This window comes from Mustelus asterias, chromosome 19, assembly GCF_964213995.1.
Source record: "Mustelus asterias chromosome 19, sMusAst1.hap1.1, whole genome shotgun sequence".
NCBI classification, from domain to species: Eukaryota; Metazoa; Chordata; class Chondrichthyes; order Carcharhiniformes; family Triakidae; genus Mustelus; species Mustelus asterias.
This window is the reverse complement of record NC_135819.1, coordinates 17,840,669-17,902,385: the sequence shown is the minus strand read 5'-3', so window position 1 is coordinate 17,902,385 and position 61,717 is coordinate 17,840,669. Positions and strand designations below refer to the sequence as shown.

Here is a 61,717-nt window from a genome sequence, read left to right as displayed (position 1 = left end):
TACTCAGGTTCCAATGACATAGGGGAGTCTTAGGGAAGTTACCGAGTTCCATGGTTTAACTTTGGGTTCCAGGAGGCTAAGGAAATTAGGAGGTTAAGGAAATTTGGTATGTCAGCTACGACTCTCACCAACTTTTACAGATGCACCATAGAAGGCATTCTTTCTGGTTGTATCACAGCTCGGTATGGCTCCTGCTCTGCCCAAGACCGCAAGAAACTATAAAGGGTTCTGAACGTAGCCCAATCCATCACACAAACCAGCCTCCCATCCATTGACTCTGTCTACACTTCCTGCTGCCTTGGAAAAGCAGGCAGCATAATCAAGGACCCCAGGCACCCCGGACATTCTCTCTTCCACCTTCGGCAAGGTGGCACAGTGGTTAGCACTGCTGCCTCACAGCACCAGGGACCCGTGTTTGATTCCCGGCTTGGGTCACTGTCTGTGTGGAGTTTGCACGTTCTCCCCGTGTCTGCGTGGGTTTTCTCCGGGTGCTCCGGTTTCCTCCCACAGTCTGAAAGACGTGCTGATTGCTGAGTGTACCCAAACAGGTGCTGGAGTGTGGCAATGAGGGGATTTTCACAGTAACTTCATTGCGGTGTTAATGTAAGCCTACTTGTGAGACTAATAATCTTTAACTTAAAAACTTGAAACTTTCTTCAGTTGAGAAAAAGATACAAAAATCTGAGGTCACGTACCAACCGACTCAGGAACAGCTTCTTCCCTGCTGCTGTCAGACTTTTGAATGGACCTATCATACACCAAGCCGATCTTTCTCCAGACCCTAGCTGTGACTGTAACACTACATTCTGCACCCTCTCCTTTCCTTCTCCCCTATGTTTGATTTGATTTGATTTATTATTGTCACATGTATTAGTATACAGTGAAAAGTATTGTTTCTTGCGCGCTATACAGACAAAGCATGCCGTTCATAGAGAAGGAAAGGAGAGAGTGCAGAATGTAGTGTTACAGTCATAGCTAGGGTGTAGAGAAAGATCAACTTAATGCGAGGTCGGTCCATTCAAAAGTCTGACAGCAGCAGGGAAGAAGCTGTTCTTGAGTCGGTTGGTGCGTGACCTCAGACTTTTTTATCTTTTTCCCAACGGAAGAAGGTGGAAGAGAGAATGTCTGGGGTGTGTGGGGTTCTTAATTATGCTGGCTGCTTTGCCGAGACAGCGGGAAGTGTAGACAGAGTCAATGGATGGGAGGCTGGTTTGTGTGATGGACTGGGCTACATTCACGATCTTTTGTACTATGTATCTATGTACATCTATGTACTCCATGAACGGTATGCTTTATGTGTATAGCTCTTAAGATTCAATACTTTTCACTGTATCCTAATACATGTAGCAATAATAAATCAAATCAAATAAGAATAACAGCACAGCACACAGGAATAAAACATTTCTGGACTGAGAGTTTGCTGAAACATGGCTATAAATTTGGTGACGTCAGCCTAATGTTGTCCTTTGCGTAAGATCTTCAGAAAGGTTGTCTTTCGCCTGATTTTCTTTTCTTTTCCTCTTTTTCATTTCCCAGCTATTTACCCGCTCCCTTTTTGCTGTTACGAGCGTTCCCGCACTTTGAAAAGAAAACACAGCTGTTTGGATATCTCAGCTTATCTCAGCTGAAGTTCGATTTTCTGTCCCTCTCACCTCATTTGGCAGGATTTCCCAATTCAACTCCAAAACGTACTCGGAACCTGCACTTACCTGAGCCACTCCTCACTGCAGCTTCCCCACATCAAAGAACAAGGAAAATTACAGCACAGGAACAGGCCCTTCGGCCCTCCAAGCCTGCACCGACCATGCTGCCCGACTGAACTAAAACCCCTACCCTTCCGGGGACCATATCCCTCTATTCCCATCCTATTCATGTACTTGTCAAGACGTCCCTTAAAACTCTCTATCGTATCTGCTTCCACTACCTCCCCCAACAGTGAGTTCCAGACACCCACTACTCTCTGTGTAAAAAACTTGCCTCGTACATCATAGAATCCCTACAGTGCAGAAGGAGGCCATTTGGCCCATCGAGTCTGCACCCACACCAATCCCACCCAGGTCCTATCCCCGCTTAGCTACCCTGCTAATCCCTCTAACCTATCACATCCCGGGACACTAAGGGTTAATTTAGCATGTCCAATCAACCTAACCCGCACATCTTTGGACTGTGGGAGGAAACCGGAGCACCCGGAGGAAACCCACGCAGACACGGGGAGAATGTGCAAACTCCACACGGACAGTGACCCGAGGCCGGGAATCGAACCCGTGTCCCTGGAGCTGTGAGACAGCAGTGCTAACCACTGTGCCACCGTGCTGCCCGAACAATGTTAGGGGTGGGATTTGAACCCATGCTTCCAGAGGATACTGCGACTTTAACGCAGTGCCTTAGACCACTCGGCCATCCTGACTCCATCTCATTTAAACCTTGCCCCTCGCACCTTAGACCTGTGCCCCCTAGGAATCGACTCTTCCGCCCTGGGAAAAAGCTTCTGACTATCCATCACTTGATTGAACGTCACAGAGAATTACACTGAATTTGTGGAGTACTGTGCACAGTTTTGGTCCCCCTTACTTGAGGAAGAATGTAAATGCATTAGGGGCGGTTCCGAGAAGGTTCACCGGATTAATTCCAGGGAGGAAGGACGTGTCTTATGGAGAGAGATTGAGCAGTTTACGCTGATACTCGGGGAGGTTTAGAAAAATAAGAGGAAATCTAATTGATGCTAAAGGGGGATTGACAGGGTGGACGTGGAGAGGATGTTTCTCCTTGTTGGACATTCAAGGACGAGAGGTCATTGTTTTAGGCTAAGGGACGGCAGGTTTAAAACCAAAATGAGGAATTATTTCACTCAAAGGGTGGTGAATCCGTGGAATTCCCCAGAGTGCAGCTGGAACACAAAATAAATGTAAGGAAGGGTTATGGAGAACGGGCAGGAAATGGAGTTGAGGCAGAGGTGAGATCAGCCATGATGGTATTGAATGGCGGAGCAGGCTCGAGGGGCTGAATGGCCTACTCCTGCTCCTAGTTCTAATGGTTCCTTTCTTCCACATAATCTTTTCCAGCTCCCCACGAATGCATCAGTTTCTAGTTCTTGTACCACCAATGAATGAGTTTGTCTTTCTTACCCAAGTCTGTCCTAATCTTGTACATCTCTATCAAGTTGTACAATGGGTGGCACAGTGGGTGGCACAGTGAGTGGCACAGTGAGTGGCACAGTGAGTGGCACAGTGAGTGGCACAGTGAGTGGCACAGTGAGTGGCACAGTGAGTGGCACAGTGGTTAGCACTGCTGCCTTACAGCACCAGAGACCCGGGTTCGATTCTAGCCTCGGGTCACTGTCTGTCTGGAGCTTGCACATTCTCTCCGGGTCTGCGTGGGTTTCCTCCGGGTGCTCTGGTTTCCTCCCACAGTCCAAAGATGTGCACATTAGTTGGATAGGCCATGCTAAATTGCCCCTAGTGTCCAATGATGTGCAGTTTAGGGGGATTGGCCATGCTAAATTGCCCCTTTGTGTCCAAAGATATAAAGGTTAGGTGGATTGGCCATGGGAAATTGCCCTTTAGTGTCCATTGATATGCAGGTTAGGTGGATTGGCCATGCTAAATGCATGGGGTTATGAGGATAGGGTGGGGGAGAGGACCTGGCTAAGATACTCTGTCAGAGAGTTGGTGCAGACTGGATGGGCTGAATGGCCTCCTTCTGCACTGTAGGGATTCTTTGATGAAATCTCCCCTCAATCTCCCTTAGTCCCAGAGAGCAGCTTCTCCCACCTGGCCGAATAACTCGAATCCCTTCATCCTTTCTGGTGAATCTCCTCCGTATGATGAAGCTTGCAGACCTGGCCAGGTTGATTCAATGGGTTCAGCAGAGACTGGGGAGAGAGGGGCACATGGTGGATGGGAGAAATTGGATCTTCTGGAGCACTGGGCTGAGAATACTGCCCACGCTCCCTGACACAGGCACCAAAACTGTGAGACGAATGGACTAACCACACCACTTAACTTTAAACTTTAAAAACTATAAACTTAAAAAAATTTCCCATCTGTGATCCAGCCGGCGGCATGGTGGCACAGTGGTTAGCACTGCTGCCTCACAGCGCCAGGGACCCGGGTTCGATCCCCGGCTTGGGTCACTGTCTGTGTGGAGTTTGCACATTCTCCCCGTGTCTGCGTGGGTTTCCTCCGGGTGCTCCAGTTTCCTCCCACAGTCTGAAAGACCTGCCGGTTAGGTATATTGACCCGAACAGGCGACTGGGGGAATTTCACAGTAACTTAATTGCAGTGTTAATATAAACCTTATTTGTAACTAATAAATAAACTTTACTTTATACACAGGATCATCCAACCACCCTGGGCAGAGTCCTCGTGGATTTCCATTGAGGGCAGCAGCACAGGATGATCCCACTGCGGAGTATTACTCCTTCCCCCCCTCGCCCACGGAGTCTGGATTCCCTTGGGGTTTATCAAGGCCCAGATTATGACTGGAACGGGTCTGTGACCGACGCTCTGTCCCTGAGACACTCACACTCACTCTTCAGTTGACCGAGTTCCATTTTCCAGTCACTCTGCGCCAGTCGAGTTTCACTGAACCTCTTCATAACTGCAGGAGAGACAGAGGTTTGGGTGTGAGTCGGGCAGGTGGGAAGAGTCAATCTGGCATCCTGTCTTCAGGATTTCTAACTGGGGTGAGAATATTCCCATGGGAGGAGGGAGTGACTCCATTGGAGGGCAGGTCCCCCCCCCCCCCCCCCCCAGACTTACCCTGTTCCAGATGATGGTGGGGTGGGGAGAAGGGGAGGGAGGGGTTCACTTTTGTGATTGGTGTTGGAATGTCTGCACGGTTCAGCTCCGCCCACCTCCAATCTGAACCAATCAGAGGTCAGGCAGGTCGAGGTAAGGCCTGGGACCTTCCAAGAGGGTGGCACGGCGGCACAGTGGTTAGCACTGCTGTCTCACAGCGCCAGGTTCCCGGGTTCGATTCCCGGCTTGGGTCACTGTCTGTGTGGAGTTTGCACATTCTTCCCGTGTCTGCGTGGGTTTCCTGCGGGTGCTCCGGTTTCCTCCCACAGTCTGAAAGGTGAGCTGGTTAGGTGCATTGATCTGAACAGGTGTGGAGTGTGGCGACTGGGGGATTTTCACAGTAACTTCATTGCAATGTTAATGTAAGCCTACTTGTGATTAATAATAAACTTTTATTTTACTTTTGACTAATACATAAATTTAAGAGGTCCCATTGAGGCGTTAAAGAACTAACTTGCATTTATATAGCGTCCCTTCTCAACCCCCAGACCCTGAGGACATCCACGTCACCTCATTTCCAATGACATGCCAAAGTGTTGGAGTGAGCGAAATGCAGCAGCCAGGTTGTACACAGGAAGATCCCGCATATGGCCAGTTGATAACGGGCAGATATTCTGACTTTGTGATTTTATTTGAAGGATAAATATTGGCCAGGAGACTGGAGACAGTTCCCCTTCCCTTCCTTCAAAAAGCATCATGGGATCTTTAGCATCCACCCGCAAGAGCAGGCCAGGGGTGTGGGTTCAGTCAATGTCTTACCTGAAAGACAGACTCTGATGACAAAGGATCCAGTCAGGCCTCATCTTGATGATAAAGGGGCGGAATTCCAGAGAGTAGGCCGGGAACTCTCCTAGTCACGTTCACTTGACCTGATGGTGAGAATTAGTCTCTCCAACAATACCACAGACACAAGGGCCGAATCTCTGCCACCTTCCCCGCCCCGGCCAGTGGGCCGCTGAGGTCCCCAGAACGGAAATCTCCATTGGCCTCGGGCGGGATTTTATGATCTCGCCCGAGCAAGGCCATAAAATCCCGCCCAATGGGAGGCGGTGGTGTAGTGTATTGTCACTGGGCTAGTAATCCAGGGGTCCAGGGTAATGCTCTGGGGACCCGGGTTCGAATCCCACCACGACAGTTGGTGAAATTTGAATTCAATAAAAATATGGAATTAAAAGTCTAATGATGACCATGAAACCATTGCCGATTGTCGTCAAAACCCATCTGGCTCCTTCAGGGAAGGAAATCTGCCATCCTTACCCAGTCTGGCCTACATGTGACTCCAGACTCACAGCAATGTGGTTGACTCTGAAGTGGCCGAGTGAGACACTCAGTTCAAGGGCAAGCAGTCACTTCCCATGAAAGAATTTGGGTTTGGGTGCTGTTTGCAATCGTTGACTAGTAGTTGATATCTTCTTGTGTTTGGGTTTTTTTGCCTCTATATTTGGGAGGTCTGAGGGAGAGTTGGCCCCTGGACACTCGTTGTGACAGAGTCAATGTGATTGTGGAGGTAGGGCTGAGGAACTGTCACAGTGATGGACCGTCAGGTTCTGGAATGGGGGCAATGGGGGAGGGAGGCTGCAGTCGTTTAGGCCCTTTCAGTTTGGGTCAGGAAGTTCACTCCTGTTCTTCCTCGTTCCACATTCTGTAAGTTGCTGATTATTTTCCTGCAGACTTTCAGCAGCGTGGGTCTCCCTCAGAGTGTGATGGCATCGAGTACCTCAGGGTAAACCCAAGAGTGAGTAGGCTCGATGGGTCCCATATTTGTAATTCCAAAGGGTAAGTGACATTGCCTATTGTCCTTATCCAACATGGCGGTTAGTCCATTACCAGAGGAGAATGGGGGGTGGGGGGGCATGATTGAGATGTAGAAAATTATGAGGGTATAGATAGACAGGAAGAAACTTTTCACCTTGGTGGAGGGATCAATGACCAGGGGAAGTAAAGGGCAAGCGGTTTACTGGGGATGTGAGGAAAAACCTTTTCACCCAGAAGGTGGTGGGACTCGCTGCCTGAAAGGGTGCTGGAGGCAAGACCCCCATAACAGTTATGAGAGCCTATGATTCTATGAAGCATTTAGATCTGCATTTGATGTACATACAAGGCTATGGGCTTGTGCTGGAAAATGGGGTTTAGAATAGATAGGTGTTTGTTTTTGACTGGAGCAGATGCGATGGGCTGAAGGGTCTTTTTCTGTGCTGTGGACCTCCATGACTCTATGAAATGAGAAATTTCCCATTTTAGGGTCTTAGGCGTCCCTAGAGTGCCTGAAAAACAGACAATTTCCAACATTTTGACCAATATTCCAATTAAACCCCCTCATAACTAAAGCCCCTAATAGCTGTTCAAGGAGACATCTCAACATCCCTCACGACCACAGCGGACAAAACACGGCCAATGACTGGTTCTGTGATTCCTACATTTCAGTTAACCATCTTGAAACGGAAGGTTCTGGAATGGGGTGGGGCGGGGGGGGGGGATGAGAGGAGTACCGGATCTGGGAATCTTTTCCATCTGTTATTCAGCACCTACTGTCATAACGCATCTGGGAGATTTCCGTCTTCAGATCAGCCTGGGAGGTTTTGAGGTCATTGAACATCTGTGTGGCTGAAACAGAAACAGATGTTTGCTCTTCACTGCAGGTGCGGTACATATTTAAAAGGATTCAAATCACTAAGATCTTTATACTGCCACAAACGACAAAGCATTCCTCAGACACCTTCCAAACCCACCACCTCTTCCATCTAGAAGGACAAGGGCAGCAGACACATGGGAACACCACAACCTGGAGGTTCCCCTCCGAGTCACTCACCGTCCTGACTTGGAAATATATCGGCCACTGTCGCTGGGTCAAAATATGGGAACTTCCTAACAGCACTGTGGGTGTACCTACACCACATGGGCTGCAGCAATTCAAGAAGGCGACTCACCACCACCTTCTCAAGGGGCAATTAGGGATGGGCAATAAATGCTGGCCTGGCCAGCGATGCCAACAAGCCGTGAATGAATGAAAAAATATTTAAAAATACACACTCTTGGCCCTTCTCCTATCCCTGTGTAAAAATCTACAGATCTGCGGGTTAGGTGGATTGGCCATGCTGAATTGCCCCTTAGTGTCAGTGGGACTAGCAAGGGTAAATAAGTGGGGTTATGGGGATAGGGGCTGGGTGGAATTGTGGTCAGTGCAGGCTCGATGGGCCAAATGGCCTCCTTCTGCACTGTAGGGATCCTATGATTCTAGTGAACCAGATGGGTTTTTACGACAATTGACAATGGTTTCATGATCATTATTAATCACAGATTTGGAATGAATTCAGAATTCACCATCTGCCATGGTGGGATTCGAACCTGGGTCCCCAGAGCATCATCCTGGGTCACCGCACCACCGTAATATATACTACAGCAGAAAAGGGTGCTGATTGGTTGGCAAGTCGGCACTGATTGGCTGTGGCATTGCCATGGGGAAAGCAACGGGGAACTATCGGCTCACCTACAATTTGCTAAAGCTTTCTCCATGGCAACACCTCAGCCGATCAGAGTCGATCGACTAACCAATCACCCTTCCTGGTATCAATTGGCACCATGATTTGAAATTTAGTATTTCTGCATTTGTCCTGATGAGTGCAACAACAGCGCTTCTCTCTTTCCAGGAACAAAGTTGGTGTTGAGTTAAGCTCCGATATCTCTGTGGTCTCCCCCATCCCCAGCACCATTTCCTGTTCCCTGGGCACAGTTCCAGTGAAGTTACTGAAGTATATCCTCAGACATATTTCCAGTGATATACGCACCTTAAGGCAGCTGGAATCAAACATCCAACCCAGCCGGTCTAGGTGTTGAAACACTGGCCCACACTGTATCAGATTGTTAAGGAAATTTGGCATGTCAGCTATGACTCTCTCCAACTTTTACAGATGCACCATAGAAAGCATTCTTTCTGGTTGTATCACAGCTCGGCATGGGCTCCTGCTCTGCCCAAGACCGCAAGAAACTACAAAAGGTTGTGAATGTAGCCCAATCCATCACGCAAACCAGCCTCCCATCCATTGACTCTCTCTACACTTCCTGCTGCCTCAGAAAAGCAGCCAGCATAATTAAGGACCCCACGCACCCCGGACATTCTCTCTTCCACCTTCTTCCATCGGGAAAAAGATACAAAAGTCTGAGGTCACGTACCAACCGACTCAAGAACAGCCTCTTCCCTGCTGCTGTCAGACTTTTGAATGGACCTACCTTGCATTAAGTTGATCTTTCTCTACACCCTAGCTATGACTGTAACACTACATTCTGCACTCTTTCGTTTCCTTCTCTATGAACGGCATGCTTTGTATAGCACGCAAGAAACAATACTTTTCACTGTATGTTAATACATGTGACAATAATAAATAAAATCAAAACAAATTAAATGTTGTTGCATTACTGTGATTATTGCTCGAGTCCTGTTCATTAAATGTTCGTCTACAGCTACAGATGTGTGGCCAGCGAATGCATCTGACATCTCAATAGATTTACAAGATGGTTTTGCCATGAAAGCAGCTGAGTTAAGGAACGGAGAAAGGGTCTAACTGAACGGATGTCCTCTTAACAACCACCATTGCAGCATAGAATCTCTCCTTCTCTATTGTTTTATAATTCCACCCTGCCCCCGCCCCCTCCACTCCCTCTGCAGCTTTCATTTATGGATTAAATATCACTCTCCCCCCAACTGGGGGGCGAGGAGATGGGTTTGTTCATTGTGACCAGCTCGCTGGGCCAAATGGCCATCTTCTGTGCAGTCTTATTCTCTAACAGTGCAACCAGTTGTGAAGAAAGATCTAAAAATTACCTCAAGTCTATTTTCTGGAGGTTTTCTTGTGGCAGGGTTTGGGAGACATGGGGTGTTATTTTGGTGATTTAAAAAAAAATAATTAATTGGTGTGATGTGGGTGTCGCTGGCTGGGCCCAGCATTTCTTGCCCCTTGAGAAGGTGGTGATGAGCTGCCTTCTTGAACCGCTGCAGCCCCTGTGGTGTAGGTCCAACCACAGTGAAGTTAGGGAGGGAGTTCCAGGATTTTGACCCAGCGACAGTGAAGGAACGGCCGATATATTTCCAAGTCAGGATGGTGAGTGACTCAGTTTAAAGTTAAAGTTGATTTATTAGTCACAAGTAAGGCTTACATTAACACTGCAATGAAGTTACTGTGAAATTCCCCTAGTCGCCACACTCCAGTGCCTGTTCAGGTCAATGTCAATGCACCCTAACCAACACGTCTTTCAGATTGTGGGAGGAAACCGAAGCACCCGGAGGAAACCCACGCAGACACGGGGAGAACGTGCAGATTCCGCTTGTGACTAATAAATAAACTTTAAATTGCCCCTTAGTGTCCAAAGATGTGCAGGTTAGGGGGATTAGTGGGGTTATGGGGTAAAGCGTGAGTAGGAGTTGGTGACGACTCAATGGGCCGAATGACCTCCTTCCGCATTGTAGGGATTCTATGAATCTATGACGTTCATTTGAGAGGGCAGACATCAGGTTAGCGTTCTATCTGAAAGGTGGATTGCCATCTCTCCGTCTGATCTTTGATAAATCCATTTGAATGACTTGTTGAATTCCTACAATGCAGAGGGATTGGAGAACAGTACAGAAAAAGACAGGCACTCGTGACAGACTGGAACTCACGCAGATTGGCCATGTCTCTCAGTTGTGTTTGGGTATGAGTTTGTGAGCTTCTTACTTCAGTAAACATCTGCGTAACTGAAAAAGGAGGAACAGATTAGTTCACCAGAACTTTCCACCAAAGCTTGATTCGGAAAGTTTAGCATCGCAGTCTTGTGGCAGAGTTGCAATAAATGATAAGTAAAGGTGATGATCTTACACTGCTTCATTTAGCTATTGTTACATCAACTGTAGAAAAACCCGAAACAGCATCACAGAACTTTCACAGTAACTTCATTGCAGTGTTAATGTAAGCCTATTTGTGACACTAATAAAAAAAATTCACAAATATAATTATTATAATTTAACGCTCTGGGTCTTGGGGTTGCTTATGTAAAGTTAAAGTTTATCTATTAGTCACAAGTAGGCTTACATTAACACTGCAATGAAGTTACTGTGAAAATCTCCTAGTTGCCACACTCCGGCGCCTGTTCGGGTTACACTGAGGGAGAATTTAGCACGGCCAATGCACCCTAACCAGCACGAGTTTCGGACTGTGGGAGGAAACCGGAGCACCCAGAGGAAACCCACACAGACACGGGGAGAATGTGCAGACTCCATACAGACAATGACCCAAGCCGGGAATTGAACCCGGGTCCCTGGCACTGTGAGGCAGAAGTGCTAACCACTGTGCCACCGTGCTGCCCCATAGAGGGGTTGCCAACCCTCCAGGAATGGCCTGGAGTCTCCAGTAATTGAGGATCAATCTCCAGGATACTGCTGTGGGTGACCCTGGGGAAAAATCATCGGGACACTAAGACAGACTGTTTTTTAAAAGAATATCTTTGAACATTTCTCTTTACTAGAAAGAGGGTGGCCTCAGAGCGCCAGGGACCTGGGTTTGATTCCAGACTTGGGTGACTGTGTGGAGTTTGATGATACACTGTCTTTAAGAAATGTATATTATGTTTCCTGTAAGGGGGAGGTTTAGAATTCAGACCTGTTTTGCAGGGTGCCGATTTGTCGAGCAAAACATTTAAATTGACACCTGGGAGCACAGGATAAGTACTCATTTCAGACATGGAGTGTTTGTTTGAGCAAAGCTAATGCATTTGTGTTTACTTGGGCCTCCCCCAGGGGTTTCAGTGTAGAGATTTGATTAGGTTGATTGACAGGGACAGAGTCATGTGCTTAATGGGAGGAGTTAAGCTTGCAGGAAAAAAATACTGTCTTTAGGTTTCATTTTAAAATATAAGCAATTATTTTTTATTCATCGGTGAGATGTGCCGTCCCTGGCTGGGCCAGCCTTTATTACCCCTCCCAAGTTCCCCTTGAACCGAGTGTCTCGCTCGACCATTTCAGAGGGCAGTTCAGAGTCAACCACATTGCTGCGACCCTGGAGTCACGTGTAGGCCAGACCGGGTAAGGGCAGCAGACTTCCTTCCCTAAAGAGACATTAGTAAACCAGATGGGTTTTTCCGACAATCGACAATGGTTTCGTGGTCATCAGTAGATTCTTAATTCCAGACATTTTTATGGAATTTAAATTCCACCATCTGCCGTGGCGGGATTCGAACCCGGGTCCCCAGAACAAAAGTTAGTTTTTGCGTCAATAGTCTAGTGATAATACCTCTGGGCCGTCTCCTCCCTAAGTTGCTGCTTGGGCTGCCAGAAGAATCAGGTGTTGCTCTCGCTCTCTCGCTCTCTCATGCTCTCGCTCTCTCTCTCTCTTTTTGGATGGGATTTTCCAGCCGCGCTCGCCCCGTAACGGAAAAATCCTGCCCGAAGCCGATGGACCTTTCCATGATCTGCCCCTCACCCGCTCCGATTCCCATTGCGGGCAGAACAGGAAAATTCACCCCCCTATCTCTCTTTCTCCAGAGGAGTTCTGAAAGCTCCAGGACTGTTAACCTGAGATAAGCCAGTATGTCTGCATTTTACTCATTGAATATCACAGTGCAGAAGGAGGCCATTCAGCCCATCGAGTCTGCACCAACCACAATCCCACCCAGGCACCATCCCCACAACACCATGCATTTACCCTAGCTAGTCCCCCCTGACACTAACGGCCAATTTAGCATGGTCAATCCACCTAACCTGCACATCTTTGGACCGTGGGAGGAAACCGGAGCACCCGGAGGAAACCCACGCAGACATGGGGAGAATGTGCAAACTCCACGCGACAGTGACCCAAGCCGGGAATCGAACCCGGGTCCCTGGTGCTGTGAGATAGCAGTGCTAACCACTGTGCCACCGTGCCGCCCTCAGTAACTTTAAAGAGAGGTTTCAGTCTATAAGAGGAATATTGCTTGAATTGGAACTAATATTGATAGGTTAGCAGTTAAGAATAGAATCTTGTTATGTTTAAGTATTGTTCAATTGTTAAATGTTAAGCTAATTCATTTGTTATGGTTAAACTATGTTGTTAAATAAAGTTTGTTTTGATAAAAGTTTCCCATTGCGTCAGTAGAAATGTCCCTGGCTTGAAATACCCTAGCCTCACGTTGATACCAAAATAGAAAGCTGTTGGGGTCTGGTTTAACTTCCTAATATACCTTAGGGTTTCTGATCTGATATCCTAACAGGAGTTTGTACATTCCCCCCTGTGTCTGCGTGGGTTTCCTCCGGGTGCTCTGGTTTCCCCTCACACTCCAAGGATGTGCAGGTTCGGGGGATTGGTCATAGTAAGTGCATGGGGTTATGGAGATGGGGCGGCGGGGAGCAGGCTGCTGGGTAAGATGCTCTTTCAGAGAGCTGGCACCGACTCGATGGGCCAAATGGCCTCTTTCTGCAATGTGGGCACTCTATGGTTCTAAGGACCAGAGGCCCAGGCTAATGCTGTGGGAGTGTGGGTTCAAATCGCACCATAGCAGCCGATACGATGATACATCTGAAATTATAAAGTTAGCGATGACTGGAGACTGAGTGGTTATGAGATGGGAGTGCGGGAGGTGTGGGCAGAATACAAGCATGTGCAGACTAGTAAATAATAAACTACTGTTGTACTAAGTCCTTGTCACCAGTTATTGGAATCCAGCATGACTACAAGGACCGTGGAACTATCATCGATCGTTGTAAAAACCCATCTGGCTCTTTAACGTCCTTTAGGGAAGGAAATCTGTCGTCCCTACCCGGTCTGGCCTACATGTGACTCCAGGCCCACAGTTCTGATGTAGGGTCACCCAGACTCGAAACTTTGGCTCCATTCTCCCTCCACAGATGCTGTCAGACCTGCTGAGAGTTTTCAGCATTTGCTGTTCCTGTTGCCACAGGCACCAGAGTGTGGCGACTAGGGGCTTTTCACAGTAGCTTCATTGCAGTGTTAATGTAGCCTACATGTGACACTAATAAATAAACTTTCCGGGAATTTCCAGTGTGTTTGCAAATGAATGTTGCACATGCTTTCCAGAGTGTAGCCAAGGGAATAGTTGGCTGCTCAGTGAAGCATCCTTTTCTCAGAATCTGAAGTGTATGTGGTTATGGGGGAGGCGATGACCTAGTGGTATTATCACTAGGCTATTATTCCAGAAACTCAGCTAATGTCCTGGGGACCCGGGTTCGAATCCCACCACGGCAGATGGTGGAATTTGAATTCAATAAAAAATATCTGGTAATAAGAATCTACTGATGAGCCATTGTCGATTGTCGGAAAAACCCATCTGATTCACTAATGCCCCTTAGAGAAGGAAATCTGCCGTCCTTACCCGGTCTGGCCTACATGTGACTCCAGAGCCACAGCAATGTGGTTGACTCTCAACTGCCCTCTGAAATGGCCCAGCACGCCACGCAGTCGAAGGCAGCTCACCACCACTTTCTCAAGGACAACTAGGGATCATAGAATCATAGAATTCCAACAGGGCAGAAGGAGGCCATTAGGCCCATCGGGTCTATACCAATCACAATCCCACCCAGGCTCCACCCCCGCACCACCACACATTTACCCTGCTAATCCCCCTGACACTAAGGGGTAATTTAGCACGGCCAATCCTCCTAACCTACACATCTTTGGACTGTGGGAGGAAATCGGAGCAACCGGAGGAAACCCACGCAGACATGGGGAGAATGTGTAGACTCCACACAGACTGTGACCTGAGCCGGGAATCGAACCCGGGTCCCTGGCGCTGTGAGGCAGCAGTGCTAACCATTGAGCCACCGTGCCGTCCCGCATAGCCAGCCAGTGATGCCTAAGTCCCAAGATTGAATAAAAAAAAGAATGTGGTTGGCTCTTAACTGCCCATCTGAACCGGCCGAGCGAGACACTCAGTTAAAGGGCAATTAGGGATGGGCAATAAATGCTGGCATTGCCAGCGACGCCCACATCCCATGAAAGAATGAAGAAAAATAAAATACTAACTTTGGAAGAGTCAGGGAGTCTCACAACTTGCGTGACTGAAATTGAGGGAAAACTTCCAATTCTGGAAAGGTCTATAGTTCCCATCAAAGCCTGAGCTTCCTTTGTGAGAGCAACTTGCATATTGTAGCTGGCAATACACCCCTTAGTACCAGCTGCCGATGCGAGTTAGGCTGGGGTGTGGGCGGTTGAGTGTTTTGGATGGAGGGTCAAGAAGACAATTTCACAGAGAGAGAGAGAGAGAATTTGGACGCAGCTCAAATGCATTGATATCCACAACCTTTTCTTCCCTGTAAGTCACTTATCCCTCAATTTCTGGGTGGCACGGTTGCACGGTGGTTAGCACTGCTGCCTCACAGGGACCCGGGTTTGATCCCGGGCCTTGGGTCACTGTCTGTGTGGAGTTTGCGCATTCTCCCCGTGTCTGCGTGGGTTTCCTCCGGGTGCTCCGGTTTCCTCCCACATTCCGGAAGATGCGCTGGTTAGGGTCCATTGGCCGTGCTAAATTCTCCCTCAGTGTTACCCGAACAGGCGCCAGAATGTGGCGACTAGGGGATTTTCACAATAACTTCATTGCAGTGTTAATGTAAGCCGACTTGTGACACGAATAAATAAACTTAGAGGAATTTCCAGGCCGATGTGTTTGGAAATGAATGTTGCACATGCTTTCCAGAGTGTAGCCAAGGGAATAGTTGGCTGCCCAGTGAATCATTCTTTTCTCAGAATCTGAAGCCGATGTTGGTCGGATGGACTTTAAACATTTCTGAACTTCAGCAGCGTGTATGCAGCAATGTTTATAGATTGGTGAGGTACAGACAGACTGCGTTATTCTAATGGTTACTGCATCTCGAGGGGTCTCTGTGCTCCATCACTACTCCCGGGAACCTGAACAGGTCTTGTATTTCCAGGTTCCATGAAGTTAGGAGGGTTTAATTTTACAGAAGGGGGGAATGAAGGGGGGAGGGCCAGCGTGAACAGGGCAGGGGGGGAGGGAGGACAATGTGGGGGAGGCAGGAGAGGCCTTGATATTTTAAAGTTCAAAGTTAAAAGTGAAGTTTATTTATTAGTCACCAGTAAGGCTTACATTAACACTGCAATGAAGTTACTGTGAAATTCCCCTAGTCGCCACAGCCTGTTCGGGTCAATGCACCCTAACCCAGCACATCTTTCAGAATGTGGGAGGGAACCGGAGCACCCGGAGGAAACCCACGCAGACACAGGGAGAACGTGGAAACTCCACACAGACAGTGACCCGAGCGGGGAATCGAGCCTGGGTCCCTGGCGCTGTGAGGCAGCAGTGCTAACCATTGTGCCGCCCATTATTTATTCGTGTCACAAGTAGGCTTACATTAACACTGCAATGAAGTTACTGTGAAAATCCCCGAGTCACCACACTCCAGTGCTTGTTCGGGTACACTGAGGGAGAGTATAGCACGGCCAATGGACCTAACCAGCATGTCTTTGAACTGTGGGAGGAAACTGGAGCACCCGGAGGAAACCCACACAGACACGAGGAGAATGTGCAGACTCCGTACAGACAGTGACTCAAACTGGGAATTGAACCCTGGTCCCTGGCGCTGTGAGACAGCGGTGCTAACCACTGTGCCATCCACTGGGCACTGGGGAGCAGTGAAGGACCCTCCCCCAACTCCCCCACCACCACCACCCCTCCTCCCCCGACCCCACTGACTGACCACCAACCTGCCGAGTGAAAACGGCAGGGCGGAATACTTGGTGTTGGATTCCCGTTAGCTTGGATATGATCCCATCAGCGGGGAAAGGAGGCCCCAAAAGTGAGACAAATAAGCCTCTTAAGGTCCCCACTAGGCCCAGGAGTGAGTGGGCCTCACAGGTGGGCAAAGAGGGGCAAACAGGACCAATAAAATATCAGAAATTAGATCATGCTGGAATATGATAGGAGGCAAATCCAACTACTCCAGCTAAATATAGAACAACATCCTGCAATGTGGAAAAATATCCCACGACACTTCACCCAGGCTGAATCAGATAAAAGGGGAATACAGAGCGGAGGATAGACTACCGGCCAAGGATATCAGGCCAAGTACTTGGCTGTGGTGCATCGAGGGAGGATGTTTGGCGAGTTCTGGAAGGATAACATCGTGGGAGACAATTTCAGATTGCAGAACTCAAACAGAGAAAGGACAGCAGAAGAACGGAGACCTCGCCAGCCTGTACCCCACTCCCCCCCACTGTACCCCACTCCCCCTCACTCCCCCACACTGTACCCCACTCCCCCTCACTCCCCCACACTGTACCCCACTCCCCCCCACTGTACCCCACTCCCCCTCACTGTACCCCACTCCCCCTCACTGTACCCCACTCCCCCACACTGTACCCCACTCCCCCACACTGTACCCCACTCCCCCTCACTCCCCCACACTGTACCCCACTCCCCCCCACTGTACCCCACTCCCCCCCACTGTACCCCACTCCCCCCACTGTACCCCACTCCCCCCCCACTGTACCCCACTCCCCCCCACTGTACCCCACTCCCCCCACTGTACACCACTCCCCCCACTGTACACCACTCCCCCCCACTGTACACCACTCCACCCCCACTGTACCCCACTCCCCCCACTGTACCCCACTCCCCCCACTGTACCCCACTCCCCCTCACTGTACCCCACTCCCCCTCACTGTACCCCACTCCCCCACACTGTACCCCACTCCCCCTCACTGTACCCCACTCCCCCTCACTGTACCCCACTCCCCCCCACTGTACCCCACTCCCCCCCACTGTACCCCACTCCCCCCACACTGTACCCCACTCCCCCACACTGTACCCCACTCCCCCACACTGTACCCCACTCCCCCACACTGTACCCCACTCCCCCTCACTGTACCCCACTCCCCCACACTGTACCCCACTCCCCCTCACTGTACCCCACTCCCCGGCACTCTATCCGACTCTCCCGCACTGTACACCATTCCCCTCCCCCACTCCCCACCTCTGCCCCCACACCTCCAACTCCCCCTCCCCCACATCCCGTAACACCCCCTGATTGTACCTACCCCACCTCCCCTCACTGTGCCCCACACCCTCCCCCCTTCCACCTCACTGTACCCTCTTCCCCACACCCCAACTCCCCCTCTCCCATACCCCCACTCCCCCTCACTGTGCCTCACTCCCCCTCCCCCACACTCTCCCCACTCCCCTCATTGTACCTCACCACCTTATTCCCTCACCGCTCCACCTTCCTTATTCCCCACTTCCCAGTTCCCTCTCCCGGTCTCCCTGCTTTGCTCGGATTGGCCAAACACCATTGCTTGAGCTGGTGAGGAGATTGCGGGGAAGAGTTGAGTTGGCGACAGGAAGTTCTTGAACACTCACTGTTTGTCTTCATCTCAGAGATTCCTGTGTTGACATCATCCTGGGAGTGACATAATTCACCCAGCATCGATGGAACTGAAATGGGAACAAAATTCTGCTGAAAGATTTTGAGGATGAATGTTTTGTGTGTGTAGAACACGTAGAGGAATTAATGACATTATCTAAAATGTTAATGTAAATTGAATAAATCTAATCTAAAATGTAGAACCCTGAGGAGTATTGACAGGCAGAGAGATCTGGGTGTACATGTCACTGATCACTGAAAGTGACAATGCTAAGGTAGTCAAGAAGGCATACAGCATGCTTACCTTCATCGGTCGGGACATTGAGTGTAAAAATTGGCAGGTCATGCTGCAGTTGTACAGAATCTTAGTTAGGCCTCATTTGGAATATTGTGTACAATTCTGGTCACCCACACTACCAAAAGGATGTGGATGCTTTGGAGAGGGTACAGAAGAGGTTTGCCAGGATGTTGCCTGGTCTGGAGGGTATTAGCTATGAGGTTTGTTCTCACTGGAACGACAGGGGTTGAGGGGTGACCTGATAGAGGTTTACAAGATTATGAGGGGCAAGGACAGAGTGGATAGTCAGATGTTCTTTCCTAGGGTAGAAAAGTCAAGTACTCGGGGACATAGGTTTAAGGTGTGTGGGGAAAAGTTTAGAGGAGATGTGTGAGGCAAGTTTTTTACACAGAGGGTGGTGAATGTCTGGAACGCGCTGCCCGGGGAGGGGGTGGGAGCAGGTACGATAGCGGCATTTAAGGGGCAACTAGACGAATACATGAATAGGATGGGAATGGAAGGATATGGACTCCGTAAGTGCATACGGTTTTAGTTTAGGCAGGGAACATAATCGGCGCAGACTTGGAGGGCTGAAGGGTCTGTTTCTGTGCTGTATTTTTCTTTGTTCCTTGTTCTAATAGCCCCGATCCGTACCTGCGGATTATTAACAGTGTGCAGTGTTGCTGGATATTTCTAGCTGTGGTGGTATCTTATTGGATCTAGTCATACATAATTTGGGGTGCAGAACCCTTGCAGGGCTAACTTTCCAAATATCCCTCCCCTGTGGGTCAGAAGGAATTGCAACTGAACTGTGTGATGCGCGATAAATCACACGGGAGGCTAGATTGTACCCGGGAAATAAAGGCTTTTATTACCAACAATAACGGAGCTACTATATACAATATACAATCCCAGACTAAAGGGTCACCAGGCAGAGCAGTGACCTTTATACATCTCCAGGAAGGCGGAGCCAACTGGGGTGTACCATAGGACAATATTAACAGGTAGAACAGCCCAACCCCAACCCCAACAGTAACATATCTACAGACTCATAGTGCTGGCCAAACCATGGCTCAGCACTCCTGGTGGTAACCAACAATGGTTCACCACATTCACCCCTCCTTTAAAAACAAAGGCCGGCGGGGCACAAAAAAAAACAGAACAACTGTTCATCTGTCTATAAGTTCAGTCGTTTTGGGGGACCGCACCGTCTCTGCGACCTCTTCAACACTGGCGATGACGCCGGTTCAGGCAATCGCGGTGACCTTCTCTCCAAGGCGGTGTCCAGTAACTCCTCCAGTTCCTCACGGGCCGGTAGACCACGAGGTGGTGACAATCTGCTGGACTCGAGCACTCCTCGAGGTGGCGACAATCTCCTGGACTCAGGCAAGCTGTACACGGGAGTAAGAGGATTAAGTGGTGGTCCCGATACTGCCCGCGCCGTGTCAGGAGGAGAGATAAGGGTCGGGGGGTCCCTAACTGGGGGTGTGGGAGCGACTGGGGTTTCCAAGCCCCCTGCAGGCGCCAGATCTAGAATCGAGACCGTGTCCTCTCGCCCGTCAGGATATGCCACATAGGCATATTGAGGGTTGGCGTGGAGGAGATGGACCTGTTCAACCAAAGGGTCGGACTTGCAGGTCCTAACATGCCGCCGCAGGAGGACAGGTCCTGAGTACGTCAACCAAGATGGTAATGAGGTCCCAGAGGAAGACTTCCGAGGGAATGAAAACATTCTCTCATGAGGAGTAGCGTTGGTTGACGTACACAGGAGTGAGCGGATGGAATGGAGTGCATCAGGGAGTACCTCCTGCCAACGGGAGACTGGAAGACCTTTAGACCTCAACGCCAGTAAGACAGCCTTCCAGACTGTAGCATTCTCTCGTTCAACCTGTCCGTTACCCCTAGGGTTGTAGCTTGTGGTTCTACTAGAGGCAATCCCATTTGAGAGCAGGTATTGCCTCAAGTAGTCGCTCATGAACGACGAGCCCCTATCGCTGTGGATATAACAGGGGTAACCGAACAGGGTGAAAAGATCCCGTAATGCTTTGATAACCGTGGCAGCGGTCATATCAGAACAGGGAATGACAAAAGGGAATCATGAGTACTCGTCAATCACATTGAGGAAGTACACGTTCCGATCTGTCGAGGGAAGGGGGCCCTTGAAGTCCACACTCAGTCTTTCAAAAGGACGAGTGGCCTTAATGAGGTGTGCCCTGTCAGGTCGGTAGAAGTGTGGTTTGCATTCCGCGCATACCTGGCAGCTTCTGGTTATGGACCTGACATCCTCCACCGAGTAGGGTAGATTCCGGGCCTTTATAAAATGGAAGAGCCGAGTGACCCCCGGATGGCAGAGGTCATTGTGGAGAGCCTGTAATCGATTCTCCTGCACACTAGCACATGTTCCACGCGACAGGGCGTCCGAGGGCTCGTTGAGCTTCCCTGGACGGTACATGATATCATAATTGTAGGTGGAGAGTTCGATTCTCCACCTCAAGATTTTATCATTCTTGATCTTACCCTGTAACGTGTTGTTGAACATGAACGCCACGGACCGCTGGTCCGTGAGCAGAGTGAACCGTTTTCCCGCCAAGTAATGGCGCCAATGCCGAACGGTCTCCACAATGGCCTGGGTGTCTTTTTCCACCGCAGAATGCCGAATTTCAGGGCCTTGGAGGGTGCGAGAGAAAAAGGCAACGGGCCTGCCCGCCTGGTTAAGTGTGGCGGCCAGAGCGAAATCAGATGCATCACTCTCCACCTGGAAGGGGATGGACTCATCAATAGCGTGCATCGTGGCTTTCGCGATGTCGGCTTTTATTCCTGCAAAGGCTAAGCGAGCCTCTGTTGTTAGGGGAAAGGAGGTAGACTTGATGAGCGGACGGGCTTTGTCCGCGTAATTGGGAACCCACTGTGCGTAGTATGAGAAGAAGCCTAAGCATCTTCTCAGTGCTTTGATGCTAGTGGGCAGGGGAAGTTCGAGGAGGGGACGCATACAGTCTGGATCAGGGCCAAGGACCCCGTTTTCCACCACGTATCCGAGGATAGCTAGGCGGCGCTTGCGAAATACACACTTCTCCCTGTTGTAGGTCAGATTCAGGCGAGATGCAGTGCGTAAGAATCTAAGAAGGTTGGCATCGTGGTCCTTCCTGCTGTTCATGGCTGCAGATGGTGACGTTATCCAGGTACGGGAAGGTAGCCCGCAGCCCGTTCTGGTCCACCATTCGGTCCATAGCACGCTGGAAGACCGAGACCCCATTCGTGACACCAAAGGGAACACTTAAAAAGTGGTACAGACGACCATCCACCTCAAAGGCCGTGTATTTTCGGTCCTCTGGGCGAATGGGGAGCTGATGGTAAGCAGACTTCAAGTCAATGGTGGAGAACACCTGGTACTGCGCAATCTGATTGACCATGTCAGATATGCGCGGGAGGGGATACGCATCCAGCTGTGTGTATCTGTTAATGGTCTGACTATAGTCTACGACCATCCGGGGTTTGTTCCCATTCTTAACCACCACTACTTGCGCTCTCCATGGACTAGCGCTAGGTTGGATGATCCCTTCCTTGAGGAGCCGCTGAACTTCAGATCGAATGAAGATCTGATCCTCAGCGCTGTAACGCCTGCTCTTTGTTGCGATGGGCTTGCAGCCTGGCACGAGATTCTGGAATAGGGAGGGTGGGGTAATCCTGAGCGTCGAGAGACTACATGTGGAGCGCTTTGGGCAATTTGGAGGCTGCTGTGCTCCCACTGAAAGCGGAGGGAGTGGCCCATCGTACTGCAGGGTTACACTCTTCAGGTGGACCTTAAAATCTAGTCCTAGGAGTATCGGCGCGCAAAGGTGCGGTAACACAAGGAGCCTGAAGTTCTCGTAAACCGTGCCCCGCACCGTCAGGTTGACCATGCAGCTCCCTAGCACGGTGACAGACCGGGACCTTGACGCCATCGAAATTGTCTGCCTGACAGTCCGAATCCGGAGACCGCACCGTTTCACAGTGTCAGGGTGAATGAAGCTCTCCGTGCTCCCGCTGTCAAACAAACAATAAATCTGGCGTCCGTTTACCTGTATGTCCATCATGGACTTGTCGAGTCTGTGAGGCTTGGCCTGGTCCAGGATGATTGACGCCACCGTTGGATCTTGGGTGCAACTGCAGGCAGCTGAGATGGTTGATGACGGCCCCTGCTGGTCATTTGTGGTCGGTGCCGACCAAAATGGCTGCCCCCATAGGTCGCACATGGTCGATGGTGCTAAAAGTGGCGGCCTCTGCAGGTCGCACGTGTCTTGCGACTCCGTCGTTAGGAATGGCGGTGCTCTGGAATCGCACGTGGTGGAAGACCTCGAAGACGCAGAAGACCAGGATACCGGCTCCGGAGAATCACACGCCGCACTGCTATGTTTGGAGGGTGGTTTGGTCCTGCAGACTTTGGCATAATGCCCTTTCTTGCCACAGGTGGAGCACAATACCGCTTTAGCTGGACATCGCTGCCGAGGGTGTTTCGCCCCCCCCCCACAGAAGTAACACCGCGGGCCACCTGGAGCTGCTGCCGTCGTCAGGTCCGAGGCTGGAAACACAATCGCGCAGTTTTTCGGAGCCGCTGAATAAAGTGGAGTCTGCGGCTACCCCTGCCACAATGTCCCCACGCGGTCGTCGGGGTACATCTCCAGACTTTTGGAGGCCGTTTCTAGAGCGTCAGCTAATTCTACGGTTTTAGTGAGGTCGAGGTTACCTTGCTCTAACAGCCGAAGGCGAATGTACGAGGAGCCGATTCCCGCCACGAACGCATCTCGAACTAGGTCACTCATATACTGGGCCGCCGACACTGGCTTGCAGTTGCAGGCTCTGGCTAGCTGCTGAAGTTCACACAGGTACTGTTCCGTCGTTTCACTGGGCTGCCGCCGTCGAGTGGCTAGAAGGTGTCGAGCATGGATCTCGTTCGGCGATTTGTTGTATCGCTTCTTGAAAAGCTCGATGGCCCCTTTGTAGTCGGTGGCCGCACGGATTGCTAGGTATACAGCGTCGCTTACCCTCGCGTGGAGGACCCGGAGTCTGTCGGCGTCGTTTTGTACGGCTGTAGAGGCGTCGAGGTAATCTTGGAAACACTTCAACCAATGGTCGAAAGTGTTCAACGCTCCTGCCGCACGTGGATCTAACGTAAGCCGCTCGAGTTTCAACATTTGCTCCATGGGTTTCAAAAAAAATATTGTTGGTAATAAAATTGATGCGCGATAAATCACACGGGAGGCTAGATTGTACCCGGGAAATAAAGGCTTTTAATACCAACAATAACGGAGCTACTATATACAATATACAATCCCAGACTAAAGGGTCACCAGGCAGAGCAGTGGCCTTTATACATCTCCAGGAAGGCGGAGCCAACTGGAGTGTACCATAGGACAATATTAACAGGTAGAACAGCCCAACCCCAACCCCAACAGTGACAACAGTAACATATCTACAAACCCATAGTGCTAACCAACCATGGCTCAGCACTCCTGGTGGTAACCAACAATGGTTCACCACACTGTGCTAAATCTCTCTCTATCTGGCACTGATGGTGGACCCTGTTGGATCGTTCCTGGAGCAGACTGTCAGTGTCATCTGGCAGAATTCACCAGAATTTTCGAACAAGCACCAAGAGCTGGCGTGGCTGGTGGTGAGAAGGGGACTTCCCGTCAGATCCTTCCTGCATGCCCGAGGTCTCAACACCAGCGCACGCTGCCCTCAAAGCGGCTGCGGGAGCGATGAGGAGTCACACACCTTCTGGCGAAATGTGCCTTTGCAAAGCAGGTCTGGAGTGAGATGCAGTGGTATTCGTCGAGGTTCATCCCGAGCAGCTCGGTGACGCGGGTCTCTGTGCTCTATGGGCTGTTCCCAGGGACGGGGACTCTGTGTCTACGGGCTGTTCCCAGGGACAGGGACTCTGTGTCTACGGGCTGTTCCCAGGGACGGGGACTCTGTGTCTACGGGCTGTTCCCAGGGACGGGGACTCTGTGTCTATGGGCTGTTCCCAGGGACGGGGACTCTGTGTCTATGGGCTGTTCCCAGGGACGGGGACTCTGTGCTCTATGGGCTGTACCCAGGGACGGGGACTCTGTGTCTACGGGTTGTTCCCAGGGACGGGGACACTGTGTCTACGGGCTGTTCCCAGGGACAGGGACTCTGTGTCTACAGGCTGTTCCCAGGGATGGGGACTCTGTGCTCTACGGGCTGTTCCCAGGGACAGGGACTCTGTGTCTACGGGCTGTTCCCAGGGACGGGGACACTGTGTCTACGGGCTGTTCCCAGGGACGGGGACTCTGTGCTCTATGGGCTGTTCCCAGGGACGGGGACTCTGTGTCTACGGGCTGTTCCCAGGGACGGGGACTCTGTGCTGTACGGGCTGTTCCCAGGGATGGGGACTCTGTGTCTACGGGCTGTTCCCAGGGACGGGGACTCTGTGCTCTACGGGCTGTTCCCAGGGACGGGGACTCTGTGCTCTATGGGCTGTTCCCAGGGACGGGGACTCTGTGTCTACGGGCTGTTCCCAGGGACGGGGACTCTGTGTCTACGGGCTGTTCCCAGGGACGGGGACTCTGTGTCTACGGGCTGTTCCCAGGGACGGGGACTCTGTGCTCTACGGGCTGTTCCCAGGGACGGGGACTCTGTGCTCTACGGGCTGTTCCCAGGGACGGGGACTCTGTGTCTACAGGCTGTTCCCAGGGACGGGGACTCTGTGCTCTACGGGCTGTTCACAGGGACGGGGACTCTGTGTCTACGGGCTGTTCCCAGGGATGGGGGACTCTGTGCTCTACGGGCTGTTCCCAGGGACGGGGACTCTGTGCTCTATGGGCTGTTCCCAGGGACGGGGGACTCTGTGTCTACGGGCTGTTCCCAGGGACGGGGACTCTGTGCTCTACAGGCTGTTCCCAGGGACGGGGACTCTGTGTCTACGGGCTGTTTCCAGGGACGGGGACTCGGTGTCTACAGGCTGTTCCCAGGGACGGGGAATCTGTGTCTACGGGCTGTCCCCAGGGACGGGGACTCCGTGTCTATGGGCTGTTCCCAGGGACGGGGACTCTGTGTCTATGGGCTGTTCCCAGGGACGGGGACTCTGTGCTCTATGGGCTGTTCCCAGGGACGGGGACTCTGTGTCTACGGGCTGTTCCCAGGGACGGGGACTCTGTGTCTACGGGTTGTTCCCAGGGACGGGGACACTGTGTCTACGGGCTGTTCCCAGGGACAGGGACTCTGTGTCTACAGGCTGTTCCCAGGGATGGGGACTCTGTGCTCTATGGGCTGTTCCCAGGGACGGGGACACTGTGTCTACGGGCTGTTCCCAGGGACAGGGACTCTGTGTCTATGGGCTGTTCCCAGGGACGGGGACTCTGTCTCTACGGGCTGTTCCCAGGGACAGGGACTCTGTGTCTACGGGCTGTTCCCAGGGACGGGGACTCTGTGTCTACGGGCTGTTCCCAGGGACGGGGACTCTGTGCCTACGGGCTGTTCCCAGGGACGGGGAATCTGTGTCTACGGGCTGTTACCAGGGATGGGGACTCTGTGTCTACGGGCTGTTCCCAGGGACGGGGACTCCGTGTCTACGGGCTGTTCCCAGGGACGGGGACTCTGTGTCTACGGGCTGTTCCCAGGGACGGGGACTCTGTGTCTACGGGCTGTTCCCAGGGACGGGGACTCTGTGCTCTACGGGCTGTTCCCAGGGACGGGGACTCTGTGCTCTATGGGCTGTTCCCAGGGACGGGGACTCTGTGTCTACGGGCTGTTCCCAGGGACGGGGACTCTGTGTCTACGGGCTGTTCCCAGGGACGGGGACTCTGTGTCTACGGGCTGTTCCCAGGGACGGGGACTCTGTGCTCTACGGGCTGTTCCCAGGGACGGGGACTCTGTGCTCTACGGGCTGTTCCCAGGGACGGGGACTCTGTGTCTACAGGCTGTTTCCAGGGACGGGGACTCTGTGCTCTACGGGCTGTTCACAGGGACGGGGACTCTGTGTCTACGGGCTGTTCCCAGGGATGGGGGACTCTGTGCTCTACGGGCTGTTCCCAGGGACGGGGACTCTGTGCTCTATGGGCTGTTCCCAGGGACGGGGGACTCTGTGTCTACGGGCTGTTCCCAGGGACGGGGACTCTGTGCTCTACAGGCTGTTCCCAGGGACAGGGACTCTGTGTCTACGGGCTGTTTCCAGGGACGGGGACTCGGTGTCTACAGGCTGTTCCCAGGGACGGGGACTCTGTGTCTACGGGCTGTTCCCAGGGACGGGGATTCTGCGTCTACGGGCTGTTCCCAGGGACGGGGACTCTGTGTCTACGGGCTGTTCCCAGGGACGGGGACTCTGTGTCTACGGGCTGTTCCCAGGGACGGGGACTCTGTGTCTACGGGCTGTTCCCAGGGACGGGGACTCTGTGTCTATGGGCTGTTCCCAGGGACGGGGACACTGTGTCTACGGGCTGTTCCCAGGGACAGGGACTCTGTGTCTACAGGCTGTTCCCAGGGATGGGGACTCTGTGCTCTATGGGCTGTTCCCAGGGACGGGGACACTGTGTCTACGGGCTGTTCCCAGGGACAGGGACTCTGTGTCTACGGGTTGTTCCCAGGGACGGGGACACTGTGTCTACGGGCTGTTCCCAGGGACAGGGACTCTGTGTCTACAGGCTGTTCCCAGGGATGGGGACTCTGTGCTCTATGGGCTGTTCCCAGGGACGGGGACACTGTGTCTCCGGGCTGTTCCCAGGGACAGGGACTCTGTGCTCTATGGGCTGTTCCCAGGGACGGGGACACTGTGTCTCCGGGCTGTTCCCAGGGACAGGGACTCTGTGTCTATGGGCTGTTCCCAGGGACGGGGACTCTGTCTCTACGGGCTGTTCCCAGGGACAGGGACTCTGTGTCTACGGGCTGTTCCCAGGGACGGGGACTCTGTGTCTACGGGCTGTTCCCAGGGACGGGGACTCTGTGCCTACGGGCTGTTCCCAGGGACGGGGAATCTGTGTCTACGGGCTGTTCCCAGGGACGGGGACTCCGTGTCTACGGGCTGTTCCCAGGGACGGGGACTCTGTGTCTACGGGCTGTTCCCAGGGACGGGGACTCTGTGTCTACGGGCTGTTCCCAGGGACGGGGACTCTGTGCTCTACGGGCTGTTCCCAGGGACGGGGACTCTGTGCTCTATGGGCTGTTCCCAGGGACGGGGACTCTGTGTCTACGGGCTGTTCCCAGGGACGGGGACTCTGTGTCTACGGGCTGTTCCCAGGGACGGGGACTCTGTGCTCTACGGGCTGTTCCCAGGGACGGGGACTCTGTGCTCTACGGGCTGTTCCCAGGGACGGGGACTCTGTGTCTACAGGCTGTTCCCAGGGACGGGGACTCTGTGCTCTACGGGCTGTTCACAGGGACGGGGACTCTGTGTCTACGGGCTGTTCCCAGGGACGGGGACTCTGTGCTCTATGGGCTGTTCCCAGGGACGGGGGACTCTGTGTCTACGGGCTGTTCCCAGGGACGGGGACTCTGTGCTCTACAGGCTGTTCCCAGGGACGGGGACTCTGTGTCTACGGGCTGTTTCCAGGGACGGGGACTCGGTGTCTACAGGCTGTTCCCAGGGACGGGGACTCTGTGTCTACGGGCTGTTCCCAGGGACGGGGACTCTGTGTCTACGGGCTGTTCCCAGGGACGGGGACTCTGTGTCTACGGGCTGTTCCCAGGGACGGGGACTCTGTGTCTACGGGCTGTTCCCAGGGACGGGGACTCTGTGTCTACGGGCTGTTCCCAGGGACGGGGACTCTGTGTCTATGGGCTGTTCCCAGGGACGGGGACTCTGTGCTCTATGGGCTGTTCCCAGGGACGGGGACTCTGTGTCTACGGGCTGTTCCCAGGGACGGGGACTCTGTGCTCTACGGGCTGTTCCCAGGGACGGGGACTCTGTGCTCTACGGGCTGTTCCCAGGGACGGGGACTCTGTGTCTACGGGCTGTTCCCAGGGACGGGGACTCTGTGCTCTACGGGCTGTTCCCAGGGATGGGGGACTCTGTGCTCTACGGGCTGTTCCCAGGGACGGGGACTCTGTGCTCTATGGGCTGTTCCCAGGGACGGGGGACTCTGTGTCTACGGGCTGTTCCCAGGGACGGGGACTCTGTGCTCTACAGGCTGTTCCCAGGGACAGGGACTCTGTGTCTACGGGCTGTTTCCAGGGACGGGGACTCGGTGTCTACAGGCTGTTCCCAGGGACGGGGACTCTGTGTCTACAGGCTGTTCCCAGGGACGGGGACTCTGTGCTCTACGGGCTGTTCCCAGGGACGGGGACTCTGTGTCTACGGGCTGTTCCCAGGGACGGGGACTCTGTGTCTACGGGCTGTTCCCAGGGACGGGGACTCTGTGTCTATGGGCTGTTCCCAGGGACGGGGACTCTGTGTCTATGGGCTGTTCCCAGGGACGGGGACTCTGTGTCTATGGGCTGTTCCCAGGGACGGGGACTCTGTGCTCTATGGGCTGTTCCCAGGGACGGGGACTCTGTGTCTACGGGCTGTTCCCAGGGACGGGGACTCTGTGTCTACGGGTTGTTCCCAGGGACGGGGACACTGTGTCTACGGGCTGTTCCCAGGGACAGGGACTCTGTGTCTACAGGCTGTTCCCAGGGATGGGGACTCTGTGCTCTATGGGCTGTTCCCAGGGACGGGGACACTGTGTCTACGGGCTGTTCCCAGGGACAGGGACTCTGTGTCTACGGGTTGTTCCCAGGGACGGGGACACTGTGTCTACGGGCTGTTCCCAGGGACAGGGACTCTGTGTCTACAGGCTGTTCCCAGGGATGGGGACTCTGTGCTCTATGGGCTGTTCCCAGGGACGGGGACACTGTGTCTCCGGGCTGTTCCCAGGGACAGGGACTCTGTGTCTATGGGCTGTTCCCAGGGACGGGGACTCTGTCTCTACGGGCTGTTCCCAGGGACAGGGACTCTGTGTCTACGGGCTGTTCCCAGGGACGGGGACTCTGTGTCTACGGGCTGTTCCCAGGGACGGGGACTCTGTGCCTACGGGCTGTTCCCAGGGACGGGGAATCTGTGTCTACGGGCTGTTCCCAGGGACGGGGACTCCGTGTCTACGGGCTGTTCCCAGGGACGGGGACTCCGTGTCTACGGGCTGTTCCCAGGGACGGGGACTCTGTGTCTACGGGCTGTTCCCAGGGACGGGGACTCTGTGCTCTACGGGCTGTTCCCAGGGACGGGGACTCTGTGCTCTATGGGCTGTTCCCAGGGACGGGGACTCTGTGTCTACGGGCTGTTCCCAGGGACGGGGACTCTGTGTCTACGGGCTGTTCCCAGGGACGGGGACTCTGTGTCTACGGGCTGTTCCCAGGGACGGGGACTCTGTGTCTATGGGCTGTTCCCAGGGACGGGGACTCTGTGTCTACGGGCTGTTCCCAGGGACGGGGACTCTGTGCTCTACGGGCTGTTCCCAGGGACGGGGACTCTGTGCTCTACGGGCTGTTCCCAGGGACGGGGACTCTGTGCTCTACGGGCTGTTCCCAGGGACGGGGACTCTGTGTCTACAGGCTGTTCCCAGGGACGGGGACTCTGTGCTCTACGGGCTGTTCACAGGGACGGGGACTCTGTGTCTACGGGCTGTTCCCAGGGATGGGGGACTCTGTGCTCTACGGGCTGTTCCCAGGGACGGGGACTCTGTGCTCTATGGGCTGTTCCCAGGGACGGGGGACTCTGTGTCTACGGGCTGTTCCCAGGGACGGGGACTCTGTGCTCTACAGGCTGTTCCCAGGGACGGGGACTCTGTGTCTACGGGCTGTTTCCAGGGACGGGGACTCGGTGTCTACAGGCTGTTCCCAGGGACGGGGACTCTGTGTCTACGGGCTGTTCCCAGGGACGGGGACTCTGTGTCTACGGGCTGTTCCCAGGGACGGGGACTCTGTGTCTACGGGCTGTTCCCAGGGACGGGGACTCTGTGTCTACGGGCTGTTCCCAGGGACGGGGACTCTGTGTCTACGGGCTGTTCCCAGGGACGGGGACTCTGTGTCTATGGGCTGTTCCCAGGGACGGGGACTCTGTGCTCTATGGGCTGTTCCCAGGGACGGGGACTCTGTGTCTACGGGCTGTTCCCAGGGACGGGGACTCTGTGTCTACGGGTTGTTCCCAGGGACGGGGACACTGTGTCTACGGGCTGTTCCCAGGGACAGGGACTCTGTGTCTACAGGCTGTTCCCAGGGATGGGGACTCTGTGCTCTATGGGCTGTTCCCAGGGACGGGGACACTGTGTCTACGGGCTGTTCCCAGGGACAGGGACTCTGTGTCTATGGGCTGTTCCCAGGGACGGGGACTCTGTCTCTACGGGCTGTTCCCAGGGACAGGGACTCTGTGTCTACGGGCTGTTCCCAGGGACGGAGACTCTGTGCCTACGGGCTGTTCCCAGGGACGGGGAATCTGTGTCTACGGGCTGTTACCAGGGATGGGGACTCTGTGTCTACGGGCTGTTCCCAGGGACGGGGACTCCGTGTCTACGGGCTGTTCCCAGGGACGGGGACTCTGTGTCTACGGGCTGTTCCCAGGGACGGGGACTCTGTGTCTACGGGCTGTTCCCAGGGACGGGGACTCTGTGCCTACAGGCTGTTCCCAGGGACGGGGACTCTGTGTCTATGGGCTGTTCCCAGGGACGGGGACTCTGTGCTCTACGGGCTGTTCCCAGGGACGGGGACTCTGTGCCTACAGGCTGTTCCCAGGGACGGGGACTCTGTGTCTACAGGCTGTTCCCAGGGACGGGGACTCTGTGTCTACAGGCTGTTCCCAGGGACGGGGACTCTGTGCTCTACGGGCTGTTCCCAGGGACGGGGGCTCTGTGTCTACGGGCTGTTCCCAGGGACGGGGACTCTGTGTCTACGGGCTGTTCCCAGGGACGGGGACTCTGTGTCTACAGGCTGTTCCCAGGGACGGGGACTCTGTGTCTACAGGCTGTTCCCACGGACGGGGACTCTGTGTCTACGGGCTGTTCCCAGGGACGGGGACTCTGTGCTCTACAGGCTGTTCCCAGGGACGGGGACTCTGTGTCTACGGGCTGTTTCCAGGGACGGGGACTCGGTGTCTACAGGCTGTTCCCAGGGACGGGGACTCTGTGTCTACGGGCTGTTCCCAGGGACGGGGACTCTGTGTCTACGGGATGTTCCCAGGGACGGGGACTCTGTGTCTACGGGCTGTTCCCAGGGACGGGGACTCTGTGTCTACGGGCTGTTCCCAGGGACGGGGACTCTGTGTCTACGGGCTGTTCCCAGGGACGGGGACTCTGTGTCTATGGGCTGTTCCCAGGGACGGGGACTCTGTGTCTATGGGCTGTTCGCAGGGACGGGGACTCTGTGCTCTATGGGCTGTTCCCAGGGACGGGGACTCTGTGTCTACGGGCTGTTCCCAGGGACGGGGACTCTGTGTCTACGGGTTGTTCCCAGGGACGGGGACACTGTGTCTACGGGCTGTTCCCAGGGACAGGGACTCTGTGTCTACAGGCTGTTCCCAGGGATGGGGACTCTGTGCTCTATGGGCTGTTCCCAGGGACGGGAACACTGTGTCTACGGGCTGTTCCCAGGGACAGGGACTCTGTGTCTATGGGCTGTTCCCAGGGACGGGGACTCTGTCTCTACGGGCTGTTCCCAGGGACAGGGACTCTGTGTCTACGGGCTGTTCCCAGGGACGGGGACTCTGTGTCTACGGGCTGTTCCCAGGGACGGGGACTCTGTGCCTACGGGCTGTTCCCAGGGACGGGGAATCTGTGTCTACGGGCTGTTACCAGGGATGGGGACTCTGTGTCTACGGGCTGTTCCCAGGGACGGGGACTCCGTGTCTACGGGCTGTTCCCAGGGACGGGGACTCTGTGTCTACGGGCTGTTCCCAGGGACGGGGACTCTGTGTCTACGGGCTGTTCGCAGGGACGGGGACTCTGTGCCTACAGGCTGTTCCCAGGGACGGGGACTCTGTGCTCTACGGGCTGTTCCCAGGGACGGGGACTCTGTGCCTACAGGCTGTTCCCAGGGACGGGGACTCTGTGTCTACAGGCTGTTCCCAGTGACGGGGACTCTGTGCTCTACGGGCTGTTCCCAGGGACGGGGGCTCTGTGTCTACGGGCTGTTCCCAGGGACGGGGACTCTGTGTCTACGGGCTGTTCCCAGGGACGGGGACTCTGTGTCTACAGGCTGTTCCCAGGGACGGGGACTCTGTGTCTACAGGCTGTTCCCACGGACGGGGACTCTGTGTCTACAGGCTGTTCCCAGGGACGGGGACTCTGTGTCTACGGGCTGTTCCCAGGGACAGGGACTCTGTGTCTACGGGCTGTTCCCAGGGACGGGGACTCTGTGCCCTATGGGCTGTTCCCAGGGACGGGGACTCTGTGTCTACGGGCTGTTCCCAGGGACAGGGACTCTGTGTCTACGGGCTGTTCCCAGGGACGGGGACTCTGTGCCCTACGGGCTGTTCCCAGGGACGGGGACTCTGTGTCTATGGGCTGTTCCCAGGGACGGGGACTCTGTGTCTACGGGCTGTTCCCAGGGATGGGGACTCTGTGTCTACGGGCTGTTCCCAGGGACGGGGACTCTGTGCCCTATGGGCTGTTCCCAGGGACGGGGACTCTGTGTCTATGGGCTGTTCCCAGGGACGGGGACTCTGTGTCTATGGGCTGTTCGCAGGGACGGGGACTCTGTGCTCTATGGGCTGTTCCCAGGGACGGGGACTCTGTGTCTACGGGCTGTTCCCAGGGACGGGGACTCTGTGTCTACGGGTTGTTCCCAGGGACGGGGACACTGTGTCTACGGGCTGTTCCCAGGGACAGGGACTCTGTGTCTACAGGCTGTTCCCAGGGATGGGGACTCTGTGCTCTATGGGCTGTTCCCAGGGACGGGGACACTGTGTCTACGGGCTGTTCCCAGGGACAGGGACTCTGTGTCTATGGGCTGTTCCCAGGGACGGGGACTCTGTGTCTACAGGCTGTTCCCAGGGATGGGGACTCTGTGCTCTATGGGCTGTTCCCAGGGACGGGGACACTGTGTCTACGGGCTGTTCCCAGGGACAGGGACTCTGTGTCTATGGGCTGTTCCCAGGGACGGGGACTCTGTCTCTACGGGCTGTTCCCAGGGACAGGGACTCTGTGTCTACGGGCTGTTCCCAGGGACGGGGACTCTGTGCCTACGGGCTGTTCCCAGGGACGGGGAATCTGTGTCTACGGGCTGTTACCAGGGATGGGGACTCTGTGTCTACGGGCTGTTCCCAGGGACGGGGACTCCGTGTCTACGGGCTGTTCCCAGGGACGGGGACTCTGTGTCTACGGGCTGTTCCCAGGGACGGGGACTCTGTCTCTACGGGCTGTTCCCAGGGACAGGGACTCTGTGTCTACGGGCTGTTCCCAGGGACGGGGACTCTGTGTCTACGGGCTGTTCCCAGGGACGGGGACTCTGTGCCTACGGGCTGTTCCCAGGGACGGGGAATCTGTGTCTACGGGCTGTTACCAGGGATGGGGACTCTGTGTCTACGGGCTGTTCCCAGGGACGGGGACTCCGTGTCTACGGGCTGTTCGCAGGGACGGGGACTCTGTGCCTACAGGCTGTTCCCAGGGACGGGGACTCTGTGCTCTACGGGCTGTTCCCAGGGACGGGGACTCTGTGCCTACAGGCTGTTCCCAGGGACGGGGACTCTGTGTCTACAGGCTGTTCCCAGGGACGGGGACTCTGTGCTCTACGGGCTGTTCCCAGGGACGGGGGCTCTGTGTCTACGGGCTGTTCCCAGGGACGGGGACTCTGTGTCTACGGGCTGTTCCCAGGGACGGGGACTCTGTGTCTACAGGCTGTTCCCAGGGACGGGGACTCTGTGTCTACAGGCTGTTCCCACGGACGGGGACTCTGTGTCTACAGGCTGTTCCCAGGGACGGGGACTCTGTGTCTACGGGCTGTTCCCAGGGACAGGGACTCTGTGTCTACGGGCTGTTCCCAGGGACGGGGACTCTGTGCCCTACGGGCTGTTCCCAGGGACGGGGACTCTGTGTCTATGGGCTGTTCCCAGGGACGGGGACTCTGTGTCTACGGGCTGTTCCCAGGGATGGGGACTCTGTGTCTACGGGCTGTTCCCAGGGACGGGGACTCTGTGCCCTATGGGCTGTTCCCAGGGACGGGGACTCTGTGTCTATGGGCTGTTCCCAGGGACGGGGACTCTGTGTCTATGGGCTGTTCGCAGGGACGGGGACTCTGTGCTCTATGGGCTGTTCCCAGGGACGGGGACTCTGTGTCTACGGGCTGTTCCCAGGTACGGGGACTCTGTGTCTACGGGTTGTTCCCAGGGACGGGGACACTGTGTCTACGGGCTGTTCCCAGGGACAGGGACTCTGTGTCTACAGGCTGTTCCCAGGGATGGGGACTCTGTGCTCTATGGGCTGTTCCCAGGGACGGGGACACTGTGTCTACGGGCTGTTCCCAGGGACAGGGACTCTGTGTCTATGGGCTGTTCCCAGGGACGGGGACTCTGTGTCTACAGGCTGTTCCCAGGGATGGGGACTCTGTGCTCTATGGGCTGTTCCCAGGGACGGGGACACTGTGTCTACGGGCTGTTCCCAGGGACAGGGACTCTGTGTCTATGGGCTGTTCCCAGGGACGGGGACTCTGTCTCTACGGGCTGTTCCCAGGGACAGGGACTCTGTGTCTACGGGCTGTTCCCAGGGACGGGGACTCTGTGCCTACGGGCTGTTCCCAGGGACGGGGAATCTGTGTCTACGGGCTGTTACCAGGGATGGGGACTCTGTGTCTACGGGCTGTTCCCAGGGACGGGGACTCCGTGTCTACGGGCTGTTCCCAGGGACGGGGACTCTGTGTCTACGGGCTGTTCCCAGGGACGGGGACTCTGTGTCTACGGGCTGTTCCCAGGGACGGGGACTCTGTGCCTACAGGCTGTTCCCAGGGACGGGGACTCTGTGTCTATGGGCTGTTCCCAGGGACGGGGACTCTGTGCTCTACGGGCTGTTCCCAGGGACGGGGACTCTGTGCCTACAGGCTGTTCCCAGGGACGGGGACTCTGTGTCTACAGGCTGTTCCCAGGGACGGGGACTCTGTGTCTACAGGCTGTTCCCAGGGACGGGGACTCTGTGCTCTACGGGCTGTTCCCAGGGACGGGGGCTCTGTGTCTACGGGCTGTTCCCAGGGACGGGGACTCTGTGTCTACGGGCTGTTCCCAGGGACGGGGACTCTGTGTCTACAGGCTGTTCCCAGGGACGGGGACTCTGTGTCTACAGGCTGTTCCCACGGACGGGGACTCTGTGTCTACGGGCTGTTCCCAGGGACGGGGACTCTGTGCTCTACAGGCTGTTCCCAGGGACGGGGACTCTGTGTCTACGGGCTGTTTCCAGGGACGGGGACTCGGTGTCTACAGGCTGTTCCCAGGGACGGGGACTCTGTGTCTACGGGCTGTTCCCAGGGACGGGGACTCTGTGTCTACGGGATGTTCCCAGGGACGGGGACTCTGTGTCTACGGGCTGTTCCCAGGGACGGGGACTCTGTGTCTACGGGCTGTTCCCAGGGACGGGGACTCTGTGTCTACGGGCTGTTCCCAGGGATGGGGACTCTGTGTCTATGGGCTGTTCCCAGGGACGGGGACTCTGTGTCTATGGGCTGTTCGCAGGGACGGGGACTCTGTGCTCTATGGGCTGTTCCCAGGGACGGGGACTCTGTGTCTACGGGCTGTTCCCAGGGACGGGGACTCTGTGTCTACGGGTTGTTCCCAGGGACGGGGACACTGTGTCTACGGGCTGTTCCCAGGGACAGGGACTCTGTGTCTACAGGCTGTTCCCAGGGATGGGGACTCTGTGCTCTATGGGCTGTTCCCAGGGACGGGGACACTGTGTCTACGGGCTGTTCCCAGGGACAGGGACTCTGTGTCTATGGGCTGTTCCCAGGGACGGGGACTCTGTCTCTACGGGCTGTTCCCAGGGACAGGGACTCTGTGTCTACGGGCTGTTCCCAGGGACGGGGACTCTGTGTCTACGGGCTGTTCCCAGGGACGGGGACTCTGTGCCTACGGGCTGTTCCCAGGGACGGGGAATCTGTGTCTACGGGCTGTTACCAGGGATGGGGACTCTGTGTCTACAGGCTGTTCCCAGGGACGGGGACTCTGTGTCTACGGGCTGTTCCCAGGGACGGGGACTCTGTGCTCTACAGGCTGTTCCCAGGGACGGGGACTCTGTGTCTACGGGCTGTTTCCAGGGACGGGGACTCGGTGTCTACAGGCTGTTCCCAGGGACGGGGACTCTGTGTCTACGGGCTGTTCCCAGGGACGGGGACTCTGTGTCTACGGGATGTTCCCAGGGACGGGGACTCTGTGTCTACGGGCTGTTCCCAGGGACGGGGACTCTGTGTCTACGGGCTGTTCCCAGGGACGGGGACTCTGTGTCTACGGGCTGTTCCCAGGGACGGGGACTCTGTGTCTATGGGCTGTTCCCAGGGACGGGGACTCTGTGTCTATGGGCTGTTCGCAGGGACGGGGACTCTGTGCTCTACGGGCTGTTCCCAGGGACGGGGACTCTGTGTCTACGGGCTGTTCCCAGGGACGGGGACTCTGTGTCTACGGGTTGTTCCCAGGGACGGGGACACTGTGTCTACGGGCTGTTCCCAGGGACAGGGACTCTGTGTCTACAGGCTGTTCCCAGGGATGGGGACTCTGTGCTCTATGGGCTGTTCCCAGGGACGGGGACACTGTGTCTACGGGCTGTTCCCAGGGACAGGGACTCTGTGTCTATGGGCTGTTCCCAGGGACGGGGACTCTGTCTCTACGGGCTGTTCCCAGGGACAGGGACTCTGTGTCTACGGGCTGTTCCCAGGGACGGGGACTCTGTGTCTACGGGCTGTTCCCAGGGACGGGGACTCTGTGCCTACGGGCTGTTCCCAGGGACGGGGAATCTGTGTCTACGGGCTGTTACCAGGGATGGGGACTCTGTGTCTACGGGCTGTTCCCAGGGACGGGGACTCCGTGTCTACGGGCTGTTCCCAGGGACGGGGACTCTGTGTCTACGGGCTGTTCCCAGGGACGGGGACTCTGTGTCTACGGGCTGTTCCCAGGGACGGGGACTCTGTGCCTACGGGCTGTTCCCAGGGACGGGGACTCTGTGCTCTACGGGCTGTTCCCAGGGACGGGGACTCTGTGCCTACAGGCTGTTCCCAGGGACGGGGACTCTGTGTCTACAGGCTGTTCCCAGGGACGGGGACTCTGTGCTCTACGGGCTGTTCCCAGGGACGGGGGCTCTGTGTCTACGGGCTGTTCCCAGGGACGGGGACTCTGTGTCTACGGGCTGTTCCCAGGGACGGGGACTCTGTGTCTACAGGCTGTTCCCAGGGACGGGGACTCTGTGTCTACAGGCTGTTCCCACGGACGGGGACTCTGTGTCTACAGGCTGTTCCCAGGGACGGGGACTCTGTGTCTACGGGCTGTTCCCAGGGACAGGGACTCTGTGTCTACGGGCTGTTCCCAGGGACGGGGACTCTGTGCCCTATGGGCTGTTCCCAGGGACGGGGACTCTGTGTCTACGGGCTGTTCCCAGGGACAGGGACTCTGTGTCTACGGGCTGTTCCCAGGGACGGGGACTCTGTGCCCTACGGGCTGTTCCCAGGGACGGGGACTCTGTGTCTATGGGCTCTTCTCAGGGACGGGGACTCTGTGTCTACGGGCTGTTCCCAGGGATGGGGACTCTGTGTCTACGGGCTGTTCCCAGGGACGGGGACTCTGTGCCCTATGGGCTGTTCCCAGGGACGGGGACTCTGTGTCTATGGGCTGTTCCCAGGGACGGGGACTCTGTGTCTATGGGCTGTTCGCAGGGACGGGGACTCTGTGCTCTATGGGCTGTTCCCAGGGACGGGGACTCTGTGTCTACGGGCTGTTCCCAGGGACGGGGACTCTGTGTCTACGGGTTGTTCCCAGGGACGGGGACACTGTGTCTACGGGCTGTTCCCAGGGACAGGGACTCTGTGTCTACAGGCTGTTCCCAGGGATGGGGACTCTGTGCTCTATGGGCTGTTCCCAGGGACGGGGACACTGTGTCTACGGGCTGTTCCCAGGGACAGGGACTCTGTGTCTATGGGCTGTTCCCAGGGACGGGGACTCTGTGCTCTACGGGCTGTTCCCAGGGACGGGGACTCTGTGTCTACGGGCTGTTCCCAGGGACGGGGACTCTGTGTCTACGGGCTGTTCCCAGGGACGGGGACTCTGTGTCTATGGGCTGTTCCCAGGGACGGGGACTCTGTGTCTATGGGCTGTTCGCAGGGACGGGGACTCTGTGCTCTATGGGCTGTTCCCAGGGACGGGGACTCTGTGTCTACGGGCTGTTCCCAGGGACGGGGACTCTGTGTCTACGGGTTGTTCCCAGGGACGGGGACACTGTGTCTACGGGCTGTTCCCAGGGACAGGGACTCTGTGTCTACAGGCTGTTCCCAGGGATGGGGACTCTGTGCTCTATGGGCTGTTCCCAGGGACGGGGACACTGTGTCTACGGGCTGTTCCCAGGGACAGGGACTCTGTGTCTATGGGCTGTTCCCAGGGACGGGGACTCTGTCTCTACGGGCTGTTCCCAGGGACAGGGACTCTGTGTCTACGGGCTGTTCCCAGGGACGGGGACTCTGTGTCTACGGGCTGTTCCCAGGGACGGGGACTCTGTGCGTACGGGCTGTTCCCAGGGACGGGGAATCTGTGTCTACGGGCTGTTACCAGGGATGGGGACTCTGTGTCTACAGGCTGTTCCCAGGGACGGGGACTCTGTGTCTACAGGCTGTTCCCACGGACGGGGACTCTGTGTCTACGGGCTGTTCCCAGGGACGGGGACTCTGTGCTCTACAGGCTGTTCCCAGGGACGGGGACTCTGTGTCTACGGGCTGTTTCCAGGGACGGGGACTCGGTGTCTACAGGCTGTTCCCAGGGACGGGGACTCTGTGTCTACGGGCTGTTCCCAGGGACGGGGACTCTGTGTCTACGGGATGTTCCCAGGGACGGGGACTCTGTGTCTACGGGCTGTTCCCAGGGACGGGGACTCTGTGTCTACGGGCTGTTCCCAGGGACGGGGACTCTGTGTCTACGGGCTGTTCCCAGGGACGGGGACTCTGTGTCTATGGGCTGTTCCCAGGGAAGGGGACTCTGTGTCTATGGGCTGTTCGCAGGGACGGGGACTCTGTGCTCTATGGGCTGTTCCCAGGGACGGGGACTCTGTGTCTACGGGCTGTTCCCAGGGACGGGGACTCTGTGTCTACGGGTTGTTCCCAGGGACGGGGACACTGTGTCTACGGGCTGTTCCCAGGGACAGGGACTCTGTGTCTACAGGCTGTTCCCAGGGATGGGGACTCTGTGCTCTATGGGCTGTTCCCAGGGACGGGGACACTGTGTCTACGGGCTGTTCCCAGGGACAGGGACTCTGTGTCTATGGGCTGTTCCCAGGGACGGGGACTCTGTCTCTACGGGCTGTTCCCAGGGACAGGGACTCTGTGTCTACGGGCTGTTCCCAGGGACGGGGACTCTGTGTCTACGGGCTGTTCCCAGGGACGGGGACTCTGTGCCTACGGGCTGTTCCCAGGGACGGGGAATCTGTGTCTACGGGCTGTTACCAGGGATGGGGACTCTGTGTCTACGGGCTGTTCCCAGGGACGGGGACTCCGTGTCTACGGGCTGTTCCCAGGGACGGGGACTCTGTGTCTACGGGCTGTTCCCAGGGACGGGGACTCTGTGTCTACGGGCTGTTCCCAGGGACGGGGACTCTGTGCCTACGGGCTGTTCCCAGGGACGGGGACTCTGTGCTCTACGGGCTGTTCCCAGGGACGGGGACTCTGTGCCTACAGGCTGTTCCCAGGGACGGGGACTCTGTGTCTACAGGCTGTTCCCAGGGACGGGGACTCTGTGCTCTACGGGCTGTTCCCAGGGACGGGGGCTCTGTGTCTACGGGCTGTTCCCAGGGACGGGGACTCTGTGTCTACGGGCTGTTCCCAGGGACGGGGACTCTGTGTCTACAGGCTGTTCCCAGGGACGGGGACTCTGTGTCTACAGGCTGTTCCCACGGACGGGGACTCTGTGTCTACAGGCTGTTCCCAGGGACGGGGACTCTGTGTCTACGGGCTGTTCCCAGGGACAGGGACTCTGTGTCTACGGGCTGTTCCCAGGGACGGGGACTCTGTGCCCTATGGGCTGTTCCCAGGGACGGGGACTCTGTGTCTACGGGCTGTTCCCAGGGACAGGGACTCTGTGTCTACGGGCTGTTCCCAGGGACGGGGACTCTGTGCCCTACGGGCTGTTCCCAGGGACGGGGACTCTGTGTCTATGGGCTGTTCCCAGGGACGGGGACTCTGTGTCTACGGGCTGTTCCCAGGGATGGGGACTCTGTGTCTACGGGCTGTTCCCAGGGACGGGGACTCTGTGCCCTATGGGCTGTTCCCAGGGACGGGGACTCTGTGTCTATGGGCTGTTCCCAGGGACGGGGACTCTGTGTCTATGGGCTGTTCGCAGGGACGGGGACTCTGTGCTCTATGGGCTGTTCCCAGGGATGGGGACTCTGTGTCTACGGGCTGTTCCCAGGGACGGGGACTCTGTGTCTACGGGTTGTTCCCAGGGACGGGGACACTGTGTCTACGGGCTGTTCCCAGGGACAGGGACTCTGTGTCTACAGGCTGTTCCCAGGGATGGGGACTCTGTGCTCTATGGGCTGTTCCCAGGGACGGGGACACTGTGTCTACGGGCTGTTCCCAGGGACAGGGACTCTGTGTCTATGGGCTGTTCCCAGGGACGGGGACTCTGTCTCTACGGGCTGTTCCCAGGGACGGGGACTCTGTGTCTACGGGCTGTTCCCAGGGACGGGGACTCTGTGTCTACGGGTTGTTCCCAGGGACGGGGACACTGTGTCTACGGGCTGTTCCCAGGGACAGGGACTCTGTGTCTATGGGCTGTTCCCAGGGACGGGGACTCTGTGTCTACAGGCTGTTCCCAGGGACGGGGACTCTGTGCTCTACGGGCTGTTCCCAGGGACGGGGACTCTGTGTCTACGGGCTGTTCCCAGGGACGGGGACTCTGTGCTCCACGGGCTGTTCCCAGGGACGGGGACTCTGTGTCTACGGGCTGTTCCCAGGGACGGGGACTCTGTGTCTATGGGCTGTTCCCAGGGACGGGGACTCTGTGTCTATGGGCTGTTCCCAGGGACGGGGACTCTGTGCTCTATGGGCTGTTCCCAGGGACGGGGACTCTGTGTCTACGGGCTGTTCCCAGGGACGGGGACTCTGTGTCTACAGGCTGTTCCCAGGGATGCGGGACTCTGTACTCTATGGGCTGTTCCCAGGGACGGGGACACTGTGTCTATGGGCTGTTCCCAGGGACGGGGACACTGTGCTCTATGGGCTGTTCCCAGGGACGGGGCACTGTGCTCTACTGGCTGTTCCCAGGGACGGGGACACTGTGCTCTACGGGCTGTTCCCAGGGACGGGGACTCTGTGTCTACGGGCTGTTCCCAGGGACGGGGACTCTGTGCTCTACGGGCTGTTCCCAGGGACGCACACCGAGACAAATATCAACTGCTGCTGGAGGGTCATCAACTCGGTGAAGGACGCTCTTTGGTCCGCCTGAAACTTGCTGATCTTCTCATGCAAAGATTTGTCCTCGACCAAGTGTTGCAGACTGGCACATTCCAAGGTCCAGGACTAGGTGCTGACGGACGCCTCAAGCTTGTGGCAGCTGCCTCAAAGGCACAATGGGGAAAGGCCACCGTTTAAAGCCTTTCAACCAAGACAGAGCGAGGGGAGGGGAATTGTGCTGAACTCCCTCGGGTGGGTGACTCAAATTGAGTGTATGCAGTGAATATTACATGTGGCACAATTGTAGGGAAGCACCTCAGAGAGCAATCTGATCTCCGTAGACAACTTAAATACCTTTGTACCATTGGTAATTGAAATGTGTGTAAGGTTTCTTTGACTGTACTGGAGTCCCTCAGAGTGAGAGAGCCTGAATGTTACTGCACTGAGGGTGACGGCCATTTTGAAATGTTGTGTAATGTTCTTTCCGATATTTTACCAATAAAGTCTATTTTTCACAAATGAAACCTCGGGGTCCCTGCACGGAATATGCTGCTGCTCGAGAGATCGATCTGTTCCCCCTCTCCCTTTAGCCACATTAGGAAAAGTAAAGTTTACTTATTATTCACAAGCAGGCTTACATTAACACTGCAATGAAGTTACTGTGAAAATCCCCTAGTCGCCACACTCCGGTGCCTGTTCGGGTACACTGAGGGAGAATTTAGCATGGCCAATGCACCCTAACCAGCATGTCTTTCAGACTGTGGGAGGAAACCGGAGCACCCGGAGGAAACCCACGCAGACACGGGGAGAATGTGCAGACTCCGCACAGACAGTGACCCAAGTCGGGAATTGAGCCCGGGTCCCTGGTGCTGTGAGGCAGCAGTGCTAACCACTGTGCTGCCGTGCCGCCCGCCAAGAGATTGCGTGCGTCTCCTTAACACACACGCACTCGCGCACACTCTCACTCGACGGCGGGTGCGGGGGCGGGTAAACAGGAGCCGAGTATTATGGTCTGTATTTCAAGTAAGAAGTTTAACAACACCAGGTTAAAGTCCAACAGGTTTATTTGGTAGCAAAAGCCACACAAGCTTTCAGAGCTCCAAGCCCCTTCTTCAGGTGAGTGGGAATTCTGTTCACAAACCTTTAACCTGGTGTTGTTAAACTTCTTACTGTGTTTACCCCAGTCCAACGCCGGCATCTCCACATCATGACTGTATTTCAAGGCCAGCCAATCAAAGGAAGGGGTGCTTGTGAGATCTCAGGCCTGGGACTGGATTGAATTAGAGAGCAAGTTTGGGAGGTGGTGGGCGGGGAAGGTCTGGGGGAAGGTCGGGTGGGGGGGGTCTGGGGGAGGGGGGGGGCGGGGGGCAGTCTGATCAATACCACACCGAGACTACAATTGATCCATTGCCTCACCGGGATAGGAGAAGAGATGGGGAGTCATAGAGCTTTACAGCACAGCAAGGGGCCCAATGAGAGGAGATCTAATTGAGGTGTACAAGATGCTGAAGGGGGATTGACAGGGTAGACATGGAGAGGATATTTCCTCTTATTGGACAGTCTAGGATGGGAGGTCATTGTTTTAGGCTAAGGGGCGGCAGATTTAAGACTGAGATGAGGAGGAATGACTTCTCTTTGAGGGTTCGAATCTGTGGAATTCATTATCCCAGAGTGCGGTGGATGCCGGGACATTGAGTACATTTAAGGATGGACAGGATTTTAATTAGTAAGGGGTTGTAGGATTATGGAGAACGGGCAGGAAAGAGTTGGAGCCGAGATGAGGAGATCAGCCATGATGGTATTGGATGGTTGAACAGGCTTGAGGGGCTGAATGGCCTCCTCCTGCTCCTTAGGGGCAGTTGAGAGAAGGTTTACTCAACCAACACCAGGAATGGGCGGGTTGTTTTATGAGGAAAGGTTGGAGAGGTTAGGTTTGTATCCACTGGAGTTTAGAAGAGTAAGAGGCGACTTGATCAAAGCCTTTAAGATGCTGAGGGATGTTGACAGGGTGGGTGTGGAGAGGATGTTTCCTCTTGTGGAAGAATCTAGAACGAGGGGGCCACTGTTTAAAAATAAGGGGTCGCCCACTTAAGACGGAGAAGTGAAAAATATTTTCTCTCAGAGGGCGGGGAGTGTCTGGAACTTTCTTCCTCGGTGGGAGCAGAGTCTTTGAATATTTTTTTAAGGCAGAGTGAGATAGATTCCTGGGGGTGAAAGGTTATGGGGGGGGGGGGGGGGTGACGGTAGGAAAGTAGGGTTGAGGTTCCAATCAGACCAGCCATGATAGTATTGAATAGGGGATCAGGCTCAAGGGGCAGAATGGCCTCCTCTTGGTCCTAATACAGACATTTGTAGCTGCCCTCTCAAATAGCCAAGGAAACAACTCAAATCAAGGGCGATTAAGGATGAACCATCAAGTCTAGCAATCCTGGCAGAGAGATTTTTGAAATAGTATCGGGGTCAGGTCATTCCAAACTCATCGAGACTCCAGGTAAACAGGGACAGAATTTTTACAACAGTTACGACAACCACCACTGCCTTACTCTGATCTTTTATCTGTGACAACTCGGTCCTCAAATGACTGTGGGAGTTCCTTATCTCGTTCCATATCCTTGCGTCTGAAATGGAAAACCATATTTGTTAGATAAAGTCATTGTGATAATATCAGGCCGTTAAGACATGGATTTGAATCATGTTTCTCCGCAGGATGTTTTAGCAGTCCCTGGCATTTTGTCGGCACTGTGTTGTCTGTAGTCAGTGTCCTTTATTGTTATTGAGGCAGTATGATTGACATTGTAGCTGTTTTGATGTGAACTAATGCAGTGTTTTGTGGTTTTAGTGTTCCCCTGGGATTGCAGAGTAGAACTTGATCGGGGGCGATTGACAAGTCAGGTCATGCAGTTGGGAATGATATTTTTCATGGAGCATTCCAGTTTTAATTTTGCTCTCAGAAGCTGCTTGAAGCTGAGAGAAATAACAGTGATTTTCCCCCTCTCTGGAGTCTGAAAACTGCTGGCTTGGATTTCAGTCCAAAGGAGTTACAAAGCTGAAAATCCAACATCACGTGAGCACACTTGCTTTTGTGCTAAGTCTGCTTCTGTGAATAGAATTGAGGATAAGGGGTAAACCTTTTGGAACTGAGGTGAGAAGAAATTTCTTCACCCAGAGGGTGGTGAATGTGTGGAATTCACTACCAGAGAAAGTAATCGAGGCCAAAACGTTGTGTGATTTCAAGAAGAAATTAGATATCACTCTTGGGGCTAAAGGGATCAAGGGATATGGGGGGGAAGGGGGGATCAGAATATTGAATTCGATGAGCAGCCATGATCATAATGAATGGCCTCCTCCTGCTTCTAGTTTCTATGTTTCTATGAAGAAGGGTATATGTCTGTGGGATAATGTTTAACTTGGAACAACAGAGGAAGCTAGATGTTACTGTGTCATGTTTAAGTCTTGCAATTGGTAAAAGTTACATTGATTCTTTTTATATTCTGTATTCTTAAATAAACTTTGTTTGATTAAAGTTTCCGAGTGAATTAGACCCGGAGTGAAACACCTTAGGCTCACCTGTGCTAAAATCAAATGTTAAACCTAGGATCTAGGCTAATTTCACACAATACCTTGGAGTTTCTGACCTGAGTCTTAACATCATCCATGGATATATTTTCAGACACTTCTGTGACGCAGGCTGGCCTAGATTTTTTTCCAAACAGTAACCTAGAAACACACCCTCACCTTGGTGAAAGGGATGTGGCTTCAAGCCCCACTCCAGGATTTGACCGCACAATCCAGGCTGACACAGCGCTGAGGGAAAGCTGCATTGTCAGAGTATCTCCTCTCCTTTTAACCCGTGATCTCATTGAAATGGCTACAAATATTAGGGGGCTTGACAAGGATGACGAGTCGAGAACAAGGATGGACACGGTGGCACAGTGGTTAGCACTGCTGCCTCACAGCGCCAGGGACCCGGGTTCGATTCCCGGCTTGGGTCACTGTATGTGTGGAGTTTGCACATTCTCCCCGTGTCTGCGTGGGTTTCCTCCGGGTGCTCCGGTTTCCTCTCACAGTCCAAAGATGTGTGGATTAGGTGGATTGGCCGTGTTAAATTGCCCCTTAGTGTCTAAAGTTGGGCGGGTCAGGTGGATTGGCCATGGTAAATTGCCCTTTAGTGTCCAAAGATGTACCGGTTAGGTGGATTGGCCATGATAATTGCGCAGGATTACGGAGATAGGGTCCGTTCTTTTAGAAAGTTGGTGCAGACTCGATGGGTTGAATGGCCTCCTGCTGTTGGGACTCTGTGAAAGGAGCCACATTCTCACCCTGAAACAGAGGTCAGTCATGGAGATGAACAGAGAAGAAAAGTCTCCCCTTGGAGTGAGGCAGCTGTGCTCAATCTTTCAGCTCATGAAATTTGCCCTCCAAAGAAATGGGGCATGGGGATAGGGCGGGATGGTGGGGTACAATTTCGAACATCAGCCGTGACCTGACTGGATGGCCCGTGGCAGGCTCTCTCCGAATGGACCGCCTCCTGTTCCAACATGTTCTTGAATGAGAAACTAAAGTTCCAGCGAGTCGGTGGCTGCTGCAACTCTCTCCACACTGAATCATTTGCTGGGGCTCCGACAAGTTGCTGAATTAGTGTGTGGGCATTCCGAGTGTGAGAGCTGGAATGGAGGGACAGGGGAGGGAGAGGGAGAGAGAGAGAGAGAGGGAGAGGGAGAGGGAGAGAGGGAGAGGGAGAGGGGGAGGGGGAGGGAGAGGGAGAGGGGGAGGGGGAGGGAGAGGGAGAGGCAGAGGCAGAGGCAGAGGCAGAGGGAGAGGGAGAGGCAGAGGGAGAGGGAGAGGGAGAGGGAGAGGGAGAGGGGGAGGGAGAGGGGGAGGGAGAGGCAGAGGGAGAGGCAGAGGGAGAGGCAGAGGGAGAGGCAGAGGGAGATGGAGAGAGGGAGAGGTCCAATGACCTTTCCAATAAATCTGACAAAGCCCCCGGCCAGGAGAGAGTTTGAGGTTCAGATTGATCTCTCCACAGTGAAGCCCCGAATCATTTCTCTTCCTATTTAAATCTCCACCTACCCGCTATGATATGTGTTGTGGGTGAAAGACCATAGGGTGTCGGAGCAGAAGTAGGCCATTCGGCCCATCGAGCCTGCTCTGCCATTCAATGAGGTCCTGACTGATGAACCTGTAACCGTCCATTCCCTTACTGATTAAAAACCTGTCCATCTCGGTCGTGAAGTGTCGGCTGGTTTCCTGCAATGTTGGACTGAGACAGATATAAGCACGGGATGTCTCCGAGCGAGTCTTTGAAGGAATACCCGAACCCTCTCAAACGCACACGAGCGTGTGTTTGGAAGAAAAGAACATCACGTGTCCGCGTTCACTTACCGCTATTCAGCTGTGAGAGCTTCACCTGGAAATCAGCGTGGGAGCTTCTTGTTTCCTCAGCTATCTGAGAAACTGGGAGTGGAAGCACATGTTAGAAGCTTGCAATGGTGGGAAGCGATGGCCTAGTGGTATTATTGCTAGACTGGTAATCCAGAAACTCAGCTAATGTTCCGGGGACCCGGGTTCGAATCCCGCCACAGCAGATAGTGGAATTTGAATTCAATAAAAAATATCTGGAATTAAGAATCTACTGATGTCCATGAAACCATTGTCGATTGTTGGAAAAACCCATCTGGTTCACTAATGTCCTTTAGGGAAGGAAATCTGCTGTCCTTACCCAGTCTGGCCTACATGTGACTCCAGAGCCACAACAATGTGGTTGACTCTCAACTGCCCTCCAAGGGCAACTAGGGATGGGCAATAAATGCTGGCCCAGCCAATGCTGCCCATATCCCATTCCACCTCCCCACTCCCACTAATAAAGCTAAGATAGTGTTAATAGAATAACGAAGGTCAGTGCTCAGTGAAAGCAAAACGGAAGAACAAGTGACAGCTGGCCCAGTGGGATGGACGGGTGGGAGGGGGATTGCAATGGGACAAATAAGGAAAGAACCATACAGACTTGAACCATTAACTCGGTTTCTCTCTCCACAGATGCTGCCAGACCTGCTGAGTGTTTTTGTTTCAGATTTTCAGCATCTGCAGTATTTTGCTTTTATTTAAATCTCAGCTTCTGTCTGAGTCAGTCTCGGGGTGTGGGGTTGGATAATTAGATCTTATCTTGGTCTCGCTCTGCCTGCAAGTCTGCCTCGCCTCTCGAGGCACGAGGCATCCGACCTGTTGCCCAGAACTAGCTATGCCTGAAGCCAGACTGTTTCAACCCAGCCACAACCCGACCACCTGGACAAATGCCCTGGCGGGGCGGCACGGTGCCACAGTGGTTAGCGCTGCCGCCTCACAGCGATAGGGACCCGGGTTGGATTCCAGCCTTGTGAGACTGTGCGGAGTTTGCACATTCTCTCCGTGTCTGCGTGGGTTTCCTCCGGGTGCTCCGGTTTCCTCCCACAGTTTAAAGATGTACAGATTGGATGAATCGGCCGTGTTAAATGTGCAGGGATAGGAGTGGGGGTGGGTTGGGCCTCATTCGGAGAGTCGGTGCAGACTCGATGGCCTGAATGGCCTACTTTTGCACTGTAGGGATTTCACTGTAGGGATTCTAGGGTTCTGTGTTCTGTCCAAACAAAAGGACAAATCCAAACTAGCCAATTTGAGAGTGAGTACCTTTGACATGGAGGCGATGTTAGAGTGTGGGATAAAGGGAGCCCCAGTTAGATCAAAGTCAATGGGAATCAGGGGAAAACACACTGCTGGCTGGAAGCATAATTGCAGGAGTGCTTCAGGCCAATACTAAGCACAATGACCTTACCTGTATCATGAAGTTAGAAGGGGGGATATTTGCTGATGATTGCAATGTTCAGTCACATTCGCAACTCCTCAGATAATCAAGCATTGGAAGGACATTTTACCAACATCTACAAGTTCCCCTCCAAGAAAGCACACAGAGTAGAGAGGGAAAAACTGTTCCTGTTTCAGGTTGGGGTGCGGAATGGGCTGCCTGGGTGTGTGGTGGAGACAGGTTCAATCGAGGCATTCAATTATTATTCGAATAGAAACAAGGTACAGGAGTACAGGGAAAAGGCAGGAGAATGGCACCAAGTCATGTTGTTCATTTGGAGAGCTGGTGCAGACATGATGGGCTGAACGGCCTCCTTCTGCACCTTAAGAATTCCGTGAATCTATGATGTGGAAATATATCGGCCATTCCTTCACTGTCGCTGGGTTAAGATCCTGGAACTCCCTCCCTAACAGCACTATGGGTGTACCTACACCACAGGGACTGCAGCGGCTTCAAGAAGAAAGTCCTTTGCCACCTTCATAAGAGCAGGGATTAAATACCGGCCTTCTTAATCCTGTGGATAAGTTAAAAAGAATGACCCCATACTTCTCACTATAGCGAATCTATTTTCCAATTCTATCATTGCAGAGGGACTAATACCTGGGAAAATCCAAGGAAAATGTTTCAGACTGAGACTGGGGAATCCTTTTCCATCAGTAACACTCACGTTTATTCTCCATGTAGATTAGTTCCATCTTGATGATAGCATCGGAGTTTCTCATTTCATTGAAGATCTGTGTCACTGAAAGAGAGACAGGACTTTAACCGACAATATTTGCCCCCACTCTGATCATTTTCTTTCTGCTCTCATTATGAGAGTGTAAAGTCAGTCAGTCAGTGAGTTTCTGAGGTGTGGCTTTGTCACTCACTAAGGTTGCTCCCCACTCAGTGGTGAGAGATACGTACTATATTAACATATTGTTAGTTAATTGCTACTGTACTCTCTTGTGGAGACTAAGCTTCCCATCACATTTACCCGACGGGATCTCCTGTTATCGTAGAATCATAGAGTCCCTACAGTACAGAAGGAGGCCATTCGGCCCATTGGGGGCGGCACGGTAGCACAGTGGTTAGCACCGCTGCCTCACAGCACCAGGGACCTGGGTTTGATTCCTGGCTAGGGTCACTGTCTGTGTGGAGTTTGCACATTCTCCTCGTGTCTGCGTGGGTTTCCTCCGGGTGCTCCGGTTCCCTCCCACAGTCCAAAGATATTTGGTTAGGTTGATTGGCCACTTAGTGTCCTGGGATGCATAGGTTAGAGGGATTAGCAGGATAAATATATGGGAATTCGGGGATAGGGCCTGGGTGGGATTGTTGTCGGTGCAGACTCGATGGGCTGAATGGCCTCCTTCCACACTGCAGGGTTTCTATTGAGTCTGTAACAACCACAATCCCACCCAGGCTCTATTCCCATAACCCCACACATTTACGCAGCTAACCCCCTGACACTAAGGGGCAATTTAGCAAGGCCAATCCACCTAACCTGCACATCTTTGGAGTGTTGGAGGAAACCGGAGCACCCGGAGGAAACCCACATAGACACTGGGAGAATGTGCAGACTCCGCACAGACAGTGACCCAAGCCGGGAATCGAACCTGGATCCCTGGTGCTGTGAGGCAGCAGTGTGCCACTGCCCATAATGGCAACCATTAATTTGCCACAGAATGTTTGTTGGACATAACAGCTGTAATTCTCTGGCCATTCGCACCCCGCCACAGCTGCCAGCGGGCATGGAAAATTTGGCACTCAGCCAAATCTCCATCCTCCAGCAGCGGGACAGGAGAATCCCAGCCGCGGCCAAGGTTGGAGAACCCAGCCCAACAAGGGAGAGAACCAATGGGCGGGATAACTTCCCCTTGATATTCAGTGGTATTACCATCACCCAGTGTTCTAACATCAACTTGTTAAAGTCACCATTGACCAGGAACTGGATTGGACCAGCCATATCAAAACCAGGACAGAAGCTTGGATCCCTATGGAGAGTAACTCCCCTCCTGACTCCCCAAACCCTGTCCATCAACTACAAGACACAAGTCAGAAGTGTGATGGAATGCACCCCACTTGATTGGCTGTTCATGTCAGACAAATTTATTGGAGTCCCTGAGGAAGTAATACACAGCGTGAATAAAGGGGAACTTGTGGATGTACTGCACATAGATTTCCTGAAGGTATTTGACAAGTTGCCACGTCAAATGTTACCACCCAAAATAAGAGCACATGTTGCAGAGGGTAACATATCAGCATGGATAGAGGATTGAGTAGCTAACAGGGTGCAGAGTAGGCATAAATGGGTCTTTTTTGGGTTGGTGACGAATGGAGTGCGACTGGGACCAGTGCTGGGGCATCAACTATTTCTAATTTACATCAATGACCTGGGTGAAGGGATGGATGGTTGCTAAATTTGCTGAGGGGGGGATTTTCACCAGGAAATCCCACCTGAGGACAATAGATCTTGGTATGGACCTGTCTCGCCTGCTATGGTTTCCGTGGACGGGAAAATTCTGCCCAAGGAGTCTGAAAAGGGACACAAACTGGTCACATGTCTAAAAACGATCCAGGAAATGGAGAATAAACTGGGAAAATGTTAATTTGTCCAATTTGATACAAAACAACGAAAAGCAGCAAATTATTTAAATGGAGGAAGGTTGAGGATCTGGGAGGTACAGAGCATTCTGAATTATGAATAGCTGGGCTCAACACAGACCAATAACCAAACCCAATCCAGCCCAAAACCAACCCAGCCCAAAACCAACACAACCCCAATACAACCCCAACCTCAAAAAACCCCAGCTCAATCCCAACACAACCTCAACCCAACCCCAACCCCAATACAACCCCAACCTCAACCCCAACCCCAATACAATCCCAACCCCAACCCCAATACAACCCCAACCCCAATACAACCCCAACCCCAATACAACCCCAACCTCAATACAACCCCAACCCCAATACAACCCCAACCTCAAAAAACCCCAGTCCAATCCCAACACAACCTCAACCCAACCCCAACCCCAATACAACCCCAACCTCAAAAAACCCCAGCCCAATCCCAACCCCAACCCCAATACAACCCCAACCTCAACCCCAACCCCAATACAACCCCAATACAACTCTAACCCCAATACAACCCCAACCTGAAAAAACCCCAGCCCAATCCCAACCCAACCCCAACCACAATACAACCCCAACCCAACACAACCTCAACCCAACCCAACCTCAACCGCAACCTCCGCCCAACCCCAACCACAAAAAACCCCAACCCAACCCCAACCCCAAAAAACCCCAACCCAACCCCAACTCAACCCAACGCCAATCCCAACCCAAACCCAACGAATCCCAACCCCAAACCCAACCCAACCTTAACCCCAACCGCAACCTCAACCCAACCCCAACCCAACTCTAACCCAACCCCAACTCCAGCCCAATGCAACCCAACCCCAACCCAACACCAACACCAACCCCAAACCCAACCCCAGCACAACATAAACCCCAACCCCATCCCAACTCAACCCAACCCCAACCAAACCCCAACCCCAACTCAACCCGAACCGCAACCCAACCCCAACCCAATCCAGCCACAACCTCAACCCCAACCCCAACCTCAACCCCAACCCCAACCCCAACCCAACCCTAACCGCAACCCAACCCCAACCCAATCCAGCCCCAACCCAGCCCCAACCTCAACCTCAACCCAACCCAACCCAACCTCAACCCAACCCAACCCAACCGAACCTCAACCCAACCCAACCTCAACCCAACCCAACTTCAACCCAACCCAACCTCAACCCAACCCCAACCAATCCCAACCCAACTTAACCCCACCCCAACCCCAAAAAACCCCAACCGAACCCCAACCCAACCCCAAAAACCCCCAACTCACCCACAACCCAACTCCAACTCAACCCAACGCCAACCCCAACCAATCCCAACCCCAACCCAACCTCAACCCCAACCGCAACCCAACCCCAACTCTAACCCAACCCAACCCCAACCTCAACCCAACCCGAACCTCAACCCAACGTCAACCCAACTCCAGCCCAATGCAAGCCAACCCCAACCCCAACCCCAGCACAACATAAAGCCCAACCCAACCCCAACTCAACCCAACCCCAACCAAACCCTAACCCCAACTCAACCCTAACTGCAACTCAACCCCAACCCAATCCAGCCCTCACCTCAGCCCCAATCCAACCCCAACCCATCCCCAACCCAACCCCAACTCCAACCCAACCCCAACCCAACCCCAACCCCAGCACAACATAAAGCCCAACCCAACCCCAACTCAACCCAACCCCAACCCAACCCCAACCCCAACCCCAGCACAACATAAAGCCCAACCCAACCCCAACTCAACCCAACCCCAACCAAACCCCAACCCCAACTCAACCCTAACTGCAACTCAACCCCAACCCAATCCAGCCTCACCTCAGCCCCAATCCAACCCCAACCCATCCCCAACCCAACCCCAACTCCAACCCAACCCCAACCACAAGAAACCTCAATCCAACCCAACCCCAACCCCAATCCCAACCCAACCACAACAGAACCCAACCACAACAGAACCCAACACCAACCCCAACCCCAACCAATCCCAACTCCAAACCAACCCCAACCCCAAACCAACCCAACCCCAACCCAACCCCAACTGTAATCCAACCAACCCCAACCCAACCCCAATCTCAACCCAACCCCAACCCAACTCTAACCCAACCCTAACTCCAGCCCTATGCAACCCAATCCAACCGCAACCCAGCCCCAACCCAATCCAACCCCAACCCAGCCCCAACCCAATCCAACCCCAACCCAGCCCCAACCCAATCGCAATCCAACCTCAACTCAATGCAACCCCAACCACAATCCAATCCAACACCAACCCAGCCCCAACCCAACCGCAATCCAACACAACTCAACCCCAACTCAACCCAACACTAAACCCAACCCCAACCCAACCCAATCCGACCCAACCTCAACCCCAACCCCAACCCAACACAACCTCAACCCAACCCAACCTCAACCCAACCCAACCTCAACCCAACTCAACTTAACCCCACCCCAACCCAACCTCAACCGCAACCTCCACCCAACCCCAACCACATAAAACCCCAACCCAACCCCAAAAAACCCCAACACAACCCCAAGTCAACCCCAACTCCAATACAACCCCAACCTCTAAAAACCCCAGCCCAACCCCAACTCAACCCAACACCAAACCCAACCCCAACCCAACCCAATCCGACCCAGCCCAATGCCAACCCCAACCCAACACAGCCCAACCCCAACCCTAACCCCAGTCCCAAACCAACCCCAACCGCAACCCAACCCCAGCCCCAGCCCTAACCCAACCCAATCCCAACCTCAACCCAACCCCAACCCAACTCTAACCCAACCTCAACTTTTATCTATCACCCCTCAATTTAAAGCTATAACAAGAAAAAAAAGAAAAGTGATAGATATAGGACAGATGTCAGAGGTAGGTTCTTTACTCAGAGAGTAGTAAGGGCGTGGAATGCCCTGCCTGCAACAGTAGTGGACTCATCAACATTAAGGGCATTTAAATGGTCATTGGATAAACATATGGATGATATTGGAATAGTGTAGGTGAGATGGGCTTTAGATCGGTTTCACAGGTCGGCGCAACATCGAGGGCCGAAGGGCCTGTACTGCACTGTAATGTTCTATGTTCTAATTCCAGCCCAACACAACCCAACCCCAACGCAACCCCAACCCAATCCTAACCTCAACCCCAACCCAGCCCCAACCCAATCCCATCTTAACCCATCCCCAATTTAACCCAACCCTAACCCAATCCAACCCCAACCCAATCCAACCCCAACCCAATCCAACCCCAACCCAACCCCAACCCAATCCAGCCCAGCCCAACCCCACCCCAACCCCAACTCAACCCAAACCCCAACCCAGCCCAATCCAACCCCAACCCAACCCCAACCCCAACCCGACCCCAACCCCAACCCGACCCCAACCCAAACCCCAACGCAGCCCCAACCCCAACCCAATCCAACCTCAACCCAATCCAAACCCAACCCAATCCAGCCCCAACCTAACCCAACCCCAACCCAACCCCAATCCAACCCCAACCTAGCCCCAACGCCACCCCCAACCCCACCGCCAACCCCACCCAACCCAACCCAACACAAACCTCAACTCAACCCAGCCCCAACCCAACCCCAACACAAACTCCAACACAAACCCCAACTCAACCCAGTCCAATCCAACCCAGCCCAACCCAACCCCAACCCAACCCCAACCCAACGCAGCCCAACCCCAACCCAACCCCAACCCCAACCCAGCCCCAACCCAGCCCAATACAACCCAGCCCAACCTAACCCCAAGCCAGCCCCAACCCACCCCCAACTCAACGCAGCCCAACCCCAATTCCAACCCAACGCAGCCCAACCCAACACAACCCAGCCCAACCCCAACCAATCCATCCCAGCTCAGCCCACACCAGCGCTGCTGTTGACCAACGGGGTGGGTAAAACTAAAGCTTTGCTTTTAAATCAGTTCCAATTACACCAGAATGTTTGGAAGAGATTTGTGCAATCAATGTTCTGAAGCGACTCCTGTTATTTAGTAAAGTTAAACTCCAGATAAACATGGCCAAAGTGCTGTGCATTGTGTTGGGTTGAGTTTTTTTGGGAAAACAGCCTGATCATTGAGTTTTGCTATGGGATTTTTCTATCCGCCTGAGGCAAGCAGGAAAATCCTGTTCAGGCTGATCCAGCCACAGCACACACCCAGAGAATGGACAGCATTGTTTGAGAGGGCCAAATGGTATAAACTGAATTCCAGTGCTGCTTAGAGAGTAATGCGATGCCTTAAGTTTAGGAATGCCCCGGATGCAATGTTGATGTGGAACTGAGCAGGGAAAGGGCCTTTGCTTTGACCTACCCTCGGTGTCCATGTGCATAGATCCCTGAAAGTTGGCACCCTGGTTGATAGGGTTGTTAAGAAGGCGTACGGAGTGTTAGCTTTTATTGGTAAAGGGATTGAGTTTCGGAGCCAGGAGGTCATGTTGCAGCTGTACAAAACTCTGGTGCGGCCGCACTTGGAGTATTGCGTACAGTTCTGGTCACCGCATTATAGGAAGGATGTGGAAGCATTGGAAAGGGTGCAGAGGAGATTTACCAGGATGTTGCCTGGTATGGTGGGAAGGTCTTATGAGGAAAGGCTGAGTGACTTGAGGCTATTTTCGTTAGAGAGAAGAAGGTTAAGAGGTGACTTAATAGAGGCATACAAGATGATCAGAGGATTAGATAGGGTGGATAGTGAGAGCCTTTTTCCTCGGATGGTGATGGCTGGCATGAGGGGACATAGCTTTAAATTGAGGGGTGATAGATATAGGACAGATGTTAGAGGTAGGTTCTTCACTCAGAGAGTGGTAAGGGCGTGGAATGCCCTGCCTGCAGCAGTAGTGGACTCATCAACATTAAGGGCATTTAAATGGTCATTGGATAAACATATGGATGATATTGGAATAGTGTAGGTTAGATGGGCTTGAGATCGGTTTCACTGGTCGGCGCAACATTGAGGGCCGAAGGGCCTGTACTGCGCTGTAATGTTCTATGTTCTACCCTGTCTCACTGGCCTCCCTTCTAATGATGCCCTTTCTCCCCCTCTCACTTGTCTTTATTGTTTTGGAGGCCCCTGCACAGCTTAAAGGCGAACATGCTTTCACGTGTAGTAGAGGAAGAGTAGCTACAACACCCTGCCCACACTGCTTCATGGAGCTGTGACCACAAGTGACGGACCAATTTAAAAAAAATTAATTCATGGGACATGGGCGTCGCTGGCCGGAGAGCATTTATTGCCCATCCCTAGTTGCCCGAGGACAGCTGAGAGTAAACCACATTGTGTCCCAGATGTCCCAGATTAACAAAACTCATCTGAGAGTTGTTGAGCACAGTTCCTTTCCTTATCAACAATACATCCCCTTTCATTCAGAGAGAATTCCCCTCGCTGCACTCAGTAAACATCTTCAGCATTTCTCCCAGTGAAGGAGCGGCCTTGAAGGACTTTCTGTCGATGTTTATTCAGATATTGTTGGATTAATTTAGAAGGCCTCACAAGCTCTGTCATCCTTCCCTGTGCCCATCCTGTCCATTGCAGAGACAGAAATGCTTAGGGAACAATGGAGGAGCGTATATTCCACCCAGTCCGCTCCTTATATCCTTCCTTCCTTTGGGATAGGTCGACAAATCCTCTCCTTTGTCTCCAGCCTCCATTATTCTGGAATAATTGTCGAATCATAGGATCATAGAATCCCTACAGTGCAGCAGAGGCCATTCGGCCCATCGAGCCTGCACCGACCACAATCCCACACCGGCCCTTCATTACAGTGTGAATGTGAGCCGACTTATGGCTGATAAATAAAATTTTAATTTAAGAAAAAACAGAACAAAGTATAGCAGAGGAACAGGCCCTTCGGCCCTCCAAGCCTGCGCCAATCATGATGCCTGATCTAAACTAAAAGGAAACCTTACTCAGACTGTATCTCTCTATTCCCTCCCTATTCATGGACCCATCCAGATGCTTTTAAATGTTGCGAATGTGCCTGCTTCCACCACCTCCTCTGGCAGCGCGTTCCAGGCACCCATCACTCTCTGCGTGAAAAACCTCCCCCGCACATCTCCCTTAAACTTTCCCCCCTCTCACCCTCAACCTGTGCCCCCTTGTAATTGACAACTCCACCCTGGGGAAAAATCCTCTGACCATCCACCATGTCTATGCCTCTCATCATTTTGTAGACCCCTATCTGGTCTCCCCTCAGCCTCCTTCTTTCCTGTGAAAACAATCCGAGTTTCTCCAACCTCTCCTCATACCCAACACCCTCGAGACCAGGCAACATCCTGGTGAACTCTCTTTGCGCTCTCTCCAAAGCTTCCACGTCCTGGTAGTGTGGCGACCAGAACCACACACAGTATTCCAAATGCGGCCTAACCAAGGTTTTATATAGCCTCTCATAAATTCTGTACGCTCTGTTACCTCATTGGTTGTCCAGAGAGCAAGTTGGAGCACAGAGAAATCACAGGTTAATGAGTGTGCTCGGCTAGTCTGACAAATAGAACTGCGAATCTGTGCTGACTTCCCACGTTGACACACTGGACATTGAAGTGGGGGAGGGGGTGGCGGGGGACTGAGGGATACTGTTGGTTTGGTAACACACTGCACCCTTTGCAAACACACCGGGCACCAGCTTTCAGAACTTACAATTCCTCTTCCAATGTGAGAATTCCACGCTCAGTCCAGACTGGGAGCTGTTAACTTTAGTGAAAACCTGTGAAACTAGAATCAAAAGTCAACATCAGTCAAGCAATTGTAAGGTCAGAGGGCAGAATCTCGCCTGGGTTTACAGGCAGCGGGGTAATGGGGAGGGGGTGGGGGAGTGTAAAATATCCCAGGTGGGTTCCACCCACTCACCCGCCTGTCCCCAGCCTGTCAGCAATCTGACACGGGGCCGGGTGAGGTTCAGGGCGGACCTCACCACCCTCACCCCAATTGGTCACTCAGGGGCTGCTGGGAAGGTTTCAGAAGGTTGGCGAAGACCCTGCTTGGGCCTAGGGCCTGAAGGAGAGGGTGCCTCGCTTATGAGAGCCCCCTTTGCTCATCGAATGTTCACCCCCCCCCACATCACCCATCCCCTCCCCCAAAACATTTGGCCCCCTAAAGTCACTCCCCTCCACCCCCCCCCCCCCCCCCCCCCCCCCCACCCGTCTCTCCCCTCTGGGCCTCTCCATCAAAACTCCCACACATCCTCTCCCTAACTCTCAGGCCTCACTCCCCCACCCCCACCACCACCCCCGCCCCTCCCCCCTTCCTCCTCCTCCTCCTTGCCCCGAGGCACTTCCCAGGGTTTAGGATCTGGTCATCGCTGCTACCGGCACTGAGTTGCCGGCCAATCAGATTTCTCGGTTGCTCTCTGAGAGTGTGCCAGTCCCGCCCTCAGCTAATTACCCACCCCCCCCTCCTTCCCCCCACCATCTACCCACTCCCCCCTCCTCCCTCCCCCCCTACCATCTACCCACCGCCCCCCTCACCACCTACTCACCCCTTCCAACACCGTCCACTCACGCTGCCCTTGTCAGTCTTGGGGCCAGGTGGTGGAATTTCCTGTGGAATGGTTACTGTCGACTTGCTTCACTCCTCTCAATTTCCACTTTCATTTCCTATCCATCTCATTAGACCACACAAATCACCGCCACGATTGCAAATCAGCGTGACTCATTGGGGCCCAGAGAAAATGTGGAACTCATCACATATATCCCTTCGAATATCAGAATCAAACTCATTGCTATCAAACTAGGCGCAGCAAGCAATGTGGAGCAGAAATTAATTCACGGCAACGTGGATCACATGAAAACCAATAGCAATATAAGATTAACTACTCTTTTTTTATTTGTTCATGGGACATGGGCGTCGCTGGCTGGGTCAGCGGTTATTGCCCATCTCTGAGGGCAGTTGAGAGTCAACCACATTGCTGTGGCTCTGGAGTCACATGTAGGCCAGGCCGGGTAAGGACGGCAGATTTCCTTCCCTAAAGGGACATTAGTGAACCAGATGGGTTTTTACAACAATCGACAATGGTTTCACGGTCATCAGTAGATTCTTAATTCCAGGTTTATTTTTATCGAATTCAAATTTTTACCATCTGCCATGGCAGGATTCGAACCCGGGTCCCCAAAGCATTACCCTGGCTCTCTGGAAGCCCAGTGAAAATACTGCTATACCACCGCATTCGTGAACCAGGTGGGTTTTTGCAATTGATGATAATTTTATGGTCACTATTACTGAGAATAGCTTTTCAATTTTATGAACTGAGTTTAAATTCCACCAGCTGCTGTGTTGGGATTTGAACCTGTGACCTCGAGGATTAGCCTGGGCCTCGGGATTGCTAGTCCAGTGACTTTACCCCTACACCACTAGCTGCCCACATGCAGCATTGTGTGGACTTTAGTTACCCGGGTGGTACAGTGACACAGTGGGTTAGCACTGCTGCCTCACAGCGCCAGGGACCCGGGTTCGATTCCCAGCTTGGGTCACTGTCTGTGTGGAGTCTGCACGTTCTCCCCGTGTCTGCGTGGGTTTCCTCCGGGTGCTCCAGTTTCCTCCCACAGTCCGAAAGACGTGCTGGTTAGGGTGCATTGGCCGTGCTAAATTCTCCCTCTTCATTGCAGTGTTAATGTAAGCCTACTTGTGGCAATAAATAAACTTTAAACTTAAAACACTGAAGGAACACTTGGATCAGAAGAGACGGAGAGTGGGTGGTCCGCTCCAAATAACCTTCTAATGGTACTGTAGTCGAACCATACAATTTACTGACAGCAAGAGGCAAAGACATGGCATCGTGTTGGGATAACTGTAGAGAAACGGTGAGAACTGAGATAGTGAGAGCCCCGATTGACGTCAGACACTCACTGTTATTGTTCATCTGCAAAAGTTCCATCTTCAAATCGGACTGTGATTTTCTCTCCATGTTCAACAGCTGTCCAACTGAAACCGAAGAAAGTTCCCTTTTTTAAAACAGGATGGGGCATGGCTGGCGAGGCCCAGCGATTATTACCCTTCCCTAATTGCCCCTTGAGAAGGTGGTGGGGAGCCGCCTTCTTGAACCCGCTGCACTCTATGTGGTGTAGGTACACCCACAGTGCTGTTAGGAAAGGGAGTTCCCGGATTTTGACCCAGCGACAGTGAAGGAACGGCAGATATATTTCCAAGTCGGGATGGTGAGTGACTCGGAGGGGAACCTCCAGGAGGTGGTGTTCCCATGTGTCTGCTGCTCTTGTCCTTCTAGATGGTTGAGGTCACGGGTTTGGAAGTTGCTGCCTAAGGAGCCTTGGTGAGCTCCAGCAGTGCATCTTGAAGATGGTACACACGGCTGCCACTGTGTGTCGGTGGTGGAGGGAGTGGATGTTTGTAGATGTGGTGCCAATCAAGCTGGGCTGCTTTGTCCTGGATGGTGTCGAGCTTCTTAAGTGTTATGGGAGCTGCACCCATCCAGGCAAGTGGGGAGTATTCCATTACTTGTGCCTTGTAGATGGTGGACAGGCTTTAGGGAGTCAGGAGGTGAGTTACTCATCACAGGTATCCCAGCCTCTGACCTGCTCTGGTAACCACAGTATTTATATGGCCACCACAACCATCTTCCTATGTACCAGATATGACTCTAACCAGTGGTGAGTTTTCCCCCTGATATCCATTGATTCCAGTTTTTCCAGGGCTCCTTGATGCCACAGTTGGCCAAATGTCTTGATGTCAAGAGCTGTCACTCTCACCTCACCTCTGGAATTCAGCTCTTTTGTCCATGTTTGAGCCAAGGCTGTAATGAGGTCAGGAGCTGAGTGACCCTGGCGAAACCCAAACTGGGCGACACTGAGCAGGTTATTGCTGAGCAGGTGCACAGCACTGCTGATGACCCCTTCCATCAGTTTACTGATGATCGAGAGCAGACTGATTGGGCAGTAATTGGCCGGGTTGGATTTGTCCTACTTTTTGTGTACAGGACATACCTGGGCAATTTTCCACATTGTTGGGTAGATGCCAGTGTTACAACTGTACTGGAAGAGCTTGGCTCGGGGAGCGGCAAGTTCTGGAGCACAAGTCTTCAGTGCTATTGCCGGAATATTATCAGGGCCCACTGCCTTTGAAGTATCCAGTGCCTCCAACCATTTCTTGATATCACGTGGAGTGAATCGAATTGGCTGGAGACTGGCATCTGAGATGCTGGGGACCACTGGAGGAGGCCGAGATGGATCATCCACTCGGCACTTCTGGCTGAAGATTGCTGCGAATGCTTCAGCCTTATCTTTTGCACTGATGTGCTGGACTCCTCCACCATTGAGGATGGGGATATTTGTGGAGCCTACTCCTCCAGTGAGTTGTTTAATTCTCCATCACCATTCACTGGATGTGGAAGGACTGCAGAG

General features: G+C 53.9%; 1 protein-coding gene across 1 annotated transcript; it reads right to left on the bottom strand.

Annotated features, from left to right (window-relative positions):
* Positions 1–1,179: 1,179 nt before the first annotated feature.
* LOC144507539 (uncharacterized) lies at positions 1,180–58,932 on the bottom strand. The gene is made up of 10 exons (XM_078234677.1): positions 58,843–58,932; positions 58,005–58,079; positions 49,444–49,518; positions 47,321–47,392; positions 44,482–44,556; positions 18,132–18,206; positions 10,453–10,527; positions 7,329–7,403; positions 4,525–4,599; positions 1,180–1,578 (listed from the first exon to the last, which is right to left on the bottom strand). The coding sequence occupies exons 3-10, from the start codon at positions 49,496–49,498 to the stop codon at positions 1,562–1,564; spliced, it is 519 nt and encodes a 172-aa protein (XP_078090803.1). The 5' UTR covers positions 49,499–49,518; positions 58,005–58,079; positions 58,843–58,932; the 3' UTR covers positions 1,180–1,561.
* Between the last annotated feature and the right edge of the window lie 2,785 nt (positions 58,933–61,717).

Excerpts from the sequence above, each read along its gene's own strand:
- LOC144507539 (XM_078234677.1), bottom strand. The coding sequence starts at position 49,498 with ATGAGAAACTCCGATGCTATCATCAAGATGGAACTAATCTACATGGAG. Across the intron at positions 44,557-47,320 it reads GCTCTCACAGCTGAATAGCG|ACGCAAGGATATGGAACGAG; the intron begins GTAAGTGAACGC and ends TTTCCATTTCAG. Across the intron at positions 10,528-18,131 it reads CTCTGAGATGAAGACAAACA|TTACGCAGATGTTTACTGAA; the intron begins GTGAGTGTTCAA and ends CTCCTTTTTCAG.